This window comes from Schistocerca piceifrons, chromosome 3 (assembly GCF_021461385.2).
Source record: "Schistocerca piceifrons isolate TAMUIC-IGC-003096 chromosome 3, iqSchPice1.1, whole genome shotgun sequence".
In the NCBI taxonomy this organism is placed as follows: domain Eukaryota; kingdom Metazoa; phylum Arthropoda; class Insecta; order Orthoptera; family Acrididae; genus Schistocerca; species Schistocerca piceifrons.
The window spans coordinates 394,436,539-394,508,627 of record NC_060140.1 but is presented as its reverse complement, the minus strand read 5'-3'; the positions used below and the strand labels follow the sequence as shown (position 1 = coordinate 394,508,627).

The following is a 72,089-nucleotide window of genomic DNA, read 5'->3' as shown; positions in this document are numbered from 1 at the left end:
ACAAGTAAATTGTGGTCATACTTTCATTTTTCCAGACAAGAACTTGCCTCAACCAGAATGACAGACATTTGATGCTGTATCAAACTCATTTCAAAGTAGAAATTTCAGTGGACCAAAAAAATGTATCATCATCCAAATTTAGTGGTCAGAATGATCAAATCTAGATCAGTGTCCCGAGATAAGTGTGAATGTGCGTCACTAAACAAAATTAATTGTTTCTCAGAGTAACCCATCAGATGTCGCAACTACTTTGCTTCTTACCTTTATGAGTTTTCCAAGTGGAGTAAACAGTATTTCAGAATAAAGTGTTATGTTTTTATTATACTCCATTTCACATCATTTTATTCCATCTCCTTCTTCAGTGCATTTCAAACTTGTATCAGCACAAAAATAATTTTTAATTAATCTAATCACAGTGTAACTTCCAATTCAGAAGTATGGTGAACTGTACAATGTAAGGAGTTATTTTGTGTATATAATACAGTGTGACAAAACAATATTCAAGTTGATAGCATAAAATCTAACCTACTATACCAGACAAAATTTAGATTTCTGTCCATGAATGACATATCAGAATCAAGAGTTATCCTACACTAAATCATAGAAAAACACTAATTTAAAGTATATTCAAGAACATGCAAAGGAAAATTCCCTCCAGTCTGTTAATTGAGACTGAAATAGTGCACAGAATGATGCAGAAGTCATCAACTCATAGAAAATGTGATTGCAACAAGAGTTAACCTACAGTGCACCTCTGATATATATATGACCGACCTGAAAAATCCAAACCACCAGGAATAAGTATGCATGTATGCGAATCAATACGATGTGGAACTTCAAGTTCCAAACAAACATCACCTACTACCAAATGATAAACAGAAATTAGTATTAGGAGCACAAAGGCTGTGCACAAAGGGTTAATGCCTCCCTTTGACATTCACTTGCTTTGGTTTTTCCCAAGAATAACTGGATCCCACATGCTTCTACATCAGGCTGTATCATCCTACTTGGGCAGATTGTAACACTTCCCCTCTGACATCTCTATAGGTCTGAAATTATTACTACATCTTGGTCTATATCTGTACACATTTCAGTATGTGACCTGAAAGAAAGAAACCTTTATTACTATCTCCCCCTTCCTTCAGAAGGTGAGATTACCCAGACAAAACTATAATGCAATGCACAAAAACAACATTGTACTGATCCCTTGATAATGAAGGACAAAATACTTTAAAACATACTATAAACAGAACAAAATAAAACAGGATGACTTCCTAAAAAGCTACTCAAGAACAGATGAAGTGCAATATATTCCCTCAGGTAGAAATTCCTTGTGGAAAATGCCTTGACTATCGAAAAAGGTGATGAGCATTGTCTTGATGCGTGATTTTTCAACTCTGACCTTTCTCCAACAAGGTGATGTCGTGGAACGCCATTCCATGCTTTGCCGTTTCTTTTCAGGATCATACTGGAGACACCAAGTTTCATCCTCAGTGACAATAAGGTTCAATAAATTGGGTGTCGCATCCACAGTTTCGACAAAATCCTGTGAAGCCTCTACATGTGACTACTTCAGATTGTCATTCAAGTGATACGGCACAAGACAACACGTTTTCCTCTTTCCTAAATCCTGGGTAAGGATTTGTTGCATGGAGTCATGGTTCACCTGCAGTTCATCTGCTATCATGCTCACAGTTAATTGACAGTCATTCATGATTAATATCCTCACTTTCTCAATGATTTCGTTACTGGTGGCAGTCGCCGGTTGTCCACTATGGGGATTGTCATAAACACTTTCTCTGCCTCCTCGAAAATGGGCAAACCACTCGTACACACACTACACGGACAGTGCTTGATCCCCATAAACATGTGCCAGCATTGCATGCATTTCGTTTGGTTTCTTGTCAAGATTAAAACAAAATTTTAAATTCATCCTTTGCTCATTCATTATCCTGTTCTCAGTTCAGAACCAGTGCACTAAACAAGCACTTTGTCCAACAGGTCTATCATGGAACACACATGATGCTCGATTGAACTACAGTGGGGGTAGGTTTTCAACACCGTCCCCTACGCAGGTGCAGTGTTGTGAGTCACCAGTTTTGCCCGATCGACCGATCTGACTTTATTCACCGAACTTTATTGTCAGAGGTTGTATTATGGCTGAATTTTAAATGTTGCAAAATTCTGTATAAGTTAGCTTTAGTCTTTCTGCATTCAAAGCTATAGGCAGTCATGAGGTCCTCTAGAGGGAATATTGTAAGTTTTCCTCTGACAACTATGGCATATTTGTTTCAAGAGAAACTAAACGTTTCCCATTGGCTCTTTTTACGTGTTGACATTTTCATAACTTTAATGTAAAATGATAAAAATTGTTTTATTGATTTCATTTCTTAAACTTTTGAAACATCATACAATACATAACATTAATTGAAAGTTAGATTAAGTGTCTCACAAATGAGTTAAGTTATTTTGTGTCCATTCAAGAGAAAAACTTAAGAGTATGCATTTAGCTGAACATCAGTGTAGAGATTTTCTAAAAGAATTCTCAGCAAATAATTATAAAAATTAAAAATAACTTCCAATTTGCCTGAATTCTGTATAGTTCAGGTTGCACAGGTTATGATGGACTAGGCTGATTTATTCCATCTATGTTAGTGAGATTGCATCGGTGACATTTTTGTGTTACTTAAAAATACTGTAATTTTTAGATTTACTGAACTTGGTAGAAGCACTGATGGTTATCCATGGAGATAAGTAATGTCATATTGAAGAAATCTGTCAATACCAACACCACTTGCTAGAAGAAATGTGCTTGTGTTTAGTGACCACACGTGGGTGTGTCAGGGAACCAAGTTTATTGATATTTATTTAAGAGTAAGCAGATATTTGTCAGTACCTTTATTGTCTTTAGTAATACTGTTTCATATGTACAAACTGAATTCTTGTGTGATTTGGTGGCAGTGTGAACTGTTGTCTAGTAAGGATATGATGGAAATCATATTGCTTTTAAGTGAAAAAAGTAACTATTTTCATGTTCTGCAGTAATGGAGTGAATCATTTATGAACAAAGTATTATTTAAAATGTTATAATTTTTTGGTAATTTTCTTCATCACAGTAATACATTACTTTACAGTGCAGCCTGTGCATAGTGCTGAGGCAACAAGAGCAGTGTTCACAAAGTTTAGGAGCCCTGCCTGTCATCTAGGTCCAGGTGTTCTGATGGGCTCTCAAACTCATCAGGCTGGGAAACCACAAAAATTATACCAGACTGCAATGTTGACACTTCTTCATAATGAAGTGTAACAAGTCAATGATAAAAGTTAAAAGTTGGTTAAAATTTGTTTGTCTCCATTTGTAACCATCTAAAGATCTGTTGAAAACTTCGTATAACTCCACTCCTGTGTAAGGGGAAATGATGGTGTGGGTGGCTACCTGTTTGAAGGGACTCAGAAGTATTTTATTACAAATATTGAATCCGAAAACTTCTCTTTCTGTCTCATTGAGAGCTGTTGCTTGTCACAAGACCACTCCTATGGCTTGTGCTCTGAAATGGCTGATGCCATGGGCCAAGCATAGTTCTCATAGTTGGAGAATGCTGACAAGAGATGCCTTGTGAATGTTACCTACATCCCTTGGTCAATGAAAGTGTGTGAGAATGATCATGTGAGTTACCCATGTATGGGAGCAGAGTGTGGTTCCCAGACTTCTGGCTCTCACTGTGACTATATCCCTACCTAGCACCATCCATTCTCCCAGCACTCTCCTATTCCACTTAGCTGCAGTGGTCTCTTCAACCGATTGACACCTTCCCTTGGTGTCAAAGATTCAATAATATTGCTAAACTGACTGTCTACTAATATTAACTAGATGCTAGTACATAGAATATGGTAACAGATTAATGGCTAATTACAAATATAGACTTCTGTAATTCATAAAGGAAAATGTATTATTTAAGTACTCCTAATTAATGTCTCTGCCATAATTTATTTTTAATTAATATTTCCATATAATTAATAAAATTGACCTTACCATTTCTCACATTAAATAACTGTACATTCCAATTTGTAACTGTAAACAAGAATTTCTATATCTTTAAATGCAAACATTTTAGGTTCGACTACACCATGGCTGTTGCTGATATCACATGAAACAAGTTTACTATTACTAGTCACTGTTTAATTTGTTTCCACAATGTGTTTCAAAGGTTTAACTCACCATCATCAGGTGGATTTCTTTGTATTAATGTGACGTATGTTGTGTTGCGACTTTGGGGCAGCCTATGGCACTGCCTAGTGGAGAAACAAAACACTATTTCAGAACATGGATCTGTGGAGGCCTTTGACTGAATACTGATGGTGACTGTGAACGTGCAATTACAAGAACTAAAATAGAACCCCCCCCCCCCCCAGTTGTCACAGGTTCCTTCCCACACTTTGAAAAACAAAGATGGTGTCTAGAAACTGATAGGTGCAAGTAACATATATAGGAAAAGCAGGGACACTATTTCAAAGTACAAAAAAACATATAGCAAAAACAAAACCATTATTTTGCAGTAAGTATTGTGGAGATCTCTGGCTGAGTAGATGAACAGATATGTTACATTAAATATATCAAGTGGAACAAAATTCTTTCCTGATCATATAGATTAAACTTTATACTCATTTCTGTGATCAGAGGACAGGTTAAAAACATTAAGCATATTAATTGTGTTGTCAACTGTAGTCAATTTATACATAAATACCCATTTAGGTTGGGATTCAGAGATAGGGAATGAAAGGAGTGACAAAAGTAGAGCAAAGATTTGGTTGTGCCAGAGCTGTGGGTTGCTAGGCTTACATCTATTACATTTTATAACTAAGTAAATGTTGAGGTAATACATTGATTATGCTTTAAAATAATATGCAGACAGATAAACTGTTTATATAATTGAATGTTAACTCACTCCCCCCCCCCCCCCCCTCCTCTCCCTCTCTTTCTCACCTCCCCCCCCCCCACCTCTCTCTCTCTCTCTCTCTCTCTCTCTCTCTCTCTCTCTAACAACCAATCATCCCTTTTTCCGTGGGAATACTGCACACCTTACCTGATCTCTTAACAGGAATCAAGGGCTTCGGGTAATAAGGGGTTCATAGGTTCATGGGTAGGTGACGCTACACTAGTAATGTATAACAGGCTGCGAATTTTGGTCGGAAAGTAAGCATGCTCAATTGTCTGAGGCAGTTAAGGCAAACACATTAAGTGTGAAATTCAGGTTTGATTCCTGGTCCAGCACAAATTTTCACCTTTTTACCATTGATTCATTTCAGTACCCAAATGAAGTTAATATCATTATAAAACCTTTGAAGAAATCATATTGTTTGCAAGATTTTATTTTCTGTTTGCTTTTTGTGCCACCATTGAGAGTTTCAGATTGTGAACTATGGAGCTATTACAGTCATTTGCAATGGCTGTTTGTTTTATTATTTCAATTACTTTTTTACATTTATCTCCAGAGAATGGTAATTGGGCACATCTGTTGGTCATATGCTGGAAAGCTGCCATTTTAAGGGCTCTGGAGTGACAAGAGGAATTGTGGGTAGCAGTTTGTGTCATGGTTGCTTTCCAGTAAATTTCAAATTAGTGTCCAGTATTCACTATTCTAATTTCAGGTCTAGAAAGTTTATGTTGTCACCTACCTGGTGCTGAACTGTGAACTTTATATTTTCATGGGATCTGCTGAACAATTTATTTAACTCATTGATATCATCTTTTGTGCCAATGACCTTGCAGCAGTGGTAACAATGGTTCTCATCAGATCACCGAAGTTACATGCTGTCGGGCTGTGCTAGCACTTGGCTGGGTGACCATGCAGTCTGCTGAGTGCTGTTGGCAAGTGAGGTGCACTTACAATTAGTCCTTGTGAGGTATATTCAGGAGCTACTTGACTCAGAAGTAGCGGCTCTTGTCTCATAATCTGACAAAATGGCTGGGAGGGCAGTGTGCTGACCACATGCCCCTCCATATCTGCATCCAGTGATGCCTGTGGGTTGGGATGACACAGTCAGTACCACTGGGCCTTCATGGTCTGTTCGGGCGGACTTTAGTTTAGAGTTATATCAGCTTTTGTGCCACTGATTAGAATGATGGTATCATCTACATCTGTAGTAGTAGATAGTGCTTCTGAGCATGTGGTGGTTCAAATCCAGATTATTGTCTTCTTAGCTGTTTATAAATATTTCAGCTAACAGTCCAAAAAGTTCTGATCCCACTGTTGGGACATGTACTTGTATGCAAAGTTTCTTGTTGAATTTGAAATAGTTGGGTAAGAATGTGAATTCTAATATGTCTGTTAGTTCAGTAATGCAAGTTGAAGGGATTTTTCTGTGTTTTTGTAGCTTGGCATTAATTATCTGTAGTGTGAGATCTATTGGTACAGAGGAATACAGATTTTGTATGTCAAGTGAGGCAAATGTGGCTCTGTCAGGAACTTCTATGTTTTTGACATGTTGCATAAATTCTGTTGTGTTTCTAAGTGTTCTATTACTATTAAATGTGTATATTCCTTTAAGAATTTTTATGAGCTTTTTCTATGTTTGAATGTTGGACTGTTCCTACAATTCACTATAGGCCTTATTGGAGTTCTGTTCTTGTGTATCTTTGGTTGTGACCAAAGTCAAGGTGCTTGTGGTCTCATAGTTACAGTGTTTCTTGCTTCTTGAATGGCGAGTAGAAAGTTTATGTTATTTAAGATGAATTTATTTAATGCCTTTTTGTATTCACAATAATGATTGAAGCAGAAGAAATGAATTAAAATTTGTGGCCGGGACTCAAACCCGGGGCTTCTTGCTTGCTAGGCAGATATGCTAACCATTACACCAGCACAGCACTATAGTTAACATTGCTGCATGAATTACCCAAGTTGAGAGCCCTCCCCAACACAAACTTCAAATCATATCTTCTGCTTATTTTCCCTTACAATGTCACTATTGCCAGGGCTCTCTGGCATTGGAATAGCACCCCAGTGCTGGATGTAATGAGAAAGTCTGGTACCATAAGTGATCTTCTAGATCTTATAATTACATTTTCCCCTGAGACATTCAAGTCTCTTCTTTATCTACGATAACGATTGTACTTTTGTATTCTGTTTGTTGGATTTTTAGGTATTTCTGTTATGTCACTGACCTGAAAGAAGTCATTCCAAATTATCAAAGGAAACAATGGAAAATGCATGAAAACTATGGGGGGGGGGGGGTGAACTGAAGGAATTTTATGAGTAAAAACAAATGTACAATAAACTGCTGTATAATGCAGAAGAACTGTTGGGAAAGTTGTTTCATCATCTAGAATATGAATCCACCACTCAAAAAGTCACAAAGTACATAGACTTCAGTGTGCAGAAAATGAAAGCCACACAGAAGAAAAAACTACCTAATCTTATTAAACAACAGTTATCTCCCAAATTAAACCAAAAAAGCTGAAAGGAACATATTTTACACACCTTTGCTCAGCAACACCAACATAATATTTACAGCACAGGATTTAAACCAAATCAGCCAAGAGAAGCTCATCACTATCACACAGTTTTCAACCATCTGCCTTGAGAAGCAAAATGACAGAATAGCAAACTGCCAGAAAATCAACAAAACTATTGAGAAGGAGATCACAAAACAAGTCCCAGGAGACAAGAAAAGAGAGGAAGTCTGAATACAAATAATGCAATAACAATAAGAGCTGACCTTTTTCTGTGCTGCAAACCTACACTTTTGCTATCTCTTATCTCCTCTGACTTTCCGTCCAATGGTACTTTTGGTGGAGAACCTGACTGTACTTGGTTCACGATTTTAATCTTGATTCCCAGTTTCACAACTGGCACTATACTCCCCTGAATGTCATCATGACTGGGTCACAGGGACTCCCTGCAACAGCTTACTGGCCAGGTAGCTGTTGCTGTGGCTGGGTGGCACCTGTGGGGAGAGCCCGCATTCAGAGTGGGTGGCACCATGGCAGATAGTTTGTACATCAAGCAACTTAAAATTTCTTTTGATGGTGGTTGTATAGCCCCAGCAGCCTCTTTACATGGAAAGGCCTTGTATGATGCAACTAAGTATGATCCCAACATGTTCCCTTCCCTGACCACTCCATGGGAGGAATGCAAGACTAGACAAGGAGCAAAATCCTCCCCCCCCCCCCCCCCCCCCAATACCTGATCTGTACCAGGACTGACGAAGACATCTTTTTGGCACAAAGCCTTTATTTTTTGTTGATCGCAGTGAGGACAAATATGGGGAAGTTGCAGCCATCTCTAAGATGAAGAGTGGTTCCCTCCTGATTAAAACATCATGAATATGGTACAGGGTGTCATCTTTCACTGTGATTTTCTTTTGCAATCTGATGATGAGCTGCCAGCCATCTTAGAGTGATAGGGTGTGCACTTCATCCATTGTGTCAATAGGGAACTAATGGAAAACAGAGTTGCTACCGGGGCCTTGGCTTTTGAGGGTGATACATTGCCTGAGAAGGTCAAGGTGATAATCTACCATTGAGATGTGAAACCCTATGTTCCTCCTCGTATGAGATGCTTCAGGTGTATGAAGTTCAGACATATGTCTTCCTGTTGCACTGCTACCCCTGTCTGCAGGGATTTTGGATATTCTCTGCATGTGAATGTTCCTTGCACCCCTCTCCCCATCTGCATAAACTGTGGTGAGCTCCACTCTCCCTTCTCACCACATTGCTTGATTTTTAAGTGTGAGAAGAAAATGCAGAAGTATAAGTCTGGACAAGCTCACATATCAAGAGGCCAGATAAAAGTATGAGCATCTTAATCCCATACAGATGACACAATCCTACCCCATGGCCACAATGTCATCACCTTCTCTGTCAATGGTGCTTTCCCTTGTTGCACCTCTTACAGTCAACCCTCGGTGCCACCCACTAATTCCTAACCCCAGGCTGTTGAGGGCCCTTCTGGTGCTTCCAATGCACCCACTTCAGGAGCATTGGCTCCCCACTTGCCAAGGACATTGGTCCCTATCCCCCAGCTGGAGACACTTCATCCTGCTAGAGTTTCTCTACGCATGAAGAGGCCCTTAGCTCCCTGCTGGTCCATAGCCAGATGCCAGCTGGCACCTGAATGAACCAGGGCTTCTGGCCATTGGACTTATCGATCTTCCTCTGTCCCTGAAACCAATTCAGGGACACCTCCCCAGTCCTCTTCTTCTAAGGAGGAGGAGGACAGGGAGGATAAAAAGAAGTCCTCTAAAATGAAGGAAACTCCAGTGGCCCCCATGCTGCAGGACTCTGCACCTACTCCTTTAGTGTCCAAGGTGGAGATCCCAGTGGCCACTGAGACACCAGATCTCCCCAGGCAATGTGCTGCAGGACCTATTTCAGTGGATCCACTGACATCTCAGCTGGTGACAGCACATGACCCTGGTTCATAACCCCCCCCCCCCCCCCAGTATAAACTCCAGTGATATTATAATGGATTTTTCCACCACCTGACTGTGCTATGACAGCTTTTAAGCACTTACTCTGCATTCTGTATTGCCATCCAGGAAACATGGTTTCCAGAAATTTTGACCCCTGTCCTTCATGGCTACTGAGGCTATTTTAAGAATAATACCGACTATGAGAGGGTATCGGTTGGAGTTTATACATATTTGCTGGACTCTATATCAGTGGTCTTGTGCCTCTTCCTACACTACTGGAGGCTGTAGCTGTTTGAGTAAGTGCACATAGGGGTTTTACCATCTCTGATGTTTATCTCCCTCCTGATGATGTGTCCCAAGATGTACTGTCAGCACTACTCTCTCAGTTCCCCCATTTTTCCTAGTCTTAGGCAACTTCAAAGCCCATAAACTTTTGTGGAGTGGTGCAATGATCACTGGCTGTGATAAAGACATCAAAATTTTACTGGTACGGCTCAAATTTTGCCTCTTGAACTCTGGTGCCCCCACACACTTCAGGGTGGCACACATAACTTATTCAGCCCTTGATCTCTCCTTTTGCAGCCCTGGTCTTCTACATCCAGCGAATGGTGATTCCTTGACGACCTGTATGGTAGTGACCAGTTCCCAATCTTCCTTTACCTCGTTCAGCGTTGCTCCCCTGGATGCCCAACCAGATGGGTTCTCCATAATGCTGATTGGGATTGGTCCACCTTTGCTTTCATCCTTAGCTCCCCATCGCCGAGTCAGCATCGATGCAGCTGTTCAGCATACAATGGCAGCCATTCTTTAGTCAGCCAACCACGTCATCACCTCTTTCTTGGGATCCCCCCACTGGAAGATGGTACCCTGGTGGACCCAAGAGGTCACTGCAGCCATTAGAGATCATCAGCAGGCTCTCCAATGCCAAAAGCGGCAGCCTTCACTGAAGCATCTCGCTGCCTTTAAACAGTTCCGTGCCCATGTCCACCAGCTCATTAAACAATGAAAGCAAAAATCCTGGGAATGGTATGTTTCCATCATTTGATAGCATATCTCTCCATCACAGGTATGGGCAAAGATCAGATTACTCTACACTTCCAATCCCCTGCCGGTGTACCAAATATTTCCTTAGATGATGCCATTTATACTGATCCAGACGCTGTCACTGTGTATTTTGTTGAGCACTATGCTTGTGCATCTGCGTCTGAGAACTACTACCCTGCCTTTCAGCTGATAAAACAGTGGGTGGAGCGAATGCACTTATCTTTTACTACCCACCACGTGGAGCCATATAATCCTCCATTCAGTAAATGGGAATTATCCAGTGCCCTAGCCCATTGCCCTGGTATGGCCCCAGGGTCAGACTGGATCCACAACAAAATGCTGAATCATCTCTCACTGGATTGTCAGCATCCTTACCCTCTTTAATTGGTTCTGGAATGAGAGTGCATTTCCATCTAAGCAGCAAGAAAGTGTGATTGTTCCGGTACTGAAACCAACTAAGAAACCCCCTAGAGATGGACAGTTATCACCCAATCAATCTCACTGAAGTCCTCTGTAAGTTGCTCAACAGCATGGTGAGCTACTGGTTGTGTTGGCTCCTTGAGTCTTGGGGCCTTTTGGCTGCATCTCGTGGTGGTTTTGACAAAGGCCACTCCATTTCTGATAATTTGGTTCACCTGGAGTACATCATCTGGATGGCCTTTGCACATTGTAACTTCATTGGTGTCTTTTTCAATCTACAGAAGGCTTATGACACAGTGTCTTCACTTCCTTACTATGATACATATGTGGAGACCCCATAGTCCTCTCCCAATTTTTGTCAAGAACTTCTTGTCACACCATACATTCTGGGTCCAAGAGGGTGCTTCACTCAGTGCCCCACATATCCAGGAGAAAGTGGTCCTGCAGGGCTCTGTACTGAGTGTCCCCTTCTTTCTGGTTGCTGTCTATGGTCTAGAGGCAACTGTGGAGTCCTCGGTATCACCCTCCTTATATGCCAAAGATTTTTACTTTTATTATTACTCCTCTAGTAAGGGCATTGCTGAGTGTCACCTAAAGGGCACCACATGGGGGGTGAAGTCATGGGCTTTGACCCATGGCTTTCAGTTGTCAGCTGCCAAGACTTATGTCATGCACTTCTGTTGCCGCCGTATTGCCCATGCACACTCAGAGCTTACCTAGATCATCAGTTAGTTCTTGTAGTTTAGACACACCACTTTCTGGGACTGGTCTTTGATTCCTGGCTGACACGGATTCCCCACCTTCGCCAATTTAAGTGAAAGTGCTGGTGACACCTCAATCCATTTCACTAACTCAGTAACAGTAGCTGGGGTGCAGAATGGTCTACCCTTTTGTGGCTCTACAAAGCCCTGATTCTGTCCCATCTTGCATATGGTGTAGCATCACTCTCAGCAATGTGGATACGGGACCTCATCCATCATTGTGGAGTCTGGCTTGTGACTACTAGTCGAGGCTGGAGTCTTTCCAGTACCTATCAGGTGCCAACAACAGCTCCTGAATTATGCTATATGCATTTGTAGCTTCCCCAAACATCCCAACTACTGTCTTCTTTTCGCTCTAAGGAAGCTCCACCGCCCACAACAGCGACCCAGAACTTGGTTTACATTGCTGCATGCCTCCAGTGTCTCTGTTTGGAAATGCAACTTCCCCCACTGTTGCCCCTGGTCTGAGAGACATCACATCTGCCCCCATGGCTTGTGTTCAAATATTTGATTTCCTCAGAGTCTTGTTTGGTACAAAAGATTCCATTGACCCCATGATTTTTTGCCATCTGATGTTGGCTGTCCTTGAGAAGTATCCAGGTTTGGAAGTGGTATTCACTGATGGCTCAACAGTCGACAAATGAACAGGCTTTGCATACACACTAGCATGGTGTAGGGAACTCCACTCTGTGCCAAACGACTGCAGTGTCTTCATTGCCAAATTGATGGTCATTAAATTAGCCCTTAGTCATGTTTGTTCTTGAGCTGGCAAGAGTATCCTAATATACTGTGACTCCCTCAGCAGCCTTCAGGCTATAGACCAGCACTACTCTCCACACACACTGGTTATGACTATCTAGGATCTTGTCTCTAACCTCGATCAAGCTGGGTGCCAGTCGTTTTCATTTGGACCCCTAGTCATGGTGGGATTTCAGGAAATAAATGAGCTGACCAGTTGTCCACGCTGGCAAGCAGGATGCTGATTCTAAAAATGGAGGTCCCAGAACCAGACCTTCAGTCATTTACATGCCATTGATTGTTGGAATTTTTCACCGGCCCCCTCCCACCTCTGTTACGTACAATGCACTTAGCTTTTCACTCTTATTAACTCATGCACAATGTTTTAGTAGTAATCTCTCTCTTGCATATTACCCTGTCTTCCACTTTTAAGCTCTCAGGTTTTCAAATCTTGTCCGATGCAGTCCCCAACAATCAGTCTTTCCTTCTCATCCCGTATGGTAAGTCTCCCCTCTGACCTGTGGCTCTGGGTGACTTTACTGAAATCTTCCTCCTTTTCTTAGACCTCTCCAGTCCTTTTCCTTCACCCTTCTTCCTTCCCCTTCAACCTTTTTGCCTGAAGAAGAAAATTCAAGATGATTTCCTCTAAATACTCAGATTTATGGTCTTTAATAGGTATAAATTTCAGGAACGTTCAAACAGGAACCTGGTCTTTTACGTATCAAATTATAAAAGTTAGCTGGTCAACATGAGACAGATCAAGCATACTGTCAACACTAATAGAAAAATATTCTGATAATTAACTTCATTTATAATTTTTTTAGGATCTGTTTCCCATTATGTCAATAAACTCATTACAGATGTTCGCTGCTAAATAAGAAGTGTTACCTTTTCCACGATTCCCAAATTTTTGCAAGTGATCTGCAAGAAATGGATCAAATTCGCTCAATAATTCCACACATCCCACATAATTTCCATTGCTGGGAGATCCTAGGATTTCATTTTCACCATGAAATGGAAGCCTTCTCGATGCTGAAAATTTTCCAGCAGCTACCATCCATTTAAGTACATTTCTCCAGTAAACAACTTCTTTTTGATGTTGAGATAATAAGTCTGTATTTATTCTACCAACCACTTTCTTCATACCAGATAAGTCATCATAGATTGCCTATGTGCTGAACTATTTTCAAGTGTTAAAATTATGTGATTAATGTGCTTCCAATCATTACATCCACTTGGAGAGTGTAGATTTACATCGGAAGGGTTAAATAAGCAGCATGAAAAACAAAATACACAATTTTCAAAAGGCAAGTACACCAACCACTTTCTTTTGATGGTTTCATTGGGCTTTAATTTGCAAATAGATAATGCTTTGTTGAAATACCTAGTAACTGATTTATTAACATCTTTGTACATTGTGAATACCTCAGAAAAGTCAGTAACTTTATATTGAAAATATACAGTCACTTACAAATAAAACTTCCCAATTTCTTTCTGTAAAATTATCACGAAAATAATCAGTGGGCTTGTGTGATATTTCTTCTGGGTTGGAAAACTGTTGTTCAACTGACACAGTTGTTGGTGTTGGTGAAGTTACCAAAGTTGTAGCATTTTCGTCATAGGGACGGTCACTTTCTGATTCAATCTCTTTTCTTAAATTGTTAGAAATCTGAAATGGGTGTATAGCATGAACATTCAGAAATTCCCACAATTTGTGATCAACATGACGCATCACGTGGAAGATTTATCATTTGATTGGTATTTACAGAAGTTGCTCCAGTAGTAGTAGTAAAATATGCTATAAATTTTGTAACTTTTCAATTACATCCTTCTAATGTACAGCTTTTTTCCTTTTTGCAGATCCACTAGCATATGACCGTTTAGACATTTTATATTATAATTTAGTATTTGTTTTTAGACTGAAAATAGTTGCTAACACAAAACAAAACAAAAAAAATGGAAATGATGATTTAACCAAAGAATACCTCAGACAAAGTCAGTAACAACTACAAACAAAACAAACGTCGCAACACTGGAGACAAATACAGGGGAATTCCTGATCGTCGAGTCAGTTTATTTAAGTCAATCAGTCACATTTAATTTTACGTCGCTATTCACTCTGTGCAGAACTATGCACTGCGCAAAGCTAATAAGCAAGTAGGTATTGTAGTCAGTCATTATCATTTGATTTTTTCAAAATAAATTTGTTTTTTTGGTAATAAATATTGGTTATCATTTGGTGATGTGGCAGGAACTATGGGACCCCTATCGATCATGGGTAGGACTCCACCATTGACAGTTATGTCAAGCCCGAGTCGAGTACTGTCATCAGTTATAGTGTAGCTACCAGTAAAGGTACTTTCAAAGGATTTTTGAAGCTGTAAGCACAGTATGTTTGTTAAAACCATCTTCAGGACTACAATTATGTTGAAGTTTTGTAATTTGAACAAGTATTTTGATAGTCTGTGATGCCTAATACTTACCGTGTAATTGAGAAATATTGTGGTTAATACATACTGTGAACTATAGTGCACGTAATCAACACAGTCCTACTAGACCCCTTACTGCTCCATAACATAATCATAGCAAAGTGTGCTCAGGTGCATTGCATGAACTATATTTTGCAACAAACTCAGATTAAATATTTTTTGCAATTAAGATCTGTGGCAAGCATACTGTTTGAAGGATCCTGTTTCAGTTGGTGTGCCTGGTAGTGCCAGGTTGTGTTGCCTTAGGAAATCAAAATTGGAATATGAATTAAAAATAAGTGGATGGGAGCCACACAGGAATGCTACTATGTCAGAATCTTGAGGGAAGTATTAGACCAAATGGTAGCGTTGCCACTGGTGTGCATTGAAAAGTGACTGCAGCCGTTTCTGCAAGTGAAGAGGTGTTTAAATAAACCCTTACAGCATGTTTGTTTTTTTGAAGTAGACAAGCCATCCTGTGTACAATTTAAATGTTTGAGGGCTCGGGTTGTTCACTATAGAATCCAGCTACAAGATTTGGATTGCACTGGGGAGAGCACAGTTGTGGTCAATCAAATGATATAGCTTGAACAGCCTGCACTTACTTCAGTGAGTGTCTTGGGGATATCTTAAACAGAACTGGGTTTGGTGAAAGGCAGAAAGTCGGTTCAGAAATCAAAGAGGATAAGCTCAATTGTGGAGGTCAGCTGAGTCTGGAAAAGGTGGTCAGGAGTGTGATGTGACAAGGATGTACCATGCTCTTGACGTATTTGACAATACTACCCACTCCTCTGGATTACTGACGAAAGCGTGAAAATTTTTGGTTGATACAAGACAATCACAGAACTCTGCATGTTTATTGGTAAACCTTCAAGAACTAGATACTGTATAAGAGTTGGTCAATGATCATTACCATCAGCTCTTGAAGCTGTTCATTTATGGTCATTTGCTGAAATGCATAAGTGCAGCCACGACAGATGGAAGTAGTTTTGACAAATTTCAGCTTAAAGTCTGTAGAGATTTTATATTGGATTATGCATTGCCAGAGTTGATTTGTGTTCACTGTTTGTGAGTGGAAGGTGAACAAGTACTCTTGGCCAAATACGTTAGGAACATTAAATGTGGTGTTTAGGCACATCTACCCTAAGTGAAATTCGATAATATCAATAATATACTTGAGGGGATTATGCAGAGCAGTAGGACACACCTGGTAGGAATGGGATGAAATAATGAGAGAGGTGGGAAACGTTAGGCATGCCAGTGAGCAAAGATGAACAGAAGTTAGTAAGTGAGAGGTAGTGGGTTCAAATGGCTCTGAGCACTATGGGACTTAACATCTGTGGTCATCAGTCCCCTAGAACTTAGAACTACTTAAACCTAACTAACCTATGGACATCACACACATCCATGCCCGAGGCAGGATTCGAACCTGCGACCGTAGCGGTCACGCGGTTCCAGACTGAAGCGCCTAGAACCGTACGGCCACACTGGCCGGCAGAGGTAGTGGGTAAGTGTGACAATAATAATAATAGTTCCAGATTTGTGCAGAAATGTTTTGGGTACAGTAGTACCAGCCACCTGATGTGGGATTGCCAGGTAGTTCGTAGGGAAAAAAATCTGGGAGGTCTGATTGACTAGCAGAGTGGACAGCAGCAGATAAATTACCAAGAGGTCTGAGTTTTGTAGTATGATAATTGGATCAATTGCTTGTGTTCTTTTGATTTGCACTAGTATAAATGAAGAAACAATTTGTGCACTCTTGGGCAGATCAATTTAACTGATTAGCAAAACTTGGTACCACAATAAATATTATGTTTATACATTTCCATCATGAAGTTCATTTGCATGAATCTGCAGGATGGCAAATATAAATGACATGCATTTACTAGGTGACCCCTGGGCAAAACTGCATGTTGAAGATTTTGCCTGGAAATTCCACGTGAGAATAGCATGTAATTTGGCAGTACCACATAATTTTCCTCATGTTCTCACTGATGAGTTGGGAGTCACGAAACAGGCAAAGTATAATGTTGAGGTCACAGATAACGTTCCTCCAAGACAACCACTATACTGACACTCGCCCCCTTCAATGAAACAACGTAAGCCTGTTACTGATCAGATGTTACATGAGAAATAATTAGACCATTTAAATCGCCATATTCTTCACTTTTTTTTTTTTTAAACTCAAGATGCAAGGTGAACTTTAACTAGCAGTTGATTATAGAGACCTGAATAAGAAAATAATCCTCCAGTCTATTCTAGATCTCCACTCATTCACGTCTTTTGTGGTTTAGCAAGGTAATTTTTTTTTAAAACAATAGACATAAATCAGGCTTATTATCAGATGCAAATGGCAGAAGAGTCAAAGCCAATAACTGCCTTAGAAATGGACAGGAATTTATGTGAATTTAATAGAGTTTTGTTTGGGCTTTCAATAGGAGCGGCAGTGTTGTTACGTATCCTAAATAACGTTTTATCAAATATAAAGTTTAGATCTGTATATCATTATTTAGATGATCTCACAACCTTTAGTGAATGCTTTGAAGACCATGTTGGACATCTGTGGGAGGTTCTGATGTGGTTAAGGGACTGGCTGTCAAGCCATCCGAGGTTAAATTCACCTTACTGGAGACATCTTTTCTGGGTCATATTGTTTCACGAAGGGCATCAGCATCGACCAAACTCCCAATGAAGCAATTTTTGCTTGTCTCCCCTCCTAAGAATGCAAAGGGTATACTGAGGTTCGTGAGGAAGGCCAACTGTTTGGTTGGTTTATATCAAATTTTGCCCAGTTGGTGAGACCTTTAAAATATTTAAGCGAAAAGGGCAGAAAGTTTCAGTGGGGTGAAACACAGCACGATGCATTTGAGGGACTGAAAACTGATTTGGCAAGTGGGTCAGTTCTCACCATTCCAGACTTTTCAAAAGAATTCTTAGTGCATATGGACACATTTGCGTCAGGCGTGGTACCATATTGCTTCAGGAGCATCCATTGGCAGATGGCCTGTGGCATATGCCTCCCATGCTTCGTCATATCTTGAGTACTTAATTTATGAATTCAAGGTTTTGACAGCATTGTTCACATTAGATATGTTTAGTATATATTTGGACAAAAAAATTGCACTTAGTTGGGTTCTTAGAAGACCCATGTGTGCTGGTCAGTGTGTGGTTGGAATCAGGTTGAAGTATAGCATGTACGGGGTAGAGAGAGAGATTTTCTTTTTGGCCAAACTGCCGAGGTCATTGGTCCCTAGGCGTACATACTACTTAAACTAACTTATTTTAAGGACAACACACACGCCCATGCCCAAGCGAGGATTCAAACCTCCGATGGAGGAGGAGGGGTGAGGGGAGCTGCGCGAACCATGGCAAGCTGCCTTAGACTGCGCGGCTACCCGGCACGGCCTTAAGAGATTCTGGTAGTGGATAGTTTGAGCCAGATGTTTGGCGAGGAAAATAAGGAGCAAGTAATGGGGCACATCAGTGATGTATAGAACAGCTGCTATTCAAGCTAGTCAATGAACATTTTGTTTAAGGATGTAGGCCTACATCAGGAGTCTATTCTGAATTAAAGCTTGTGCAGGGTAATCTGTTTCACATATTTACAAAGTAACATACTTTTTTGCTAGTAGGGGAGACTGGAGAAGTAAAACAGTCTTTCTTACTGATTTGGTTCTGATGATTTTTAAATATTACTATGAATGTCCGGTTGGTGTCCTTAACACACAAGTGAAGATTAGAGAAAATTTGATTTGGAAAGGGACTGTTTAAGAAATTAGGACCCATGTCGAAACATGTAAGGTTTGCAGTATATGTAAACAAGTGGTGAATACTCTGCAAGGGTTGTTGGCCTCAGAGATAGCTGGATCAACTATCGCATATATAATGACTATATTGGGCCGTTTCTATGGTACAAGGAAGGAAACCGATTCAGACTGATGTTTGGGGCATGTTTCTGTTGGTTCCCAACACGCTATGCCCTAGCATAGAACACTGTTTGATACTTATAGTTGATATTTGGCACCTTTGGCCCTTGTCATTGTCATGTATTGGACCAACCTATAGCTTTTACATCCAGAAAATTTCATTAGTTTTGTTTTGAGGTAGTGATCTCCCAAACCACTACTATTCCACTGAATCCATAATTTTCAACACAAACTAATTTTGACTTGCATTCAGCACTGATCACTTCCCACTATCAATACCATCACTGCGTTGGCTCTCCTCCAGTGTTTAAACACTGCTGTTCACGAGACACACAAGCAAATCCCCGCTACATTCGTGTTATGTTTCACATCAAACTGCCTGCATGAATCTTTGGGGAAACTGATGATGTGCAAGAGCAAATTTTAGGCCTGGTTATTGTAGACAAGTTAAGAGAGAAAATGCAGGGGGATGACCCACTTCACTCAGACTGGGTGACCATGTATTTGTTGGTAATTTTGGAGCAATGACCTAGGCAGTGGATAGGGTAATGAAGAAATTTGTGCCCAGATTTAGCTGGTCCTACGGAAATTCTCAGGTTTGTCACACCTGTCACTGTCCTGGGTAGGTATCCCAAAACTAACAACAGACTAAACCTTGCTTTATAAAATCCTGAGTGTGAACTCTTTCTCGTCTTTTGAAAAGACAAGTTGAAGTAATGAGAGTCTAAGACTGGAGATTGCCTTACTTTGAAGAGAGGTGATATCTTTAGATTAGTATAAATGTTTGTATTTTTTGGCCATTTCTTGGTATCTCAAGTGTATTTGTCAATCTACTCACTTTTCATTTTCTGTAAAGTCCCAGAGGAACTAAACTGTGCATTCAATTAAATCAGTACTGACATTATTAGAAGTGTTAACTTGACTGATTATTTTAAATGTCAATTGCAACAGTGTGACTTAATTATCTGGTACACAACAAATATTCTTTTGAGTTTCCCAAGAAGTTTTTGTCGATTGAGGAGTTTCAAGGGCTTCGGAGGGGGGAGGGGGACAGCATGGGATTTGAATTTCCCAGTGCACTGCTGGGTCATGAGTCATATGGAAGATGCAGTTGTCCATGCACTGCTCGAGGCACAAAGACACAAGCTGTGACCATGGAGTCTTGGGCCGGAGATAGACAGAGCAGCAACTGCCAAGCTGGTGTGCCTGTAATTACGTCTTGGCATGGGGCACCAGTTTTATCTAGTGCTTGACTGGAAGTGTCAGCAAATACAGTGTCACTCAAACATGACTTATGTAGACCTTGTGCCCAAGTTTTGCCACCAGTTATAGTGAATGATAAAATAAAACACTGACCGTTGTTGGTTGTAAATTTATCTTTTATTTATTGTGCTATTGGCCAATTTTGAATAAGATATCATTATCAAGGACATATAAAATGTATAAACTATTGAAGAGTGAAATGCATAACTTGTATAACAGTCTAAAGATCTTAAAAATGTATTAGGAATAAGGCACTGTCCATTATTTACATATGCAGTAACATTATGCATCATGTTGTGCTAGATGTGACATGGTCAGGCCGCACGCGGAGCAACACATCGATGTTACCATTGTCTGTATCAAATACCTATGGATGTTAACTTTAACATTAAGTTATACTACATACCTTTTCGACTGTATTTGATGCAGAGCATGCTGACATTCATATGTGGCTCTGCATGTTGACTGACATACTGATTTGCATGTCACATCTCATGTAGCAAGGTGCGTAAGTTAAAGCATATGTAAGTAATGGACAGTACTTTATGTCTAATTTGCAACTTTGACACTTATGCTTTTAAGATCTGTAGTGTGTTATACAAGCAGGTTTAGGAAAGTTACTTTTTGAAAGTAACTAAGTGACAGTTAAAGCTACTACCCAGGAAAAGTAACTTAGTTACAGTGATAGTTACTGTACATAAAAAATAAATGTCTCAGTTACTGCTATCATTACAGTTACTTTTAACTCAACTGTAAATAAATAATGAACCATATACACAGAGAAAGGAAACAAGCATTAATGTCAATCAGTAATTAAATACATTGTCCACGGCCTCTTCTGTCTCAGTGCATCTCAATTGATCTCCTTGTTCATTTTCAACAAAATGTTTATCAAATATTACACATCTCCTAATTTGCCCCTCATTGCCCTCAACACAGTGCCGTTATACTGAAACCTCTCTCTTCAGATGCAATAGTTGGTATGTGTTAATTAAATTTAACAAAGAAGGTTTTGACTGTGGGAAACACACTGGCTTGTTGAATACGTATGTTGAATGAAACAGTAAAAATTGTTCAGGATCCTGGTGAGCACATGAAGTAAGTGTATCTTGTCTCTCAACACACAAAAAATTTTCTTCTCTTCCTTGAGTACTTTTACTACTTCTGTGGCAGTGTCTCTTACAGCTGTTGTCTGCACCATGGCTTCCAGTATATGACCCTTGGCTACACAGGCATGTGGTTGATCCATCCAGTCAGTTTTTAATTTCGTGTGGAAGCACACAGACAGGATTAGATATTTATTTTCAAATGCATGTCCCAGTCTCTTCTGCAGCCCTGGACGAATTGTATCAATAAAGGTCTGTATACTGTCAGCTCGTCTTCTTGTTCATCAGTCGTAATTTGCCTCCAGAACAACCTAAAAGCCCTGTAAAAGTTTGTGTCATTGTCTGTTGTGGTGCTGCACACGTTAATTTTGTATCTGACATTCTAACAATGAGTTATTATTTCCTTGGCCAAAGCATCATATGTATGTCCTACTTTCACATGTCTACAAGTGAAAATTTCCATTTTTGAAGTATAAATGCAGACTGAAGCAACGAATGAAAATTTCTACCAAGATTAACCACTACACCCCCCCCCCCCCCCCTCCGGCACAGTGGCTTTGCACAGCTGCACGGACTATCCTAGCATGCCTCCCTCCTCAATCCAAATTCCCATTCATGCCTCAGCCCATTTGGTATTCCCCCTAAATTCAAACAACATTGCAGAGATGAGTGCTAGGAAATACTGTGCAGTTGTGCAAAGCCACTGTGCCAAGGTGGCTTAGGAGTTAGCACATCTGCCTTGTGACCAGGAGACCCGGGTTCGAACCCTGCCCATGGTAAAAATTTTCATTCATCACTTCAGTCCACATATATACATCATAGATATCTGGGACTTGAAAAGATCTCTGGAACAATATAGCTTCATTTGACTGCCATGTTTCTTTTCAATGTGACTGGATGAAGCCAGTAATCAGTTTTTGCAATGAAGCTCTAAAACAAAAAGGTATAATATAGTGGAAATATCAATGGATCTTGAAAACACAAGGAAAGCTACTGAGATCTGCATTCATTTCCACATTAAATTATAAAGCAGACTAAGCAAATAAATAAAATAAAACTAATGTAATCTAAGTATTTGAGATTTATGAGAGTACCTTTTGCCTTCACTCCATACATTGGGGTGGTTGCCACCACATCCACCTTCTCAAGTTCTCCTTGAATTTGACTTTTCATTCTCTCAAACTCTTTATTTAATCCTTTTCTTGGAGTTTTTCTTGTCATAACTCACAGAGACTTTGGCAAGCACAGATGTACAAGATCTTTAAATGGCAGCTCCTCTACTATGCAGAATAGCTGAGCAGTATCTATGATAAATTTAATTACTGCTCTGTCAACCATGCTTTGGGTTACATATTGTGAAGTTTAAGGGTTGCTCCTTGATTTAAGTGTTGTTTGTTTTGAGCCTGAACCTGTAATGATATTGCTGCACTTTCTTTTTGTGCCTCATACTTTATTTTTCTTAATTTGTTTTATGAACTGTGAATGTTCTCTCTAAACAAAAGTGATAAATATTGAGAATATATGTTATTTAAATAAAACAATGGTATCAATCATTCTTTTATTTAAATACCTAATGCTAACAGCAACCAAAAAACTTACTCGTTCATGGTTTTTTTAAGCTGCAGTGAAGCTCTGACTTCTTTGTATTCTTTTCCCCATTATTGCACAATTTGCAAAGAAAGGAATCATTTTCTCCATCCAGCGTCAAAAATTCAAACACTTCAACCTATGCTGGCCAAGGCATGTGTATCTCTGTTTCCTCCTCCACATCCAAAAGATGTGGAAATGAACGTAACATTGGAGACTGAGTGTTATTCATGTGAGACATGTCATGTGACTGCAATGTACTCATTTTTACATTTATAACTTTCAAATAAAAATGTTATAAATAAATGAACAAAAATTAAGTGCAATAACGAAAACAATTACAAGTCAGACATCAGATATTTCCTATGTATGTTCTGGAATATTATGCGCAAGTGATAATACTTAATAAATAGCAGACATATTGTTGATCAAGTGATGTGAGGAAGAACCACGAGCAGAAACAAACTGATAAGGTGTGGGCTGCGTGAAGAAAATGTGTCACTGGCAGCCACAGTGAATTCAAATGTTTTCAGAAAGCATCAACACAATTTGTTTTTGTACAGTTCAGTGGCAGGGTAGTTCTTATCAGAATCGACAGCAAACCAACACTGACAATGATAGTTCAGGTATACATGTCGACATCACAAGCTGGAGACGAAGACAGGGAGAAAGTGTATGAGGATATTGAAAAGGTAATACAGTATGTAAAGGGGGATGAAAATCTAATAGTCATGGAGGTCTGGAATGCAGTTGTAGGGGAAGGAGTAGAGGAAAAGGTTACAGGAGATATGGGCTTGGGACAAGGAATGAGAGAGGGGAAAGATTAATTGAGTTCTGTAACAAGTTTCAGCAAGTAATAGTGAATATTCTGTTCAAGAATCACAAGAGGAGGAGGTAGACTTGGAAAAGGCTGGATGACGGGGGAAGATTTCAGTTAGATTACATCATGGTCAAACAGAGATTCCGAAATCAGATACTGGATTGTAAGGCGTACCCAGGAGCAGATATAGACTCAGATCACAACATAGTAGTGATGAAGAGTAGGCTGAAGTTCAAGACATTAGTCAGCAAGAATCAATACGCAAAGAAGTGGGATACGGAAGTACTAAGGAATGATGAGATACGTTTGAAGTTCTCTAACGCTATAGATACAGCAATAAGGAATAGCGCAGTAGGCAGTACAGTTGAAGAGGAATGGACATCTCTAAAAAGGGCCATCACAGAAGTTGGGAAGGAAAACATACGTACAAAGAAGGTAAATGCAAAGAAACCACGGGTAACAGAAGAAATAATTCAACTGATTGATGAAAGGAGGAAATACAAAAATGTTCCAGGAAGCTAAGGAATACAGAATTATAAGTCGCTGTGGAATGAAATAAATAGAAAATGCAGGGAAGCTAAAACGAAATGGCTGCAGGAAAAATGTGAAGACATCGAAAAAGAAATGACTGTCGGAAGGACAGACTCAGCGTACAGGAGAGTCAAAACAATCTTTGGTTACATTAAAAGCAAGGTTGGTAACATTAAGAGTGCAACGGGAATTCCACTGTTTAATGCAAAGGAAGAGCAGATAAGCGGAAAGAACACACTGAAAACCTCTATGAGAAGGAAGATTTGTCTGATATGATAGAAGAAGAAACACCAGTCGATTTAGAAGAGATAGGGGATCCAATATTAGAATCAGAATTTAAAAGATCTTTGGAGAACTTAAGATCAAATGAGGCAGCAGGGACAGATAACATTCCATCAGAATTTCAAAAATCATTGGGGGATGTGGCAACAAAACAACTATTCACATTGGTGTGTAGAATGTACGAGTCTAGAGATATATCGTTTGACTTTCGGAAAAGCATCATCCACACAATTCCGAAGACGGTCACAGCTGACAAGTGCAAGAATTACTGCACAATCAGGTTAACAGTGATGCATCAAAGTTGTTTGCAAGAATAATATACAGAAGAATGGAAAAGAAATTTGAGGATGTGCTAGATGATCAGTTGGGCTTTAGGAAAAGTAAAGGCATGAGAGAGGCAATTCTGACGTTGCGGTTAATAATGGAAGAAAGACCGAAGAAAAATCAAAACACGTTCTTAGGCTTTGTCAATCTGGAAAACGCATCTGACAATGTAAAATGGTGCAAGATCAAAATTCTGAAAAAAGTAGGGCTAAGCTATAGGGAGAGATGGGTCATATACAACAGCCAAGAGGGAATAATAAGAGTGGACAACCAAGAACAAAGTGCTCGTATTATAAAGGGTGTAAGACAAGAATGTAGCCTTTCACCCCTACTGTTCCATCTGTACAGTGAGGAAGCAAATGATGGAAAGAAACGAAAGGTTCAGGAGTGGAATTAAAATTAAAGGTGAAAGGATAACAATGACATGATTCATTGATGACAATGCTATCCTGAGTGAAAGTGAAGAAGAATTACATGATCTGCTGAACAGAATGAACAGTCTACTGAGCACAGAGTATGGACTGAGAGTAAATCAGAGAAAGACGAAGGTAATGAGAAGTATTAAAAATTAGAACAGTGAGAAACGTAGCATCAGGATTGATGGTCCGAAGTAGATGTATTTAAGGAATTCTGCTATCTAGGCAGTAAAATAGCCAATGACGGACAGAGCAAGGAGGACATCAAAAGCAGACTAGCAATGTCAAAAATGGATTTCCTGTCCAAGAAAAGTCTAGTAGTATCAAATATCGTCCTTAATTTGGGGGAGAAATTTCCGAGAATCTACGTCTGGAGTACAGCATTGTATGGTGGTGAAACATGGACAGTGGGAAAACCGGAACAGAAAAGAATCGAAGCATTTGAGATGCGGTGCTACAGACCAATGTTGAAAATTAAGTGCATTGATAAGGGAATGACGATGTTCTGCACAGAATCGGAGAGGAAAGGAAAATGTGGAAAACACTGATAAGGAGAAGAGTCAGGATGATAGGACATCTGTTAAGACATGAGGGAATGACTTCCATGGTACTAGAGGAAGCTGTAGAGGGCAAAAACTGTAGAGGAAGACATAGATTGGAATACATCCAGCAAATAATTGAGGACATAGGTTGCAAGTGCTACTCTGAGAAGAAGAGGTTAACACAGGAGAGGAATTCATGGCAGGCCACATCAAACCAGCCAGAAGACTGATGACAAAAAATTGCAGGGATTATGCTGTCTTAAGATGATCACAACAAAATATGTTAAATGTGTTAGAGAAAGTAACAACACTTTAGTTACTTGTTAAATCATTACTGAAAAAGTAACTTAGTTACAATTACAGTTACTTTATGGAAATAATAATGACACTACTATTACCTTTGGAAAGTAACTGTTACTAGTAACAGCATTACCAGTAATGCTGTACTTCCCAACTCTGTATACACATAATGTATTTCACATTTCTGTAGTTTATATGTTTTGTTGTATGACGCCTTAATCAAAACTAGTCAAGAGCACAACAAATAAAATATACATTTACAGACTATAATGTACGTTTCCTTTTATGAAGCACTTTTAGGCATTTGGCACTTGATAGTCTGTTTCCTTACTTGGGCAGCTGTTGACATCTCAACTAAGAATACACCATAGCACAGCCTATAAGAGGTTTTAACGTGTCTTAATGTCTTTCTAATCCCTATTGATGTAGAATTTTTTCCGAAGTTTCCTTCCTCTCTTTTAATAAAAATAAATACACTGTTTACTCCTGGACATAGACTGTTACTAATGATATTTATCTTGACTGCACCTTCCCATTACATTAAAACATGTCTTCTTTCCACAAAAAGAAACAAATAAATACTTTAGCTTACAGAACTCCTATCCAGTCCCATGAAACTAGAAACAGGAATGTGGACTTTACAAGATTGTGCAAAATCTGAAGCACAAGGGTGGTTTGAAAAGTTCTCAGAATGGAATAGAAAAAAAGTACTTACATCACTGAAACTTTTTTTTATTGTTCAATGTAGTCTCTTTGTAGATTAAGGCACTTGGTCCAATGATGTTCCAGTGCCTTGATCCCATCTCGAAAATGAGTTTCCTCCAGGCCTGCAAAATAGTTGTCAACTTCTGCTACCGATTCTTCGTTTTAAGTGAATCTTCATCCACCAAGAAAAATTTTCAGTTTTGGGAAGAGATGGAAGTCTGATGGAGCCATATAAGGTGAATAAGGTGGGTGTGGCAATAATTTATACCTTAGTTCATGTAATTTTGCCATGGTGATGGCACATGCGTGCGGGCGTCATCAATAGTCGCAGTACCCATCTTGCAGATAATTTTTTCATTTATAATTCTTCAGTTAAAATGTGGTGTACTCTTTCAGATGACTTCTGGCAAGTGTGAGCAATTTCACGCACTATCAATCGGTCATCCTCCATGAACATTTTGTGCACTTTTGCAATGATTTCTGGAGTAGAGACACATCTTGGACAGCCACTGTACGGATCATCATCTACGCTCTCCTGAGCAAATTTAAATTTTTGTCCACTTGGTAACAGTTGAATATGTAGGGGCAGAGTTTTCTAAATATGACTATTGATAAAATGTTTAGGATTGATCAACTGTTGGACCTTTGATTCTGTCTGACAATTCACGAATATTCACTCAAACATAGCTTTATGTATGGGAAAAATTTTGAGTTGCTCTGTGATTCAGTGTCACTTACCACTGGCTGCTTAAGTGATGCTTACCATGATGTCAAACAATGAGGCTACTGAAGTTAGTCTGAGGAGGAGCCAGGAGTAGATGTATGGAGCGGATGAGGAAAAAAAAGGACACACATTGCAGAAATCAAAAAAATTTTGCTCAGAGTAGACTGGACTGATATTAAACCCTGCAGTGGTCACACAGAATATTGTTTCATTGTGGGTTGCACGGCATCCCACAGACGCCATCCCCAACAATGTACATTTAGTTCAATCTGTTCCAGTTTATAATTACAAAAGCACTAATCAAGTACTAGAAAAGAGATGAGTACATTGTGACCAATGGAAAATATTTTATTTTTCTTATTTTTAAGTATAAATGTGCTTCACAAAACGGCTGACTGTCACATTACATAACTTTTAGTGCCTTTCATCACAAAGGTGAAAATCTATCATACACTTTTCAAAAAATTGCATTACAGTCCTTGTATGGAAATGTTGCAAGTTAATTGCATTGTACAAATTATAACAGAAATATCACATTCAGTGAGCACTACTCTCAGCAGTTAGCGCATACGTGCTGCACATGTTCTATTCACAAAAATTTCTTACAGCTGCGACATCTGTACTTGGCATACCGGTTTTTTGAACAACCACATTCACAGCATCTCTGTCTTTTTGAGCTTTGGTCCTCTTCTGTGGGTTGAACAGTGGCTGCATCTGGAATAAGATTCTGAATATCTTGTCTGAGATTTCTTGGCAACGATACGTACTGGGAACACTGACACAAGTAATTGTCAGCTAGATTACATGCCAGAAGTTTCAGAAACTCACTGCACCACTGCTGTTATTTGCATGGTTTATTATTTGCGCATTTATACCTGGAATGTTCATCATGGCATAAAAAAAAAAAGAAAAAAAAAAAATCACCATTGGCCATCTGTTGGCTTTTCTTGATACACTGTAGGTACCGCATAGCTGATCGACAGTATCAACTCCTGATTTGGTTGCATTATAAAATGTTATTTCTGGCTTTTTCTTATCGCCAGAAGCGGCATCAATTGTGTTATCGTGATGTGGATAGTAACAGATCTGTCTTGTTTTTCTTGGCGACATATGACATTAGAGTTGAGTTTTTCTGAAACCCAAACAGTGCTGTGCTTATTTCCGTGTTTCTTGTTTGTGTAAACTCTGGCAGAATCTCAGGTTTATTCTTCCTAATAGTTCCAACCAGAGTAAGATTCTTCTGAAGCAAGTAATCAGCTAATTCTAATGATGTGAACCAATTGTCTACAGTTATATTACATCCAGTTTCCGAGATCTCATTAGTGAGACATTTCACAACATCTGTTGGTTTGTTGCTAACTGCAAATGGCCCTATAGGCTGCTTACCAGTGTAAATTTCCAGGTTGGCTGTGTAACACATCCTAGCATCCACCAAAGCAAATGTTTTCAGCCCATACATATTTCGTTTACTAGGGATGTACTGTCCGAAGAAACACTTGCCCCTGAAAGCTTCCAGCTTTTCATCAACAGTACAGTACTCTCCAACAGAGTAAGCATTTTTAGTTTTCCACAAAGGAAGAAAACACCTCACGTATGGGGGCTAAATTATCCACCTTCTTCCTTTCCTCTCTGGTATCTTTGTTGTCAATCCTCAGCAATACAATTGGAAACTAAATCGTTTTTCAGTCATTATAAGACGACATAACTCAATTTCCATTTTATTGGCTGTCCATATATCTTGGGTGTTAGTACAGTTATCTTCTGTTGCAGCACATAAATACAATACTCCTAACAGAGCTTTTACTTCAGATACGTCTGTCAGTTGAGCAACCCTTTCTCTGGAATAATTTTCTGTACTGCAAAAATCTTTTTATTAGTGTGATCAACAATACTAGACAGTGATTCACCATTGAAAAATAATTCCCAAAATTCCACCGATGTTCCGGCATTCTTAGTGGCTCCTTTCACTCCTGGTAAATGAGTGACAATGTTTTGTCATACAGTACGAACATTTTTGAGGGGGGACATGCTTTTGACCATTTTGTGGATTTGTTTCTTCCTAGAAAACATTTGTCAACATGATCATCACTGTCACTCTCACTGGAGTCCGCATCTTGCTCAGTGATTGAATCTTCTTCTCTTGTTTCCACACTGTCTTCTTCCATATCAATGTAAATATCAAACTCATCATCTGATTCATCATTTTCCTCGAGCAACAGTTGGAGTACAATTTCCCTATGATGTTCACTTTCCAAATTGTAGGTCTTCCACAAACTCACGTTGGATCTGGAAAAAAAAACCCTGTTAGCAACAGCTGTTACTAACAAGTATTAAAAACTACTCCATTAAATAAAAAATTTAATATATACCTTCAGTAATGGCAAAGATCGCATGGCGTCTGGTAGACTTCAGTGATGCAGCTCTGGAAACAGTCTCTTCTCTCCAACACACTACAGCGACTAATGTGATATTGATGAGCTGAATATGTCTGTATTTAGTTAATTGAAAAGAAGATGGTACCGCACGTCTGCCAGTGTATCGGTTGAACAGTGAGTGAATGCAGTGCAGCTAGTGTCTGTCAGATGCCACGTGACCACTCCAGGATTAAGTGCAATCATTTGTATTTGAAAGGCTTGGTGTTATTTCAGGTACTGATAATTCAGCTAATGAAAACACTTTAACTGAAAATTGAACTACTTCTGTTTTACAGTGCTCTTGAAACACATTAGGTCAATGAAATTTTTACGTATTTAACCATGTAGATTTTGTACTGATAAAAGAGCCAACAAAGAAAAATTGTTTACAAAATATATTTTGAATTTTTAGATATTCTGTAGTAACCACAACAATACAACAATTCATATATAAAGGCACAACAAAATTACATTGCACAGGTGTTTCTAAAATCACAACTATTCTAAATATTTCACAGTACAAATAACATGAACTCTGACAATGAAAATGAGAGCAATCACAAATTTATATTACATGCTGATGCAGTCTTGCTTGCAAGCCATGTCTGTGATTACAATTGGAAACATTTAGTCTTTGGCTTCCTTTTCCTTGGAATTATCTCTCCAAACACGGTAAGTCAGAGCTGTAGCAAGTGTGAGCCATGCCATGTATGGAATGAAAATGTATCCAGCAATCGGGTTAATTTTGAAGAAATAATAGCCACAAGCAGCAGCATTTCCCCACAGCACACCAATCTCTAGTAGACTCTGTTGCAAGGAAGAGAGGGAAACAAATGAGACTAACAAGTACACGACAACAGGAAAGCACACACAACTATATGTGGCCAAGATGTGTAGTTTACATTTCGGTTAGTCAGGACATGACCTTCTTCGCACTACATAATTTTCAGACTAAAATCTGGCCCATTCTATTTATTTACTTATTTATTTCTATAAACAAAAGCAATGGAGTTGCCCAGGTTTAATCACTCAGTACTACTACCACCACCAAAGTTCCATTTGATACATAATTCACTAGTTCTACATACAGTTTTATATCAGTATAAAACATACTGACGTAAAACATTCATTTTAATCTGATATTCAAGTTTCCCCAAGCGAAATTTCCCAACACTTCCCCGATTTCATGACTAGTTTTAGCATTTCAATAAAACAAAATTCATTTGGAGACAAAAATATGCATTTTGTTACAGTCGCAAGACATATTTAAAATACTTCACCGATTTCAGAAATAACCTCAGAAAAAAGTGGGCAGCAAAGAGTTGTGTAAACCAACACTATAGGTGACTGCCAATAAAACGTTACTTCTACTACGTTCGTTATTGTCGGTTATTACCCTCTGTGTTATGTCTATTATTTTACAGGTATTGTGTGGTTTTTCTTTCAAGAAATACGTGAGTACATAGCATAAAAACTGCCAGCGACTGCCACTGTTTTCTTCTTATCATCCATTCTTTCTAATGTGTAATCTACTTTCAAAGTGCCAAAATGTACTAGAATAAATAAAATGTCTATAAAATGCCACACTGTGCAATGTACTTGCAATGAGCCAGTCACAATTCCTGAAATTCATTGTCCATGGCCCCGGCCCGCCGAGAAGCACCACAATCCTCGGTACATGGATAAACCGCAAAATCCACTGTATTACACTGCACACAAACAGAGCTGACCTGCAGGCAGATCAGTGAGACTAGATCTGATTGGCAGGGCTCAGCACATTAGTGGGAAATGATGGGCTTCAGATCGGCAGGCCCGATCCTTTAGAGATACTCCCAGAATTAGCCTGCGGTTTTGGTCTGTCATGGAAGTTCACTTGTGTGGCCAGGCATTCACATGCCTCAGATACCATGTTGATGAAATGAGACTGCAGTGATCAATCCAAGCAACAGACAACCTGTGTGAATACTCCGAGAATCAATACTGATGGGGATAGGTAGCAACTCACCATAAATATGATTGCTGAGCTGCAGACAGGCACATAGAAAAGAATCACAGTTTTTGGCCATAGCTTTTGTCAGAAAATGAGAGCACACACACATTCACACAATCACTCAGACACAACTCAAGTACTCATGACTGCCATCTCTGGCCACTGCATCAACGGTCTCTGAGAATCAGAGACTAGCAAACCACTTCTCTCACCTTTCTGCCTCGCATCGGCAGCTGCTAGGCTAACGGCGAGAAGTGGTGGCAGCACTGACTGCAAGCTGAGGTGACTGATAGAAAGGGAAGATGCAGTAAGAATGAGGGAGTAGGGAAACGGCACACATACTAAGTTGCGCCCAGTGACGATGCATGACATCTCAGTGAACAAATGATTTCATTTACTGATACAAAAATGAGATTCTTCCAGTATTTCTTTCAAATTTCCGTGGCACACTTTAAATTCCCTGCTATTCCCCAATTTCCAGAACCCTGGCTACAAAACATTCAGCACATACTTCATACTTCTGGACCCTGGTGTATGTCCTTGTTCATTCTTTACTGAGACAAAGCCTAAAAACACCTATACATCTACAATTTTGTTACGTTATGTAACTATAGATTATTTTTTAATTAAATTTAACCTGTTAGCTGACATACTTTTAATCAAACAAATAAACACAGTGCAATCTGCAGAAGCAAATTTATTTGGAAAATTTACATAACAATTATAAAAACACTATTTGAATAACTACAGTCAACACTATGATCCGATTCATTTAATCAGAGACTTTTGCAGAGAATATATAACTTTTCTTGGGTTTCCTGTCTGGCTCAGTTGTTGGTTTTGTCTGAATTTTCTGTCTTGAGAGTTTTCACTTCTTGTCACTGGGGCTAAGTGCGCATGAGAGCATATTTGTAAATGCTCATACACAGTCTAACTAAAGTTGAATTAAATAGAAATTATATAACTAACAGTGGCATAACAACAATGGATATGCAATGGAAGATATAAAAAGAGAAATTATGAAAGAAAATATAAAAGAATACCAAGCCAAAAGAAAACTACATCATCAGCTAATTACAACTGCTGCTGTGTTCTTGAGTCTGAAGACTGATCTGATGCATCTCTCCACACTGGTCTATCATGAACATGCATTCTTATCTCTGCATAACTACTGCAACCCACATCTATTTGAACCTGTTTACTGTACTCTAGCTTTGGTCTCACTAGACTTTTTGGCCCACACATCCTTCCACCAGACTATGGATCCCTTGATGCTTCAGGATGCACCATACCAGGCTATCCGTTTCTTCAAGTTGTCCCATAAATTTCTTTTTTCCCAAATTAAGTTCAGTATCACCTCATTATTTATTCGATATACCCATATAATCTCCAGCATTCTTCTTTAGCACCACGTTTCAAGAGCTGCTTTCCTCTTCTTGTTCCAACAAATCTTCATTCATGTTTTACTTCCAGACAAGGATACACTCAATATGAATGACTTCAGGAAGACTTCTTAACACTTTAATTAACATTCGATGTTACCAAACTTCTCTCTTTCAGAAACACTTCTATTGCTACTGCCAGTCTATATTCTACATCCTCTCTACTTTTGGTTATTGTCAATTAATTTGTTGCTCAAATGGCTGAACTCATCCACTACTTTTAGTGTTTCCTAATCTAACTGAGGAGCATTTTTTCAAAGTTCAATATAGGCAAAATATTTCAAAATTGTATCAGACAGGGTAATGGAATAATGTTGACATTTTACATCAACCCCTGATCCAATTTTAGCAAAAGTCTACTATTGAAGTGTGTATGAACAATCCAAATCACGAGATTTTTAGCAAAACATGATATATGCGTTCTCAGAACTACAGCAAAAGTCGACAGATGCAATATAAGTACTCTCTAGTGCCTTTGCTCTATTTCCACAGCAAGCAATTAACAATAATGGAGAATGCAGGCTGCTTTAAGTGATGTTGCTCATTGCCGCTATGATATTTACTGGTGGGAATAGAGTTGTAGCCAGACGTCATTGTTGTAGAAATACCTGCAGTTTACTTTTAAAGAAGTATTCACTTGACGCTCATGTGTACATCTACAAAGAAATATTGCAAGCCGAAGCAGAATGTATGATGATTCTTGTGATTCTGAAAATGGTATACAGTTCAAAGAATGTTCTGATAGAAGAAAATTCCAATTCAAGAAGAGATTGCATTGACCTAAAAAACAAAGCAAAAAGTGTTAGAAGGAACCTATCATTAAATGCAATCATGGACTTGAGGTTTCCCCTTCAGAAGCTAAATGAATGAAAGAATGCAAAGCTGCTGAGCTCCGCAACGAAGATATTTCCCATTTTCATCATGACATGACATAATTACATAAAATGGATCAATACAAGTTTATGTTAATATTTCTTCACCTCAGCACAGAGTAAGACAGAGATTTTGGAACCAGATTACATAGTGTAAGGCATTTCCAAGGGCAGATTTGTTGGCTATGAAATGTAGATTGGAACTGAAGAAATTGCAAAAAGGTAGGAAATTAAGGAGATGGGACCTGGATAAGTTGAAAGAGCCAGAGGTTATTAAGAGTTTCGGAGGGAGCATTAGGCAATAGATAACTAGAACAGGGGAAAGGAATACAGTAGAAGACGAATGGGTAGCTTTAAGAGACAAAATAGTGAAGGCAGCAGAGGTTCAAATAGGTAAAAAGACAAGGCCTCGTAGAAATACTTGCGTAATGCACGAGATATTGAATATAATTCATGAAAGGAGAACATATAAAAAATGCGGTAAATAAAGCAAGTGTAAGGAAATAAAGATGTCTAAAAAATGAGATTGACAGGAAATGGAAAATAGCTAATCAGGAATGGATGGAGAACAAATGTAAGGATTTACAGGTATATGTAACTAGGGGAAAGATAGAAACAGTCTACAGGAAAATTAAGGAGGCCTTTGGAGAAAAAATAATTGTATGAATATCAAGAGCACAATGGAAATCTAGCCCTAAGCAAAGAAGGAAAAGCTGAATGGTGGAATGAGTACATAGAGAGCCTACACAAGGGAGATGTATTTGAGGGCTGTATTATAGAAACGGAAGAGGACATAGATGAACATGATATGGGAGATATGATACTGTGAGAAGAATTTGACAGAGCACTGAAAGACCTAAGAGAAAACATGGCCTCTGGAGTAAACAACATTCGGTTAGAACTATTGATAGCCTTCAGAAAGCCAGACATGAAAACTTTTTCACCTGGTGAGCAAGATTCATTAAACAGGTGAAATACCCTCAGGCTTCAGAATGAATATAATTCCAATTCCAAAGAAGGCAGATGATGACCGGTGTGAATCTTACCAAATTATTAATATAATAGAGGGAAACATTCCATGCGGGAAAAATATATTTAAAAACAAAGATGATGTGACTTACCATACGAAAGCGCTGGCAGGTCGATAGAAACACAAACACACACATACATACACATAAAATTCAAGCTTTCGCAACAAACTGTTGCCTCATCAGGAAAGAGGGAAGGAGAGGGAAAGACGAAAGGAAGTGGGTTTTAAGGGAGAGGGTAAGGAATCATTCCAATCCCGGGAACGGAAAGACTTACCTTAGGGGGGAAAAAGGACGGGTAGACACACACACACACACACACACACACACACACACACACACACACACACACACATATATATATATATATATATATATATATATCCATCCACACATATAAAGACACAAGCAGACATATTTAAAGACAAAGAGTTTGGGCAGAGATGTCAGTCGAGGTGGAAGTGCAGAGGCAAAGATGATGTTGAATGACAGGTGAGGTATGAGTGGCGGCAACTTGAAATTAGCAGAGGTTGAGGCCTGGTGGGTAACGGGAAGAGAGGATGTATTGAAGAGCAAGTTCCCATCTCCGGAGTTCGGATAGGTTGGTGTTGGTGGGAAGTATCCAGATAACCCAGACGCTGTAACACTGTGCCAAGATGTGCTGGCCGTGCACCAAGGCATGTTTAGCCACAGGGTGATCCTCCTTACCAACAAACACTGTCTGCCTGTGTCCATTCATGCGAATGGACAGTTTGTTGCTGGTCATTCCCACATAGAATGCATCACAGTGTAGGCAGGTCAGTTGGTAAATCACGTGGGTGCTTTCACATGTGGCTCTGCCTTTGATCGTGTACACCTTCCGGGTGACAGGACTGGAGTAGGTGGTGGTGGGAGAGTGCATGGGACAGGTTTTACACCGGGGGGGTTACAAGGATTGGAGCCAGAGGGTAGGGAAGGTGGTTTGGGGATTTCATAGGGATGAACTAACAGGTTATGAAGGTTAGGTGGACGGCGGAAAGACACTCTTGGTGGAGTGGGGAGGATTTCATGAAGGATGGATCTCATTTCAGGGCAGGATTTAAGGAAGTCATATCCCTGCTGGAGAGCCACATTCAGAGTCTGATCCAGTCCTGGAAAGTATCCTGTCACAAGTGGGGCACCTTTGTGGTTCTTCTGTGGGGGATTCTGGGTTTGAGGGGATGAGGAAGTGGCTCTGGTTATTTGCTTCTGTACCAGGTCGGGAGGGTAGTTGCGGGATGCGAAAGCTGTTGTCTGGTTGTTGGTGTAATGGTTCAGGGATTCCGGACTGGAGCAGATTCATTTGCCACGAAGACCTAGGCTATAGGGAAGGGACCGTTTGATGTAGAATGGGTGGCAGCTGTCATAATGGAGGTACTGTTGCTTGTTGGTGGGTTTGATGTGGACGGACGTGTGAAGCTGGTCATTGGACAGGTGGAGGTCAAAGTCAAGGAAAGTGGCATGGGATTTGGAGTAGGACCAGGTGAATCTGATGGAACCAAAGGAGTTGAGGTTGGAGAGGAAATTCTAGAGTTCTTCTTCACTGTGAGTCCAGATCATGAAGATGTCATCAATAAATCTGTACCAAACTTTGGGTTGGCAGGCCTGGGTAACCAAGAAGGCTTCCTCTAAGCGATTTCCGTTTTTCCCACATCACTGATAATTTTTAGCCGCTTCCCACAGGTTTTAACGTCATTATTTCTTCGTCAGACAATTGTTAGCCTCATTTTCATAATCTGCCACCAAAAAACCACTCCTTTTAATATATTACACGCAGTTTTTTCGAAATTTTCCCGAATTTCTCCGTCCTCTAACGTGTTTTGGCGGCAACACAACCACCTAACCTTTGTGCACATCGTTGTCTACCAACCCAAGTCCAACATAGCCCAGCTGTAACCAACACCTTTTCGCCTTTTTTCACACCAGATCTCCAGTTACTTTCCAGTCCACCTTTGTCCCTCCCCATATATTTGTATTTTCATTTTCATTTCCTCATGTTGCACTTTCCACCTTCTAATACCACGTCACCCTCACAACACCCCCACAACGACCCCATTAAGTTTTATTTACATTCCCTCCACAAACATGCCTTCGCCCTAGCCAGATTACGCTCCCATATTCTATTTTCTCGGGCTTGTCTGACATTTGGCATTACCCCCAAAGGCCTCACACTTAAAGTTCCCATCTCTGGCTGTAACCCTTCTTTCCATCAGTCCCTATACCAGTTCCAAACTGAACAATCCATTGCCCTCACCCAACTAATCCTTCACCTACACATCAACTCAGCCAATGAACACACCCGTCAACTCCTATCCTTAATAAAAGTCCTTAATCGTTCCTCTCCCACATCCACACCGGCTGTTCAGAGCATCCTCCTATAGGCCAACCGTAAATTAGAACAGCATGCCACCCTCCACCTAAAAAAACTATCCAATCTCCTGGTTTCCCACCTCCGGAAAGGCAACTCACTCACCCTTCACAACCTTTCCAGCAAACCTCAACCTCCTCTCATTGCACACAAACCCAGTCTCTCCCATCTACTCAATCTCTCACTTCCAGCTCCACTCCCTCAAAAACCTCAAAATTCCAATCAACACAATCTGGAACCACAACACCCTAATTCAGTAGTTAACCTTTCCTCCAAACCTCTCTCCCAATCCGAAACCTCTGTCCTATCCAAAGGCCTCACCTTCAGCCCCACTCCCAGATTCAACCAAACAGCCCTCGTCAAAGATTTACTGTCCTATACTCGTACTCTCTGCTGGAAATATAACTTTGCCACGAAGAAAAATGATACTAATCCTACTCCTAATGATCCAACTCCCCAAGACACCATCCAAATTGAACCCTGCCTGGAACAGTTCCGTCCTCCGTCGCAGCGGGACCCACCTCCTCTCCCTCAAAATCACCCTCTCCAAACCTTCCAGGAATATCTGACTTCCAGCCTTGCATCTCAATCCTCCTTAAAAAACCTTAATCCTACTCCCAACATCACCACTGCTGAAGCCCAGGCTATCCGTGATCTGAAGGCTGACCAATCCATCGTCATTCTTCCGGCGGACAAGGGTTCCACGACCGTGGTACTTGATCGTCGGGAGTATGTGGCTGAGGGACTGCGTCAGCTTTCAGACAACACCACATACAAAGTCTGCCAAGGTAACCCCATTCCCGATGTCCAGGCAGAGCTTCAAGGAATCCTCAGAACCTTAGGCCCCCTGCACAACCTTTCACCGGACTCCATCAACCTCCTGACCCCACCGACACCCCGTACCCCTACCTTCTACCTTCTTCCTAAAATCCACAAACCCAATCATCCCGGCCGCCCCATTGTAGCTGGTTACCAAGCCCCCACAGAACGTATCTCTGCCTACGTAGATCAACACCTTCAACCCGTTACATGCAGCCTCCCATCCTTCATCAAAGACACCAACCACTTTCTCGAACGCCTGGAATCCTTACCCAATGTGTTACCTCCGGAAACCATCCTTGTAACCATTGATGCCACTTCCTTATACACAAATATTCCGCCCGTCCAGGGCCTCGCTGCGATGGAGCATTTCCTTTCACGCCGATCACCTGCTTTGGTTCCATCAGATTCACCTGGTCCTACTCCAAATCCCATGCCACTTTCCTTGACATTGACCTCCACCTGTCCAATGGCCAGCTTCACACGTCCGTCCACATCAAACCCACCAACAAGCAACAGTACCTCCATTATGACAGCTGCCACCCATTCCACATCAAACGGTCCCTTCCCTACAGCCTAGGTCTTCGTGGCAAACGAATCTGCTCCAGTCCGGAATCCCTGAACCATTACACCAACAACCAGACAACAGCTTTCGCATCCTGCAACTACCCTCCCGACCTGGTACAGAAGCAAATAACCAGAGCCACTTCCTCATCCCCTCAAACCCAGAATCCCCCACAGAAGAACCACAAAAGTGCCCCACTTGTGACAGGATACTTTCCGGGACTGGACCAGACTCTGAATGTGGCTCTCTAGCAGGGATACGACTTCCTCAAATCCTGCCCTGAAATGAGATCCATCCTTCATGAAATCCTCCCCACTCCACCAAAAGTGTCTTTCCGCCGTCCACCTAACCTTCGTAACCTGTTAGTTCATCCCTATGAAATCCCCAAACCACCTTCCCTACCCTCTGGCTCCAATCCTTGTAACTGCCCCCGGTGTAAAACCTGTCCCATGCACCCTCCCACCACCACCTACTCCAGTCCTGTAACCCGGAAGGTGTACACGATCCAAGGCAGAGCCACATGTGAAAGCACCCACGTGATTTACCAACTGACCTGCCTACACTGTGATGCATTCTATGTGGGAATGACCAGCAACAAACTGTCCATTCGCATGAATGGACACAGGCAGACAGTGTTTGTTGGTAAGGAGGATCACCCTGTGGCTAAACATGCCTTGGTGCACGGCCAGCACATCTTGGCACAGTGTTACACCATCCGGGTTATCTGGATACTTCCCACCAACACCAACCTATCCGAATTCCGGAGATGGGAACTTGCTCTTCAATATATCCTCTCTTCCCGTTACCCACCAGGCCTCAATCTCCGCTAATTTCAAGTTGCCGCCACTCATACCTCACCTGTCATTCAACATCATCTTTGCCTCTGCACTTCCGCCTCGACTGACATCTCTGCCCAAACTCTTTGTCTTTAAATATGTCTGCTTGTGTCTGTGTATGTGTGGATGGATATGTGTGTGTGTGTGTGTGTGTGTGTGTGTGTGTGTGTGTGTGTGTGTGTGCGCGCGCGCGCGAGTGTATACCCGTCCTTTTTTCCCCCTAAGGTAAGTCTTTCCGTTCCCGAGATTGGAATGACTCCTTACCCTCTCCCTTAAAACCCACTTCCTTTTGTCTTTCCCTCTCCTTCCCTCTTTCCTGATGAGGCAACAGTTTGTTGCGAAAGCTTGAATTTTGTGTGTATGTATGTGTGTGTGTGTGTGTGTGTGTGTGTGTGTGTGTGTTTCTATCAACCTGCCAGCGCTTTTGTATGGTAAGTCACATCATCTTTGTTTTTAAATATATTTACCAAATTATTACTTTAATAAGTAATGGTTGCAAAATACAGTGTGTACGTTAAGTCCAGGAACACTTTAAATTCTTTATTGCACAAGAACTAAACACTTTGCAGATGTCATACATATTGCATTTTGAAGCGAAGCACTGAAAGTCCCCCCCCCCCCCCCCCACATTCGATATTCGAACCATGAGTGACCCGGCACTGGTCAATATGGTGATCTATTTTTTGCCATACTCGTACCAGCACGGCATCGTCAACTGTGGCAGTCTCTTCCTGTATTCTCTCCCGGAGCTCTGCTACATCACATGGTAGAGGTGGTACATACGCCAGATCTTTAATGTGTCCCCACAGAAAAATGTCACATGGAGTGAGATCTGGTGTTTTTGTCGAACTCCAACACACAGAAAGCTCGCTCTGCACCTGAACTTGCCATGTTTGCAACTAGCATTGACTATCAGCAAACTACCAAACTATGCTGTGGTGGTATACATGAAAAAAATTTCAGGGCTTCTCTTCGAAATGACATATGTATCACATCTGTACAATGTTTGGTTCTTGTGCAATAAATAATTGGAAGTGTTCTCGGACTTTATGTACACCCTGTACTAACACAAATTCTTTACAGAAGAAGAATGGAAAAACTGGTAGAAGCCAACCTTGGGGAAGAACAGTTTGAATTCCAGGAAACTGTAGAAGCATGGGAGGCAATACTGACCGTACGACTCATCATACAAAATAGGTTAAGAAAAAGCAAACCTATGTTTATAGCATTTGTAGACTTGGAGAAAACTTTTGACAATGTTGACTGGAGTAATCTCTTTGAAATGCTGAGGGTAGCAGGGTAAAATACAGTGAGCAAAAGACTACTTCCAACTTGTACACAAAACAGGTGGCAGTTATAAGAGTCGAGGAGCATGAAAGGGAAGCTGTGGTTGAAAAGGGAATGAGACATGGCTGTAACCTATCCCTTATGTTATTCAATATGTACACTTAACAAGCAGTAAAGGAAACCAAAAAAAAAAACAAAAAAAAATTTGGAGTAGAAATTAAAGCTCAGGGAGAAGAAATAAAAACTTTGAGGTTTGCCGATGACATTGTAACTCTGTCAGAGACAGCAAGGGACTTGGACGAGCATTTCAACAGAATGGACATCGTCTTGAAAAGATGATGGCACATGAATATCACCCAAATTAAAACAGGAATAATCTAACACAGCTGAATTAAATCAGGTGAAGCTGAGGGAATTAAATTCAGTAGGATGTAGGTTGCAGTAGCCACTGGGGGATGAAGTGCTGCCCTGTACAGGACAGTGTAGCTTGGAGAGCTACATCAAAACAGTCTTTGGACTGAAGACCACAACAACAACAGCACAGAATTGTGGAAAACCATAATGCAAAAAGGAAGAAACAGTGATGAAGTATATCACTAGAAAAAGGAATGGTAAACTAGTGCCTGTTTGTGCTGCCACTTTCCAAGGAGTACTTGGCATGTCAAAGGATAGGTTATCCTATCTAGCACACAGATTCCATGAAGGAGGAAGGTTGCCAAAGGAAAGGAGAGGAGGCAACAGAACAGGAATGGGCCACAAGGAGGTAACTGTTGCCATTAGGAATGATAAAAATAAATAAGTGTAGAGAGAGGCACCATGGAAGGAGGAAGTCTATGAGAGGTTATTTGCCATCAGATCTCAGATTTCATAGCCAATAAAATGTTCAAGACATTCTGTGAAAGAAGAAAAAACTTAGGACTCAAACAATGGTCCTTATCAAAATACAAGCATATATTTTACAAACATTTCAATCTATCATTCAGGATATCTCATAGCAATACCTGCTCCACTTATAAGGTTGGTTTAATGGGAATAAGAGCAGAAGCCGGTCAGCAGAAGAATGAACTACAAACTAAACACAGATTACATAAATTTTGTGCAAAGTGGTTTTGATATAATGAAGGAAGATAATCCAACTGTCATTAAAATTTGCTTTGACATACAGCAAAACCAGTCTATTCCAAAACTGTCAGTCAGTGACATTTTCTATGCTAGACAGATACGGTTACCCAAATTGTGCACTATGACCCACACTAAGGAGCAATAAAACGAAAGCAGCATTTTTTACACCTGGTAAGAGACAGAATCTTCAAGAGGATGCAATCCAGTTGTTTGGCTTTGCTGGATTTTCTTTCCAACTCAAAAAAAAAAAAAAAAAAAAAAAAAAAAAAAAAAAAAAAAAAAAAAAAAAAACCCCACAATCAAATTATTCCAAGATTCTTGCAGCAGCCAAAATACGAACAGTTGTATGATGGTGATTCTTACAGTATTCTTGGAAACGAGCACAAAATACGATGATATTCCTCATGCCTTACCTGTTGTATCTTGCACACCAGGTGGAATGATTTTGTGATGGGTAGCTCTCCCAAGGATTTTAATAATTCTGCAGGAATGTCATCTACCCCAAAGGCCTAGTCTTGAATTGTCAAGTAGAGCTCTGTCAGATTATCCTCATGGTATCATACCTACTGTCTCATCTTCTTCTACTTCCTGTTCTCTTTGTATAATATTAGCTTCAAGTATGTTACCCTCACACAGACGTCCATATACTGCTTCCACCTTTCAGCCTTTCCTTCTTTGTTTAGTATGGGCATGACATTTATGCTTTTAATATTCATCCACATGACAGCTATGCTTTTAATATTCATCCAACTGCTTCTCTTTTCTTCAAAGGTGTGTTCAGTTTTCCTAGAGGCATTGTGTAACTCTCCCATAGTCATGAATGCTTTTTTAGTCTTGTTTTTGCCACCCTGCTTCGACATTTTGCATTATCTGTCAATCTAATTTTTTAGACAGCTGTAATCCCTTTGGTCTGTTTAATTTTCTGCATTTTTATATTTTTCTTCTTGCATCAATTGGTTTCATTACTTCAAGCCATCCATTTATCTTCTATTGTCTTCCTTAGTCTTGTTTCATTTAATGGCTGATTAAAACTCCCTTCAAAACTTTCGATTTATCTTATTCCCTCTCCTTAATGCCCTACCTTTCTGCAATTTATTCAGTTTTAATCTGCAGTTCACAATCAATAATTTATGATCAGCATCCACATTTGGCCCTGGAAATGTTACGTAGTTTGAAAAAAGTATCAAAATCTCCATTGCCATTATGTAATCTATTTGAAACTTTCTGGTGTCTCCAGGTCACTTCCATGTATACAGCTGTCTCTTATGATTATAAACCAAGTATTAGCAATGATCTATTTACACCAAGCACAAAACTCTACCACATGGGTTTCCTTTCCATTTCATTACCTCTCCTGCAATCCAGGTTCTCAAATTATTTTCCCCTCTTGGTCTTTTCCTACTGTTGAATTCCAGCCCCCCATCCCAATAAAATTTTTGTTTCTATTAATGGTCTGACTTATTTCTTTGACCTCAGCATAAGTTCTTTCAATTTCCTCATCTGCAGAGCTAGTAGAAATGTACATTTGTATGAATGTAGTTAGTGTTGGCTTTGCATCTATCTTGGTTACAATGAAGGACTCCCTAATCTGACTTGACGAGGACCTGTTCTTTCTGCCATTGCACTTACCTAATTCCCAACGTATCTGACTTCAACCTATCCACTTCACTTCACTTTTTGAATTCTCAAACATACCTACTGAATTAAGGGATATAATCTCCTATGCTCTGACCTCTGCGAGTCCCTGTTTTGTGATGTTAGCATTGTGGACTGGTATGGGGGAGGCTTCCACTGAGGACAGATGTGCGGGTTCTGCGACAGCACAGACACAATGAAAGTAACACAGAATAGGAAATAGTAAAATATCTTACTCAACTCTGGTAATGCTGGTTACAGCAACTGCAGAATGCAGGTTTAGCTTATTTGTCCTGTGTTGACAAAAGTTCCATGAATGGAAACTAAATAATGTTCTCTGCACTAATGTTGGAAGAAAACTAATCTTCTGTCTTAAGGTACTATTCAAAGGACAATTCAAAACAAACAGTACTCAGTTAAATCTCTAGGCAGGCAGTCTCTGTCAATACAAAATACTTCTATTCACTGTTTTGTTTCTACTGACAACTAATCACCATTGACCACTGTTTCTATCTCACTCGATAACTTGAAGACATGCCGAACATTCTGCAGGAACTCCCTACCTTTACCCGGACTGACTTACAACTTGCAACTAACAGCTTTTAACTAATACTTGCTCATGCACAATTAACAATTACTTAAGTGCATGTCTCTCTATCTGTTGGTGCTGATGCTCCAGGGGTAGTGATTCTCATGGGCATCATGATCAGTTTGCATGCAGCAACGTTCCTACTGTGGATGGACATCCACGGTACTTCTGGCACCAACTGTCACAAACTCTTCTTGTGTGCTATCCCAGTACACCACAGTTTAGCATCCTCTTGTGCAGTACCCACAGCTGTATCAAGTTGATCCTGCACCTTTGGGCAACTGCTAAAGCTGCCCCCCCTCCCCAACATCCATAAAATTTCTTTTCCGCAACTTTTTTATGCAGATTTAGCAAATTTTGTATTACATATGGAGGTTCAATAAAAGTGGAGCATTATCGAAAAATTTTATGAAAATGAATCATACTGATAAAAAATACTGCACACAACAAATTAAATGCATCATTGTAGAATATAAATTACAAATTGTATAAACCGATACCGTTCAACACATGTTAGCACATATATTTGTGAGTTTTCTATTTCTGGTTTATTTAAATTCTTTGATAATTTATAGGCAAAGACTTGTCTCTCGTGTACATTGTGTTCGATACCACTCACAAATTTTTCCCAACTGTCCCTAAGTGCTCTTCTAGTCAGAGATTTTGCAATATTTCTAGCTTGCTCTGCTTCTAGCTGTAGGTACGTTTCATATGGTATTTGCTTATCACTGAGGGTTTTTTTCTGTTTTGTCATTCCATATTCTCAAACCATACTTTTGTTTGCAGGTGGCTTGTTTCCCCAATACTTCGTCCACTGCTTGTTTCATACCATTCTTCATCCCTTCCCATTCCTCATTAATATCCTTCCTTGTTTCGTTTTCTATGAAATATCTGTTCAATCTTTGCTGATAGGGGTCTGCTACTGATTTTTCTTCCAACACTGTAATCATACAATTTCCTTCATTTTTCTCTAGTATTAATTTGTTTTTGATCATTTAGTATTTTGGCCATTGGCAGATAATGGTCATTCTATACATAACATTCTCTGCATATTGTTACATCATTCACTAGCAATGCTGCTTGTCTATTAGCTATCACACAGTCTATGACTGATCTGGCACCTCTGTTACTCGAGGTATACTTATGGATGCGTGTTAGTATCTTCAATGTATTATATATGCAAAATTCTCGCATCATCATCATCATCATCATCATCATCATCATCATCACTAGTGTTATTTCTGGTTTCTCGGAACTTTCCTACAATGTTGTTGATAGGAATGTTCCCAACTCAGTATTCCAGTCTCCACTGGTGTACATTATATCTCTTTCACTGATATCTCCAATGACAGATTGTAATTTCTGTCTCTAGTGAGTCTCGCCATGAAGTTTAATTTTCACGCAGCTCAATGTTTATGGCATCACATCTCCTGAACTATGTGTCATACAATGATTAATTTTGCAGGCACATTCAGCAGCATATGTGTATACTGTCTGAGAAATATGTTGTGAACAGAGTTAGCAGTAAAGACGTAATAAATTAAAATGCTATGCCTGGTGTGGCACTTTTACTGCACGAACAGTTAAAATGCAGTAAGCGATAAACTTTAGCCCTTCTTCATTTTGTGGGGTTGTCAGTGAGAAAAAGTTTTAAATTATGCATTAAGTTTGTTGAAAGTTGCTAAGTACTCTCATTCTCAAGTACTGGATGAACATAGTCTAACTATTTGTGCATCATAGACTACACTTCTTTTTCACCTCTACCACGTTGATAGGGAGGTGGTTCTTATACCCACAGCAATTCTTTCTCGACACTAAGTGATGTGTGTTCCAAGTTTGGATTAAATTGATCCAGTAGTTCAGGAGGAGGTGCTTTGATTTGTAGCGAGAGTACAAGAAAACATGACACAAAGATGAAGTGAATCACCTACATAGTTATTAATTATTAAAGTAAACTTATAAGAGAGTTCAAAAATTTACACAAATGAACGATACACTACAAAATGCACTATTAACCCATAAGCAGAAGTTGCCATGAGCAAAAGAATACAGAAAGATCACACTTTTTGGTGCAGGAATGTAATGGTGATGATGTTCTGAGTCCACTTTTTGTCTGACAAAGCAGTTACATTTTCTGAAAGTGGATGTAGAATGAATGACAATACAACCATTTTAGATGCACTGGACGAAATTTGAATTTTTTCACCTGAAGTGTGAACTGATCCCAGACATCACTCCTTATCTAAAAGGACACATTTGCAATTGTATACACTGCATCACTTAATTTTCATCTTGCACCCTTTACAGTCTCACGTAACACAGCTTTGTTAAATGCCACCTGATAGCAACAGTCGCTCATTTCGCCTTGTCATTGTCACTTTAAAAGTAGCAACCTTGTTTACTCATCTTCTATTCTAAGTCACGACTAACGAAGTGACTGCAGTGCCACCATTCTCAGACTCTTTATACAAGCAGAACTACAATGGTAATGAAGGAAGGCACTATACCAATCATATAAAAGTAGTGTCTACATTTGTAAAGTTTGCAACCTGCAACATTAGCCTCAGACTTTCTCTGTTTCCAATCTCTATTGGGGAGGTTAATTGGCACAACAATCGCATCTGAGGTGCAGATAACTCCCACACTTTTAGGGAATATGTCACGAGATAGCAAAAGGGTTAATATGTGGTGCGCGCTGATGAAAGACAGCATAGCTGAACTATATTTCTTCAGCAAGCAAAGAGTAACAGGAACCATTTATTCTAGACATTTTGAGCCATTTGCTGTTCCTCAGCTTCTCCCCCTTCTGCCAAATGCAATCTCCCAGAAGGATGGCACAGCACCATACTGGAGTTAACGTGCTTGTCACTTCCTGAACCTAACATTTCCACAGCAATGGATGGTGTGTGATGGACCAAGTGGGTCCTGCAATCTCCACGCATAGCCCCTTTGGTGGATTTCTTCCTGTGAGGTTATGTGAAGGACAGCGTGTACAAATCCCCTGCACACAACCTTGGCAATCTCTGCAGAATTATGGCTGCAACAGCCTTTATCACCCCAAACTTGCTTTTGTGCACACACTTTGAGATATGGCATTGTCTAGACATTTTGTGTGTTATGAAAACAGCCAATGAAGAATTGTATTAATTTCTTGCAAGAGACTCAGTTATTTTGCACATGCTGCAAACTACAATCATTTAAGTCTCATAGTTTTTTAAATTTTATCTGGAATTCAGTGAGATTCCATGGGGACACCCTGTACATTCAATATAAGGCTTTCCTTTGCCATTTTATTAACGTGGCATGACATAATATGGTACCTGGTCATTGCCAGTGGCAGCTTCTAATGCAACTGACAAGAGTAGAATTCATCTCCCACAGAAATTGACAGTTGTATTGTTCTGAACTGTTGAAATCTAAGTCCAAGTTATTGCCACCTATTCTTCTGTTTAAACAAACAACTGGATCTTGGTTATCAGTGGCAGTAATACTCTGCCTTTTCCCTCCCTCAACAGAAGCTATCAAGGGGGTTACCTTTCTGCTTAACAGCAGATGGTTTTGCTCATCTGAAGTCATCCTAATAGCTTCAGATACTATTGTGAAACTAGTGGCACATTTAAGGGAGTTCAGAAACTTTCACCGTGACCCTTGTTTTTTCTCCTTTATTGCACATTTTACTCTCCATATCTCAAAGACTGTAAAGTTTTCTGCACCCGGTCATTGGCTGGCACTCTTATCTATCAAAGAGCAATATGCTTAGTGCACAGATGGCAAGTGGCATTCTGACATTATGGGTTTAGATCCCACTTCTATCTGTACCCTAAATATCTCAAGTGATGGGTCCTATGCAGTGCTGAAACAAATTCTTCTGTCGTTATTCACTGGTTAAACCTGATTTACATTGACTTTTTAGAGCCACACAGAACTCCAGCAATTGACCAAATCGGCCACTCTCCCATAATTTCCTATGGTATGGATTTTGAAATTAATGAAATGACAGATGATACCCTCTTCCTGGAGCTGTGGAACATAGGAAATCCAAGCCAATGAGATCACAGTGAATAAAGGAACTAAACTGCACATCCAGAAAGCAAGGGACTATGATCTCAGCATGCTAAGTTTGAAATATGGAGTGGGATATGAATCTGCTGCCACAGTGGCAGTGACAATCATCAGAGAAATGTCTTAACTTCTCTGTCACTGGTAGTGAGTAACACGGATCCTGATGGATTAGGGCATCTTTCAGCATAATTTCACTGATACCACAGAAGTCTTCTTACTGAAAATTCATCCAGCCAACAACTCAATGCACCAAAGATTCAAGAAGAATTTTAAATTATTTAAAATTAAACTAAACCAAACTATAGGTGGATACACAAATGCCTAAATAGGGGACAAAAATGCAAAGGCATAAGTAATAGTGGAACTTACGAGGCCAATGTTATGTGACCCAAAGAAAATTGGTGTCCATGCCCAGTTTAAAACCAGTTGACTTCCATACAGAGCCAAGGGAAGCCTTGCATCACCTTAAAAATAACAGCATAAACATCAAAGTACAGGCACAATGAACAATGTGAAGAGTAACAATAATTATTAGGCAATTACAAATTCAATATTTTTCAGAATGGTGTAGCATTCAAAGAGATTTAAGTTAGATTTTCTTCCGCTTATGAGCAATGGTCAAAAACTAGTACTACATACTAACATTAGAGTGACAATGATCCAATATCTATACTTCATTCAGTTCAGAAATATAATGCTGCTCTTACTGTTTGTATTATTTATTAACATGGGCAATAATTCTTTGATATAGGTGCTTAGCTCATGACACGCAATGTAATCCAAATGGTAATTAACAGAAATGATAACAATGTCACCAAGTAATTCAATCAAGAGAAAAAATGTACATTGAAGCAAAAGGACTACTGGCAATTATTCCAGGAACGGTCTTGTTTGAAGTTTCTTTTGTTGTGATACGCTTCTATGGGGCTGTGATCCAAAATAAATACATTTTGTAGAGGAAAGGAACCAAGAAGTGGTTTGTTACATTCCTGTGGCTAGCGCACCTCATCAGTTTATTTTTATTGATTGTGAAAGATGCATGGAAGTACACTACTTATAATTAATAAGCAATGAGTGTATATTAACTTCTCTAGTTGGATAATGTAATAAAGCCATCCTCACATAAACAGTTTCCCAAAGTGAACTTAGTCAGAGCAATACAGTGTTGTAGGGGAAAGAAAGGCCATTATCATCTTTAAGTACATAGGTAACACAATTTATTTCAAAATATTTGGCAAGTGAAACATAACATGGTGTGATGTGTTAAGCACCAATATAGCCACTTAATAATTTTTTTACAGTTTTGTGACAAGATTTCCTCCTAGGGTGTGTAGCGGGCTTTAGCATTGCCGTACTTTTGTTTAGATTAATTTTCCACACATTGTGAGGACCCTTAAACATGAGAGTTTAAGAGTGCGTGTGTATGTGTGTGTGGGGGGGGGGGGGGGGGGGGGGGGTATTTTAAATTATAGTTATCGAACATACCAGTACGGGCTGGACAAGAACTATTTCATATATGACATTTCCAACCTCAGCAAGCAACTTGGTAGCTATTACGAAATCCTTTGTGTACTCCATTTTGATTAAGGATGAGTAATGCTCACTTTCTTCCTTTTTCATTTGAGAAATAGTTTAGAGAATATTCCCAGTCCATCGCGATGTTTGAGTAAGACTCCCATGATACCAGATGAGATCAGTGATTCTTTTGACTAGGTGCCAGCACAAATCCGAGATGTAAAATGGCACCCTGGTTGAGAGGGAGGCATGGGTTGTTCCCTTGCATTATGACAGTTCATGTTGACTTCAATAAGACCGGCATTAATTTCACTTTTAATTTGTTCTTCTCAGAAGGGGAGGATGTAGGCTGAATGGATGGCTTCTTGATACTACTGCTTTTGTTTGTGACTTAGATGAAACTTGTATAACAATAATATTCATCAATTAAAGCTAATGTTTTAGATGTGGGTGCTTGTTTTATATGATGCACAAGTTTTAATGCAGATACCACATGCATTTTCTGAATCTCTGTAGCTCTTCACAATAAAAATCAGTGTTTCTAAATAATTATTGGGATACTTGATCACAATGGATGAGATCTTACTTGTTGTCACTTTCAAATCAGAGGCGGTATAAGTGTGGAAGGCTGATCGAAAAATCAATGATGCTACGTGGTTGTGAAAACTACTTATTAATCCAGCAAAATGCTGGGAAACAAGGGGTCATGCCCCCTCAGTTATTTTTCCCTCAATCTACTTGTGAGTAGAAAAGCAAAGGAAATGACTAGCAGTGGTGCAAGGTACCCTCCGCCATGCAGCATACAGTTGCTTGCTAAGTACACATCTAGATGTAGAAGCAGATATTGTTACATGCTCTAACACATGCAGTGGTAGTTGCAGCCCTTTAGTGGTGCAGCTACCCTGCATTGTACTGCAATCAGCACATGCCTTTCGTTGGGGTGCAGTTTGTCATTACTAAACATTGTGCACGTTCAGTGTAGCTTAATACATTATTAAAACCTCTCTTTTCTATCCCATGTAGCAGTCATTTTACAAAATATGCCTTTAATAAATATGGCACATGGCTGGGCAACAAGGGCGTTCATTTAGTGCTCTGCCTTCAACAGTTAATTCCATGATACAGCAGCAAATAGTGCAGGGACCTATAGGAAGTCAATCAGTGATGTACCTTCACGAAAATACGAATTAATTCATGTACCTTCAAAACCACCACCATCTCTCCACACTAGGTATGAAGCATATCCCATGCTAGAGTAAAGACCTGTCCATACTGGTCCAAAAACTCTATTTGGTGGGCACCACACAGGTTTCTTCAATTTCTGAAAGATAAATTAAACTGATTACATCAATAGAACAATATTAACTACTTAGTTCTGTGCAGTATATTAACAACCAACACAATCAGCAATTTTTAACTTTAGATGTGTAAAATTTACTGCAATAAAATAGGAAGTCATTAAGTTTTATTATTTTGTATAAATGTCACAATACTGGTGATATCAATCATAATGTATCCTCCTGCTTCTTTTAAAATCTTAGAAAGTGGAACCAAACAATTAACAAAAATCACAGACTCAGTTTTCGCCCATCTGCTTCTATTCCACATCCAAGTGATGGAATGACATTGGAAACTCCTTTTATACTTACACAAACACTGTCACCATTGACAAGTGACGCAGTAAGTGAAAATATTGACACATAACACAGTATTAGCACTGTGTGTGGCAAAAGATATCAAAATGAAATCAGTGTAACCTTTCAAACTGGAATTGAGAGATCAAGTAGTTAAAACTACACACGAGGTGGCTATTTCTGACATTTCTAGTCATAAGTAACAAATGTTTCCTGGTTTTCATCCCACTATTAGGTAGTTAGCCATTTGCTCTCTCTCTCTCTCTCTCTCTCTCTCTCTCACTCTAATTTCTAGGTTGTCCTTCACGAATTCTTCGGATGAATCTTAACATTTCGGCACTAGCTTTTCATATGTTTTTTTTTTCCTTCAGTGTTTCTAAATTTCTACTGAGCAATTCTGGTAGCAATACCCTCACTGCAAATGCTATGCTATTTAATTTATTTGCAAGGTACTGTGTACGTGAGCCTTATGATAGGTTTTTATCCAGTTGCATTCCTAAGAATTTCACACAGCAATCCTCCTGCAAAAAAGGGGTTTTTGTGATTGATTCAATCATCATTTAATTTAACTTGTTTTATTTTAAACTGCATTAACTGAATCTTTTCCATGTTTAATTTTAACCAGTTTAAATCATCAAATTAGGTACCTAATTTTTCTAATACAGTTTGAGGAATTTGGTCAGTATTGTTACTTTCAATGATCACAGGTATGTCATCCACAAGTAAAACAGAGTGACACTCAATATTAAGTTGTAAATCATCTATGTAAAACAGAAACAGAAAGGGACCCGAGACAGAATCTTGTGTTACTCCTTGTTCCTCTCTCTGATGATATAACCACTCTTTGTCTTCGATTGGTTAGGTAGGACTTAAACCATTCTAACACAGTACCCCTAATGACATATTTGTCCAGTTTACAGAGTACCAAGGAGCGGTTCACACTGTTGGGACCTAGAACCACTGGCTCTACTCTTCAGTAATATTGCTGCCCCACCACAGCAAGTATATTTGCCAGATGTGTACTCTGTGGTATGTGCTCAATGCTAAATGCATTGTGCATACACTGCGAGAATAAAAGTATCTAGAGTAAGTGATGGGAGTGTGAGCAATTATTTATTGTTGTAATTACCAAGACTGCTCTCCACTACCTAAGGTGGTGACACTGTTATTTTCTTTCCAACTGCAGCGTGAAATGCTGAGTTACACTGACGCCAGTGCGCCGCCAATCACCATGGGATACAAACTTCACACCGCAAAGAATATGCCCCACGATGGTGCTTCATCGCCTGGAATCACTATAGACGATGTATCTGTGCATGTATTCAGTGTTCTTGTCGATTCCCAGACAATGTAACCAGTACAACTGTGGTTCTCGAAGGGTTGACAATGTTCCAATTGTTTCAACAGCTGCAGAACCAGGCTATCGTTACCTCTCGCCAAACAAACACGCTAAATCACTAATCCTGAATGACGTTTTCAGTTAAGGTAGTGAGACAAAGCCTGCCACTCCCTTAATTAACTGTGCTACATCAACAGTGACCATACACAGTGAACAATGGCTGCCTGCCACTGTCCTCACCTCCTACCTAATCAGTGCTACTAATATACCGATCAATGACAGTGATGATGAACTACACCACACTCATTTTCATTCTAACGACTCAGTGCATGTCAACATTCTGCGTGCAACATACCAAATTACAGACACCCGCCAGAATACTGGAATTGTTGACAAACAGCGCCACCACATATGACCACCTTCCACTGCAGAAAATCGATATTTACGGGTTATTGCAGACAAATCTGCCCTACAAGTGACCTTCGTGTGCCAGACCACGTTTTTTCATGGCTTACTCCAAAACTTTACATTCTGGGCTATACCGTACGTTACCCGGGTGATGTTACACTTGTTACGGCCGCAATGCGACTCGCGGAACATCATCATGAACATGTCACACTGACAACAGCCGTGCTGCACTCCAGGCCACACCTGCCATGGGATGTCACTCAACAAGCAAGCACACCATGTCTACCTGCAACAGCGCTGGGTTTTCACACCTTGTGACTACAGTGTATCAATACAGCAAGCCTGGCCACAACTACTACCCACGTACCATGGGAACATTAGGAGTACCTACAACAGCTGCTCTGTTGGGTGACCTACACCAATACACCATCTGCCACAACTGCCACCAACCAGGCCCTGCCCAGCATGCTGTGTTCCTCGGTTCTCCAGCCGCCTCTACCAGCGCCACCAGACGGTGTTCACAAACCCACACTATATACTTCACACGATTCCAAAAACCTCATACAGGTCCTGGCCCGTTGCCATCAAGCAGATTACCACCAGTCACACACCGAGTTACATCTGCCACTGCTACAAGTTGATTTTCCGCAAGCATGGTTCGCCCTCTGTGAGTGCATGATGCAGTCAGGTGGGATCACAGACGACTACGTGTTTTTGGTGCTTTTGAACCACATCCACACCAACACCGATCTCATCAGTGACCTCCTATTGCATGCACCAACCACTGACAAATATGAGACAGCAAAGCACTCATACTACAGCGCCTGTTGCATTCACCTGAACAACTCTACCTCACCTTTGCTGGGCCATCGCTTGGCCACGGCACCCTGTCAGCGCTGGTGCAGGTTAAGCTTCCGAATCGTGACAAACCTCTTACCAGATCATATTCTCTGGTCAGTACGGCTTCTCAAGCTGCTTGAAAATGTACAGATGGCCATGCTAACGCATGAGGACAAACTACTGGAAACCCAGTTACGCCTTGCCGACCGGATGCTTGCGCCCGCCCAACATCACGCCTTGATAAGCACTTGCATCGGCTCCAGCACCGATGTCAACACCTGTTACATCTATAGCCAGCCTCTACACAGGCTGCATCCACAGATACCACTATGCAACACACAATGTGGCTAACCAAAAGTTGCCAAGCTGCTCCGATTTCAGTCAAACCCTTCTACGCCACATCAACAGCAGTCTCATGAGACTCAGCTGCGCCAGGGCACCAACAATCAGATACCATGACAGAAACAGGCGCTGTGTTTGTTGTGGAATGTAAATAACTACCCGCCGCATTCACACCTGGCCTTCGACAAATGCCTGTCTGTCACAACTCACTCAGCCAACATGCAGTGCCTGTGTGGAGACTACATACATTTGAACACGTGTTCCATCATTGATAGTCACACCATGCTCAATATTCAGGACTTCCCCCAGGAACTGGCTTATGCAACGATCTTTAGTGTGATCGACTGCAGAAGAGCTTATTTGCAGATTCCAATGGCCAAGGAGGACATCCTCCTGCAAAAAGGGGTTTTTGTGATTGATTCGATCATTTAATTTAGCTTGTTTTATTTTAAACTGCATTAACTGAATCTTTTCCATGTTTAATTTTAACCAGTTTAAATCATCAAATTAGGTACCTAATTTTTCTAACACAGTTTGAGGAATTTGGTCAATATTGTTACTTTCAATGATTACAGATATGTCATCCACAAGTAAAACAGAGTGACACTCAAATATTAAGTTGTAAATCATCTATATAAAACGGAAACGGACCTGAGACAGAATCTTATGGTACTCCTTGTTCTTCTCTTTGATGATATAACCACTCTTTGGAGTATTTGATTTCCTCTTTATGCCCTCCAGGCTAAAGAATGCAGCCCAGAGTTAAAATGAATCACTGACAGCTTTTTTTTTAACCACGCTCTTTTCCTTTTGTTACTTGGACAATGTAATTATCTTCTCACAAACAGCTCAAGATCATGAGAAACACATCCAAGCAGTAGTCAACAACTAGCAGAGCATGGTGTTGTGGTCAACGAGGACAAATGCCAACTCCAGTATAAATGTGTTACATTTGTCGGCTACGTCGTCAACGCTTTGGGCATCTGCCCCATCCCAAAAAACGTAGACCAAATCCTCAACCTACCACTCCTGATGGACTGTCAAGAGTTGCACCGTTTTTCAGGGGTAATTAATTTTTACCGCCAACACCTCTCCCACGCCACAGAAACATGTCTGCAGCTCACAAAGTCACTCCGCGGCAAGAACACATCAGGCACACATAAGCTCACTCGGACTCCTGATATACAAGCAGCTTTCGAGAACATCAAAACCGAGCTCGCTCGGATGACCACCCTGTCACAGCCATTGCCGGACACCCAGGTGGCCGATGACAGTGACTGGGCAATGAGGGCAGTGCTACAAAAGGAAGTACCAAGTGCAACCCAATCCTTATGGTTTCTCTCACAAAAACTAACCGACTCCCAGAAAATGTGGTCAACCTTCGACCATGAGCTTTTGGCAATACACGAAGCGGTTCAATACTCCCAAGAAGACATTGAGGGACCGGTTGCTAACTATCTACACAGACCATTGACCTCTGGCTGAAGCTATTAAAAACTCGCTAGCCAATACCGCCCCCCCCCCCCCCCCCCCCACCCTCGACAATTCCGACACCTGGACTTTATTTCACAATATATTACAGACATCCGCTATGTACAAGGAGCAGAAAACACGGTGGCTGACTACCTCTCATGACTCAACGTCACATCGGCACACCTTGTATTCAACCAACTGACACCAACCTTTGAAACCTGCTATTTGGACACACAACAGGCCTCCAGCTCCAGCAATGCACCATTGCAGGCACAACTAAACTAGTTTGGTGCAACGTATTCCATGGCAGGCAACGACCAGTCATCCCACAGAACTTCAGGAAAACAGCTTTCAACCTCCTCCACAACTTGTCTCACCCCGGAGTACACCTGACACTGAAACTTATACACGTATGTTTTGTTTGGACTAACATCAAAAGAGACTGCACTGTGTGGACAAGAGCCTGCATCCAATGGCAATGGGCCAAGACAGGACGTCATGCCAAACTGCCCTTTCGGAAATTCCCCACTGCGAAGGGCCTTTTCCAGCATGTCCACATAGAACTGGTGGGGCCACTCCCAGATTCAAACGTATACAAGAACATCCCATCAGCCACAGACAGGGCAACTCGATGGGTGGAGGCCATACCTCTGGCTGATATCTCAGCCAACACCATCGCTCAAGCTTCTATCACACTATGAATTGCACACTTTGGCTGCCCCGAGTCCCTGACAACTGGCCAGGGCCGTCAGATGTTTAGGACGGGTGGTAGGGACAGAGCATCGAGTGACATTATACTGAGTGCACTATCCGAAAATTACCTCGAGCAATTAAACAGAGAACCGACTCGTGGAGATAACATATTGGACCTACTGATAACAAACAGACCCGAACTTTTCGAATCTGTATGTACAGAACAGGGAATCAGTGATCATAAGGCCGTTGCAGCATCCCTGAATATGGAAGTTAATAGGAATATAAAAAAAGGGAGGAAGGTTTATCTGTTCAGCAAGAGTAATAGAAGGCAGATTTCAGACTACCTAACAGATCAAAACGAAAATTTCTGTTCCGACACTGACAATGTTGAGTGTTTATGGAAAAAGTTCAAGGCAATCGTAAAATGCGTTTTAGACAGGTACGTGCCGAGTAAAACTGTGAGGGACGGGAAAAACCCACCGTGGTACAACAACAAAGTTAGGAAACTACTGCGAAAGCAAAGAGAGCTCCACTCCAAGTTTAAACGCAGCCAAAACCTCTCAGACAAACAGAAGCTAAACGATGTCAAAGTTAGCGTAAGGAGGGCTATGCGTGAAGCGTTCATTGAATTCGAAAGTAAAATTCTATGTACCGACTTGACAGAAAATCCTAGGAAGTTCTGGTCTTACGTTAAATCAGTAAGTGGCTCGAAACAGCATATCCAGACACTACGGGATGATGATGGCATTGAAACAGAGGATGACACGCGTAAAGCTGAAATACTAAACACCTTTTTCCAAAGCTGTTTCACAGAGGAAGACCGCACTGCAGTTCCTTCTCTAAATCCTCGCACAAACGAAAAAATGGCTGACATCGAAATAAGTGTCCAAGGAATAGAAAAGCAACTGGAATCACTCAATAGAGGAAAGTCCACTGGACCTGACGGGATACCAATTCGATTCTACACAGAGTACGCGAAAGAACTTGCCCCCCTTCTAACAGCCGTGTACCGCAAGTCTCTAGAGGAACGGAGGGTTCCAAATGATTGGAAAAGAGCACAGATAGTCCCAGTCTTCAAGAAGGGTCGTCGAGCAGATGCGCAAAACTATAGACCTATATCTCTTACGTCGCTCTCTTGTAGAATTTTAGAACATGTTTTTTGCTCGCGTATCATGTCATTTCTGGAAACCCAGAATCTACTATGTAGGAATCAACATGGATTCCGGAAACAGCGATCGTGTGAGACCCAACTCGCCTTATTTGTTCATGAGACCCAGAAAATATTAGATACAGGCTCCCAGGTAGATGCTATTTTTCTTGACTTCCGGAAGGCGTTCGATACAGTTCCGCACTGTCGCCTGATAAACAAAGTAAGAGCCTACGGAATATCAGACCAGCTGTGTGGCTGGATTGAAGAGTTTTTAGCAAACAGAACACAGCATGTTGTTATCAATGGAGAGACGTCTACAGACGTTAAAGTAACCTCTGGCGTGCCACAGGGGAGTGTTATGGGACCATTGCTTTTCACAATATATATAAATGACCTAGTAGATAGTGTCGGAAGTTCCATGCGGCTTTTCGCGGATGATGCTGTAGTATACAGAGAAGTTGCTGCATTAGAAAATTGTAGCGAAATACAGGAAGATCTGCAGCGGATAGGCACTTGGTGCAGGGAGTGGCAACTGACCCTTAACATAGACAAATGTAATGTATTGCGAATACATAGAAAGAAGGATCCTTTATTGTATGATTATATGATAGCGGAACAAACACTGGTAGCAGTTACTTCTGTAAAATATCTGGGAGTATGCGTACGGAACGATTTGAAGTGGAATGATCATATAAAACTAATTGTTGGTAAGGCGGGTACCAGGTTGAGATTCATTGGGAGAGTGCTTAGAAAATGTAGTCCATCAACAAAGGAGGTGGCTTACAAAACACTCGTTCGACCTATACTTGAGTATTGCTCATCAGTGTGGGATCCGTACCAGGTCGGGTTGACGGAGGAGATAGAGAAGATCCAAAGAAGAGCGGCGCGTTTCGTCACTGGGTTATTTGGTAACCGTGATAGCGTTACGGAGATGTTTAATAAACTCAAGTGGCAGACTCTGCAAGAGAGGCGCTCTGCATCGCGGTGTAGCTTGCTCGCCAGGTTTCGAGAGGGTGCGTTTCTGGATGAGGTATCGAATATATTGCTTCCCCCTACTTATACTTCCCGAGGAGATCACGAATGTAAAATTAGAGAGATTAGAGCGCGCACGGAGGCTTTCAGACAGTCGTTCTTCCCGCGAACCATACGCGACTGGAACAGGAAAGGGAGGTAATGACAGTGGCACGTAAAGTGCCCTCCGCCACACACCGTTGGGTGGCTTGCGGAGTATCAATGTAGATGTAGATGTAGAGTCAGCCCTGTTCTCCGAGCTCTGCCGTCTGTGTGGGTGCCACCGGTTCCACACGACGGCCTACCATTCTCAGTCCAACGGACTTATGGAACAGTGGCACCACACCCTCAAGACAGCATTCGTATGACACATCAGGAGTGGACAGAGGTCCTCCCCTGGCTGCTGCTGGGCATATGAGCTGCCTACAAAGAAGATCTAGACACCTCATTGGCAGAGGGAACCGATCACCCGCCCAGCAGAGTTCATATCACAAGTTCTGCACTGAATCTTTATAAACTCCCGATCTTTCAAACTTATTTCTCTTCTCGCCAATATCGCGCTTAAGGCTATACCTCACTAGGTTATTAGTGTAGGTTATTATATATAGGGCAGACAGGAAGATCATTCGCGATCCGGTATAAAGGACATAAAGATGCGTTCAGGTTAGGAAATTATGACAAATCAGCTGTTGCGAACCACATATATGAAACAGGCCATCCCCTTAATAGCATAGAAGATAACGTGGAAATATTGCATGTAGAAAAGAAAGGGAGGAAACTTGATTTACTAGAGGAATTCGAGATAGCTATCCATGAAAAGAAACAAAGCAATATTCTAAATGCACAAGATAATTTTAAAGAAATGAGATTTTTTTAGCGGGTTTTTAGAGTTATTTTAGGGTAGGTATGCGACTTTAGGTTGGTAGCATGTCACTGACGGAGTTGCTAGAGGCTAACTATACAGACCAATGCAATAAGGAAATAAGGCGCCCAATAGCATAGCGTTACTGTCAAGCACACGGCTGTAACCACGCCACAACACCTAGGCACGTCAGTCCACAACAGCTCCCGAGCCGGCACAGTGCGACAGCATACTTGGTAGCTATGGGACGGCCATCGACTTGTGTCAACAACTTCAATGTAAGACGAGGGCCCACAATCCAATATACTTTTAATTCTGTTTTACTATATGGACTTCCCAACTGTTTGTGATGGTATTTTGTCTTTTTAGTCCGTTTAATTTCATGACATAGACTTTACAACCTGATGATGAGAGCCGTGTTGTTAAAATACGTGTATAAGAATCGCGGTTGAATGCTAACAGTGATAACCAGTATAACGACAACTGCTACCTCGACTCCATAATGGATTATATTAAAAAAAGCTCCCATTGCACCTTTGGGTTACAGTGGAGGCAAGAACAGAAGCATACAGATTAGAAACTGGAAATAACTGGATACCTGAAACATCCTGGCTGATTAAAACTGTGTGCCAAACTGAGACTCGAATTCGGGGCCTTTACCTTTCGCGGGCAAAAGCTCTACAAACTGAGCTACCAAAGCACAACCCACAACATGTCCTCACAGTTTTACTTCGACCAGTACCTCATCTCCGACCTCCTAAAGCGTCACAGCTCTTCTGCGAAACTTGCAGAACTAGCACTCCTGGAAGAAAGGATATTGCAAAGACATGGCTTAGTAACAGCCTAGTGGATGTTCCCAGAATATTCACTCTGCAGTGGAGTGTACGCTGATATGAAACTTCCTTGCAGATTAAAACTGTATGCCGGACTGAGACTCGAACTCGTGACCTTTGCCAGTTTGAAGCTCAGTCCAGCACACAGTTTTAATCTGCCAGCAAGTTTCATATTACTGCACACTCTGCTGCAGGGTGAAAATTTCACTCTGGATACCTGTAGAATATCTAGAATCTTACACCAACATAGTGAGTGTGGTAAATATAGGAATGGCCAGGTAAATTCCAGCTCACCATAAAATAGCTTTCAGCTGTGTCAATAAACCTTTCAGTGTAACAGTTGGAAGAAGGGAGCAGTGGAAGAATGAACCCTGACACTGTTCAGGAGACACGGTCTGGTTTACTGACATGTTGAAAATGTATGTATGTGCTGGGGCCAGCATATGCAGTACAGCCTGTTCAAGGCAGAAATATCTGCTAGCAGAGCTGCAAGGAGAGGAATTTTTGCAGCTGCTGCAGGGAGCATAGCATCTGCATTTTATTCAGACAGCCAAGCAGCTATGAAATCTCTATCATCCCCTGTAGCAGAATGCCATGATGCCATTGCAAGACTAGAAGGAAAGCAACAAGGTAAACCTGCTTGGAACCCCTGATCACTCAGGAATTAATGGCAATGAACAAGGTGATAAGCTAGCCAGGATGTGTGTGACAACTCCACCTATTGAATCAGAGCCTACCCTAACCATCACAAATGTGATGGTAAAATCAAAACTATGTAGATGAATCAGGAGGCAGCATGTAGATTATTGGGTTGAGACCCAAAACCAAAAATATAACAAGCTAATGATGCCAAAGCCATGTTTCAAGTGAAGTTCTGTAGTCCTGGACTTTAACAAGAAACAGATTAAACAAATAAGGACTAATGACTAGCCATGGGAACTTTAAATAACACTTACACACAATGTGCAAAGAGAAAGAAGCACTTTAAGTGCAGACTATGTGGTAAGGGGGATGTGAAGGCACTATACCTAATCTTCCCATGCAGTGTGTTTAAGCGTAAAAGACACAGAAAACTCAAGTCACTAAGTCGCAAAGAAATCATGCCTGATAAGGAATTAGTAAAGGGTCTCCTAGTACTCTTTAAGCCCACCAGTTGACTTTACTAGAATCACAGGAAGTAAAACCGCACAATAAACTGATTTGGGCATTACAACCACTAAAGTTTTGGTATCCTTGTGCAAATCAAATCAAACAAAATCAATTGTTTAAGGATTGACCTAGGAATGCCCAGGCTGCTTTGTAATTTCCACAAATAACATTTTTCCGTTCACCGACTGTGTCTTTCAGCAGTTCTGGCGGATAATTTCAATGATTGGTGGTTGTCTGTCCTATTCTTGGCATTATGAACACTGCAATTAACACTATGCCACATTATTATTCTTAATAATGCTTCCACTAGCACACACAGTAACAGTGAATATAAGAATATTTACAAGACATGTCTTTAGTGAGGTTAGCTGAACCACTGACCTGTTAACCCCAAAATGGGTGGTTCACATAATCCCATATGCACTAGTGAAATATGGTTTGCAACAGCATATCCTAAATCAGAAGGACATTTGTAAATGAAATAGGTAATGAAAGCTTTAGAAACATAGTGTTAATTCTTTAGAAACGTATTTTTAATTTACTATTCATCCAACTTGAGACAATGGTTCCATCCTAGAGCCAGGTGAGACTCCAAGCAAATTTGTATTTTATTCTTCTCTTAACACACATTTTACAGATCATACTCTACAGGAGAATTTTCAGCTTATGATATAAATAGTTTCATAATTTTCTAACATTAAGTCTGTCAGCACAGGTTTACGTCGAACATCATAACATTATTAAATTTCTTTTTTTTTCTCCTGATGTAGGCCTACCAATACTTAATATATAAATTTTCCAGTCAGTATTTTATACAGACAATATTATGTACAACACTATGATATAATATAGTTACAATGTTCAAACGATCATCTCATCATTCATAAATTCCTCAACACAGTAGTTGCATTTTCCCCACCAAGCACAGTTTTCGCTATCTCCATGCTCATTACATCTCTACCCTTGAGTTTACTGTACACTTTCATTCCAGTTTAGCTGACTGCCTGTTGATAGGGTTTTTAGTGGTGTGTCAAAGCATGGAATTTTGTATCTAGTGTTGGACATATTTCGAAATGGTTTTCTTCAGTTAGCTAACGATTACTGTGTAAAAAGATAAGGTTCGGATCTAAAAACTTGAATAGTGGGAGACAGGATGTTCTTGGATAAACAGCATATATTTTTCTAACAATTCTTTTTTTGATGTAGCACGACCTTGACACGTGGTTTGAATTCCCAAAACTAAACCATATCTAATTATGGATTCAAAGTACCTGTGGTACACCACTTTCCTGTTGTTTATGTCCATTACACTAGATAGCATGTCCTTTGCAACAGCAAGGCTGTTTAATTTAGCAGCTAAATAATCTATATCTGCTTGCCAACTTAGATTTTTGTCCAAGTTTAATTACAAGAACCTGATGGACTGAGCTGCTTCCATAACTTGATTTTTATGTATGACACTGATTTTTGGCTGTTTGGTTTCAAATTGAATAAACATGCCTAAGTTTACACGTTACCCAGTCCTGTTCAAGCACACTTATATGTTCAACATGTATGTATATTCTTTGAGCTATTTATTTTCACTGTTTAAAGATGACACTTCCTTATTTGTTGTTGTTGGGATGTTTAAGGGGGGACTAAACAGCGAAGGTCATCAGTCCCACTTCCTTATTTAAAGATGATCTCTGGATGAATAACTGACATCACAAACACAATTAATAGTCAATGACAAAGACAGAGTGAAAACAAAATGAACAAAAAATTTACTTCAAATCCTGTCAACAATGGTTAGTAACACAGCAGCGGCCTATTTTGGCTGTCAAAACAGCATGAGATGACTGGCTGTGAACTGAATTAAATTTTCGAAATGGTAAAATTTTCTTACTTGTTCATTTTTAATAGTGTGGTTGGGTTAACCCTCACAGCCAGTTAACCTCACTTTAACCAACTACATATACAAGACAGACTACAGCAACCTTCAGTCATTTGTATCATGTAATGTAAATCTGGATGAAGTTTGTACATATGTCAATTACTGGTATAAATGACACACACTGTCTGGGATATGAACTTTCCAAAAATATTTCATATAATATCAAACAACAATTGGCTACTGAAAAAACAAGCTGAACGGTGGGGGTCACGATTATAATGGTCACTGGGACCCCACAGTGTAGCAGTCCCACACACAATTTGAGTTATTCTCTACACCACTAATTTGCAATGTTACCTTAAACTGGAATGGGATGTGATCAATCCAATCAAGGTATACCTCAACTGCTATTTGATGTTGCAGGAATGTAACGTGAAATGTGTTTTATTCATCTCATAACGTACACAATTTCAGAACGTATGTCTAATGTACAGGATACATGGGAAACCAACCAAATATATGAGTGCAGCCCAATCATACAGTAATTTAAGCTAAAATCACTTTATTTAAAGATTTTACGTTAGTTCACATCCATCTTAGTCCGTTGCACACACAGAAACCTGATTATATATCAGTTTGTTTACAATGGGAACCTGCTGTGTGATATTACACTGGTAAGAGTAAAGTCTGAAACTTGCAAAACGCTGACTAAACAGCACAACATTCTCGGCATGTGTATAACAGTCATCTTAAACTACTGATTGAAAAGTAAAAAGTTACTTACGAATATTGTGGAGTGTCAGGCATTTCAACGTAGTTTTTCCTGAACACGAAGAGTTTGGGGTAACATTAAGACCGGGTTGAATGCAGTGCGGGCTTCCCTACACTGTTACCCTTGTTACCACGTCCTAAAGCAAATAGATCAGACATCAGTACTCACCGCATACCACGTATCGATGTTTCGGGCAACAAAAAATGCGCCAAACCATCCTCCAACATTAGGAAGAACGCACGCTCCTACGGCTGGCCACACGACGGGCATGTTTTCCTATAGTTTCAAGTGGAATTTCGAAGCACCTGTGTTGAAAAAAACCCACCGTTAAGGATACATTGGTTTGGGATAATTTACATCAACTACACAAAATACTCAAACATGTGAATAAACAAACAAAACACGGCTAATCTTGACCAATTGTTTTGACATTCCTCATACCCTTCAAATTTGCGCGGTGTATTCGACACACCCAACCACCACTACTTTCCACTTCACACCGTAAGCGCAAACTGCAAAGTATATCTCTGAACAAAGAGGGATATCAGTGACTACAACCAATCCCCACACAGCAAGTTTTGGTTAGAATCTCCCAGCTCATGGATGAACTCGTTACATAAGTGATACACCAGAAGATACAAAGTTATCGGCACCATACTCAGCGTATCGAAACGCCCGAATGGACCATATTTACGCGCACGTAGGAATATAAAAATTAATATTATTTACCGAGAAGAAAGTTGCAAAACATCTATTAAAAATACATCTACATAATTACTTGCAAACCACAATGAAGTGCTTGGCAGAGGGTTCATCCCATTGTACCAGCTATTAAGGCTTTTTTTCCTTTCGCATATCGAGCGCGGGAAGAATGACTGCTTAACAGCGTCTGTCCTCGCGATTTCTGTGGGAGTGTTACGTGCGAGGTTGTAGTACGTTTCTAGAGTCATCGTTTAAATCCAGTTTCTGGAACTTTGCAAGAAGGCTTTCTCGGGTTAGCTTACGTCCACCTTAAAAAGTCTGTCAGTTCAGTTCTTTTAACCTCTCTGTGACACTCTCCCACAGGGCAAACATACATTTGACCATTCATTCAGCCTTTTTCTGTATACGTTTAATATCCCCTATTAACTCTGTTTTGTATGAATCTCACACACTTGAGCAATATTCTAGAGTAGGTCGCACGAATGATTTGTAAGCAATCTCCTTTGAAGAGTCATTGCATTTCCCTAATATTCTACCAATAAACCTACATTCTACTACCTTCTTATTCGCAACTAACCCCAGCTTGGTACAGTGGTTCAAGACCAATAAGCTTATTACAAATTCTGAAAAAAAACTGACAGTTAACTTTCCCACCACACAAAACTTCCATCCTGCAAACACTGTTTTCACTGTTGAGGGGAGAAAGGTGTCTCAAATGCGAGTCATACAAATTTTTTTAGGCATACTTATTGAGGAAGATTTGAAGTGGGATATGCACCTAAACAATCTAAATAAAAAAAAAACTGAATACACATAAGCAAAGCAAGTAAAAACTTTTGAAAAAGAGGATTGTATCACACGGGAGCTATGTTACATAACCATATGCCTTCTAACTTGAAATGCTTACGAAATTAAATACGTTTAAGGTAAAGTTCAAACAGATCTTGCATGGCCACTGCTTCACATTGTCTCTGAATTTCTGGTGCGTTATTAAAAGTGAACCACATTTACCAAATATTGTTAATTATGTACTATGTCACTTCATGTTAGAATTTATTTCGTTGATCACTTAGTCTCTTTTAATAACTACTGTTATCAAAGGTAGGAGCAATGTAGTGTGTCAGTTTAAATTATTAAAATTCCAGAGCCGCCGCAAGATGCATGTAACTATTTCTTTATTATACGTGTTTCACTCGACCAGCACTACCATCTTAAAAAATTATATTGCGACTTGTGATGGCTCTGCAATTTTAATGTCTTTCAGTCGCTGTTCCTGTGCAGGCAAATGCATGTGCTCGTTGAATTTATACTATCATCCCAATGACTACCATTATCACAAATTAATTTTTACCCTTGCCCTATATCATATGTGCAAACAATACACTAAAAATGATCCTCGGACTAAGTAAATAAATATATTATCGTTCCATTTCATCTCCCTACAAAGTGTTACACCCAGGTATCTCTAGGGTTGACTGATCCCAACCATAACTGTGGTATTATAGGTTTAGGTTTACTACCTTTTTGCGTTTTGTGAAGTGCACAATTTTACATCTGGTTCTTTTGTTAACAATCAAATAAATAAAATCGCCGTCGCTAATTTTCTGAAGTTAATTCGTGTTAAATGCAGAAAAAACTCGGATTCGACTCTTCCTTTTTAGTGTGTAAGATATTTTGTTTATCAAGATCATCAGTTTTGCATAATTTTTGATAGCCGGTGGTACAAGAAAAGTGAACAGTGGATCTTCCAGGGGGGTTGTGGGGTGAGGAGAAGGTTCCAACGCAATGTTGAAATATATGCTCATGAGTTGCAGGAGGCACAAGGTCTCGTAAGTCTGAGAATGGAAGTAGATCAAACGTTAAGACTAGTGTCAAAGCTTACTTCCTTGAAGACCTGAGGGAGAAGAGACTGGTATTCCCAACTCATCTTCCTCAACAAACATTCGCAGTATCGAAACAGATCATTAAACAAACAGAGAAGTTCCATTACCCGATCAGAGACGATAACACCGCCATAGAAGATTAATTCAGTCAGAGTGCAAGTACTGAGAGAAGTGCAAATCACACAGAGAGATATTCCGATTCCTAAAAATGTGTCTACTACATATGATCAAAATAAAACTAACAGATATCAGGTTGACGCCGCTAGTCCTTTCTTGTGTTTGTCGAAGGAATCAATGGTAATGTTGGGAAATACCATCCCATGGCTTAGGGAAAATTATTATTCACCTCAGATGCCACATTTAAAAATATAATTGCAAATCTCAAAACTGCAGGGAAGAGTAGACTGTGCACTGATTTCACTACAAAGGCAGCTGCCAATAAATCTGTAGAAGGCAACCCTCTAGGTCAAAAGAAATGGTTTCTTGTATATCGACTCACAGAACTCACCTCCAGGAAGTTGTAAAAAATGTAGATGCTAATTTGTTAGAGGTGGAGCTGAAGGAAGCCAGTCTATAATCCCCTTGACTGATGTATGTAAAATGTGCAAAGGAATAATTCACTTGGGTACAGTAATAACCAACGTGCCTCAACAAACATCGTTATCACGTTCACGTCAAAGTTCTTACCAGAATATATTAAAATCTGTGGTATGCAATGTTCAGTTAGGTCTTATATTCCTCTAGTTATACAATGCTTCCATTGTCTAAGATACAGCCATTTATGTAATCAGTGCCAGACAGAGATACATTGTAATAAATGTGAAGGTAATCATGAGGAGTCAATGTGCTCAAGCCAAAGTACATGCTGTGAACATTGCAAAGGCAATCACAAGTCAAGAGACGAAACTTGCCCAATGTATCTAAAACAGCAAAACATTTAAAAAATTCTTCAGGTGTCCTCAAAATTTCTTTCAAAGAAACTGAAGAATATGTTAACTGCAGACCATATGCCTCATTGGCAGGAAACCAGGGTAAAAGTAACCTGGATTGGAAGAAGGAATTTCCTCTCCCTCAAAAGGCACAGCACAGATTCATAACAATCATCCACCACAAAAGACCTAAGCCTAAAGAAACCTTCAATGACTCCTACTCACCACTCCCCTCTTTGCCAATATAAGTTTACCTGGAATCCACATTGCAGAGTATCCTGACAATCAACATTATCACATTGGTACTCTCCAGATACCAGACACATGTGGACAATTTCTAGGAGGTGAGGACAAGAACTCTGCATTCATTGATGAGCTAGTATCTGGAATATTAAATTTAATAACTCAGTTAACATGTTCGAAAACAGACAATGTAGAGCAAGCAGAAATTTACAATATGTTCTCCTCGGTTTTATCCAAGAAATGAAACATGGTTCAGAACCAGAAAGAAACATCTTCTCACTTCCAAATGGCCAGTATATTTACAATGGAATCCTAGGTCAGCAGCTGCAAACAGGAAAATATTGAAAAAAGAACTAGTGAACAAAAAACATCTCCATTGTGACTCTACATGAAACATGGTTTGAGCAACAAATGTTCATTTCAAAAGATATAATTTAGTAAGGTCATACAGGCCAGACAATGAAGGAGGAGCGGTATTATTAATTAAGAACACCATTAATTACAACATTATATATTTAAACTATAACAATTTAACATTTCAGGTAGTAGCTGTAGAAATAGAAACACTGGATGGTAACTTCTGTATTGTGTCTGTATATAAAGCTCCCAGGACTATAGCCAGCAGCAATATCTGGCATCATCTGTTTGTTCAGCTTCATCCACCATTCACTATCTGTGGGGATTTTAACTCTTATCACAGTGGTTGAGAAAATGCTGTCAATGGTCCAGAAGGCTGTTGCCTCTTCACTGCAGCCATGGATCTAGATTTGATCATTTTCAATAATGGATCCCTCAACAATGTTACCTTCTCCTTATAGACAACCATCTTCAGTGGGCTTGAGCCTTATGTTGCCGGATTTCCACAAAATCTGTAAGTGGGAGGAGTTAAGATATTCTATGGGTTCAGACCATTACCTCATTAACCTTTTGTTGGGTGTGGTGTTTTTCGCAATGAGATCAGGCGTGGTGTATCAAATTCATCATGTCACTTATTCACGTGATTATTTATTAAATTTCATTAACAAAACACACAATAAATTAAAAATATCTTTCAAGAAAGACAAAGAAGACATAAGAGCACAACAGCAATAGAAATATTATTCATTCAGACTTCTTTTCGTTAGTGTTGGACTGTGGGCTCTGAGCATTATGTGACTTAACATCTATGGTCATCAGTCCCCTAGAACTTAGAACTACTTAAACCTAACTAACCTAAGGACATCACACAACACCCAGTCATCACGAGGGAAAGAAAATGTTGGACTGTGGTAACAAATGATAACATCACCGTTTTTCACTTGCTTCTTTATTTCATTTCACTAATTAAACTCATTATTAATGACAAATATGTTTACAGAAAGGCAAAGATGACGTTATAGCACAAAAACAATGGTAATATTACTTTTGGACTGCAGTAACATATGAGGAATTTTACCACACTCAAAACAAAAAGGTTCAATGTGCATCAAACAGATTGGCTCTCGACACATTTTGCAACAATATTTTGTCAGTCTCTTTTTTACTGTGCAGGTATTACTCCTTTTCCTCTTGCCTGCAGTTGTTTTTTCTCCTTTTGTTTTTTCATCTTTCGCATCATCTTCACATGTTCGCCTATAATTTTGTAGCCTCAGTTGAACTCCTGTGGTGTTCAAACTTCTTTGAAGCAAGTGAGGTAATACTAATACTTGAGATGGTTGTTTCAGGAGTCCTTTTCTTCTGATACAATTCTCATTGTTTCCTCAATAGATTACTTGTACATTGATTCCACTCATATTGATCACTTCAAAAAATATAGCCGTGGGCCAACAGCACACATTTCTTGCAACATTGTATGAAGAGGTCTACTTATCCATAATGTCGAGTCCAGCTTTGGTGCTATTATAAAATGTTAGAATCGGTGGCTTTAGTTTATCTTCAGTGTCAGCAACTACTGAATTATTGTCATGCAAACTTGATGCTAGGATCACACACTTCCCCTTTCTAGGAACATAGTAATCTAGAATACATCCTTTCTTGAAGCCAAAAAGTGAACTGTTGGCAGCCCTTCCTTTACTGGTAGCAAAACCTGAAGGAATCTCACACTTGTTTTTCTTCATAGTTCCAACAAAAGAAAGATATTTCCTTCGTAACTGTTTTATCAAACCAGTACTAGTAAACCAGTTGTCTGGAGTCATATTTCGACATGACTGATAAATAGGTTCACATAGTCACAGAACAATATGGGAAGGTTTATTGCTTACATGATATAATCCTTCTGGTTGCAACCCAGCGTATATTTCAAAATTATACAGGCAAAATACTTGGAAATCCACAATAGCATATATCTTAATCACATATTTGTTTGGTTTGCTATATAGATATTGGCGAAAACTGTAACTTCTACGGAATCCTTCCAGTTTCTCATCTACTGCAACATTTTCTCCAAGGATATAGGATTTCTGGCAGTTCTGTATAAATATAGAAAATATTTCCCGAATCTCTTTTATCTTGTCTAATTGTCTCCTTTCATCAAGAGTTGCATGATTGTCGAATCTAAGATACTGCATAATGAATTTGAAACGTTTTATGTTCGTTACAAGGCGAAATTTCTCAATGCCATCTGTATCAGTTCCCCACATATCCTCTAAGCTTTGTGTGTTACTTTTGTTTACTCCATCTAAAAATAAAATCCTGATGAAGGCTTTCAATTCAATAACGTATATGTGTTTTACGTCTCTCTCACGCTGGAATGAAGCTTTGACACTCTCAATATAATGACTTGTACACAAAACTATAATTCCAGAATTCCAAAGGCATTCTCACTTCCTTTGCCACACCCATAGGTCCAGGTAACTTCAGAATAATGTTGAGAGCCCTGAATCATACTCTCTGCGATGGTGGAACTTTATTCCATTGCATCTCTTTGTCCCTTCCAATATAGTAATTGCCGTTTTCCTCAAGTATTTCTTCATCATCTTCACTGGTATCTTCCTCTGTTTCTGAATCTTCTGGCCAGACTTCAACTAGTCATCAACATCTGTGTCCACTTTGTCTTCAAAATCCTCTTGAAATTCAGTATTATTCTCTTAGAATAGCGTTTTTTTGGATTTCCGCAACATGATTTGTGTCGAGAAGGTTATATGTCTTACTGTAGCCTGCCATCATGAAGTCTATCCCACCTAAAATCATAAAATTCCTATAAAAAAACGCAATCGGGTGCGGTGTATGAATTTGATACTTGATATTCAGACAAGAGTAAAAGACGACTAAACGCTCCAAAAAAAGTATAAGTGAATTTTATATTCTAAATTAGCTTTCTACTACTTACTAAGTTATGTTGATAATCAAAGGAATTACCTGTTGAAATGAACTGGAACAGGCGTGGTGTATCAAACTGAGCAATCAGCAAATATCTCGACAACAGCTCAGTCACATTGATACTGAAGCTCAGAACAATGGAAAGCGTTCAGAGAAGGGAAGCTACCAGCAAGAAGGCGCCAGTGCTATCAACCACTGACAAACAATTTACAGCAAATATCGACATGTATCAATTTGAACAGTTGCCCCCCATGGAAGGCTAAAATAGCACTGGGTCTCAATATAAGTCTGAGAAGGAGATGTTACTCAAAGAGCCCAGAAAATCAAGGATGCCTGGTGGAAAACATATCAACAAACTATACAAGAAGAAATCGGGAAACTGCATCCAGGATGGACACCACAGGAAGCCTACACAGCTCTTACAGCAGACATTGATCTAACGGTTTACACTGCAATTCTCCAGCAGTAAATTGAATTTTTCTCTGGTAAATCAAGTGTTTTTTGGTGGGATACTGAAGGTTCCAAAGCCATGGGTAAAAGAAGATTAGCACTAATTAAATATCATAGGGAACAGGCACTGAATAGATTCAGGGAGCTTAAAAGAATAGTTGCAAACACCAGCAGATTCTTGACGAAAAAGGTAGCTTGGATCGACCACTGAAATGGATTGAATGGGGAATCTAACATATTTCAAGTGTGGAAGACAATTCGCTCTCTAAAACATCT

The 72,089-nt window shown here is 40.0% G+C and overlaps 2 protein-coding genes across 2 annotated transcripts; both read right to left on the bottom strand.

Moving 5' to 3' along the window:
* Nucleotides 1-27,702: 27,702 nt before the first annotated feature.
* LOC124789389 lies at nt 27,703-30,084 on the bottom strand. The gene is made up of 2 exons (XM_047256720.1): nt 29,735-30,084; nt 27,703-29,651 (listed from the first exon to the last, which is right to left on the bottom strand). Exon 2 carries the CDS (start codon nt 28,822-28,824, stop codon nt 28,426-28,428), a length of 399 nt encoding a protein of 132 aa, XP_047112676.1. The 5' UTR covers nt 28,825-29,651; nt 29,735-30,084; the 3' UTR covers nt 27,703-28,425.
* Nucleotides 30,085-30,159: 75 nt separating this feature from the next.
* On the bottom strand, nt 30,160-64,911 carry LOC124789388 (translocator protein-like). The gene is made up of 5 exons (XM_047256719.1): nt 64,751-64,911; nt 64,478-64,614; nt 51,128-51,248; nt 48,782-48,876; nt 30,160-30,586 (listed from the first exon to the last, which is right to left on the bottom strand). Exons 2-5 carry the CDS (start codon nt 64,577-64,579, stop codon nt 30,407-30,409), a joined length of 498 nt encoding a protein of 165 aa, XP_047112675.1. The 5' UTR covers nt 64,580-64,614; nt 64,751-64,911; the 3' UTR covers nt 30,160-30,406.
* Between the last annotated feature and the right edge of the window lie 7,178 nt (nt 64,912-72,089).

Excerpts from the sequence above, each read along its gene's own strand:
- LOC124789389 (XM_047256720.1), bottom strand. The coding sequence starts at position 28,824 with ATGTATGGGCTGAAAACATTTGCTTTGGTGGATGCTAGGATGTGTTAC.
- LOC124789388 (XM_047256719.1), bottom strand. The coding sequence starts at position 64,579 with ATGCCCGTCGTGTGGCCAGCCGTAGGAGCGTGCGTTCTTCCTAATGTT. Across the intron at positions 51,249-64,477 it reads ACATCGATACGTGGTATGCG|AAATTGAAGAAACCTGTGTG; the intron begins GTGAGTACTGAT and ends TTTATCTTTCAG. Across the intron at positions 48,877-51,127 it reads AGATGGTGGTGGTTTTGAAG|GTGATGCAAGGCTTCCCTTG; the intron begins GTACATGAATTA and ends GTTATTTTTAAG.